Here is a 71,014-nt window from a genome sequence, read left to right as displayed (position 1 = left end):
ATCCTAAAACACTCATGGTTATCCTGACCATCTTGCAATAAGAGACTATAGTGAGACAACCAGAAAAAAATGGCAAGGGCTTCCCTAACGACTCAGTGAAGAAGCCACCTGCCAAAGCAGGAGACACAGGTTTGATCCCTAATCTGGGAAGATCCTACATGCTGTGGAGCAACTAATCCTGTGCAACACAACTATCGTGTCTGTGCTCTAGAGCCCATACACCGCAACTACTGAAGCCCAAGTGCCCTAGAAGAGGTGCTCGGCAAGAGAGAAACTACCACAGTGAAAAGCCCGCACACCACAGCTAGAGAGTAGCCTCCACTCTGAGCAACTAAAGAAAACTCTGAGCAGCAGTGAAGACCCATCACAGACAAAAATAAATAAATAAAATGTAAGAAAAAGAAATGGCAAATAGCTCAAATTGTGGCTTATGCAGGTTTATAACATCTCCGCAAACAACTCTTTTTCCACACTACTGGTTAAAATAGGCTGCGATATTTATCACAATTTGGCTAGTTCCCAAATATCTGGATTCCACATACTCTGATATGCGCTATATTTTTCTTCTCGTATTTATCGTTCCAGCGTGGCCCACTAAGGTATGTGGTCCCACAGGTTGAAAAGCTATTTAACAATTCTTTGGGTCAATAGCTTCTAGCTAGAAATTTCTTTATTTTTAAATTTTATTCTTTTAAAAACTTGTGTGTGTCCCTCCCAAAGGAATTGATCTATTCCTTGTCTCTTAAAACTGCTCTGCAGATAAAATATATGTTGTGACAAAGGGTTGGTGTGTTTTCACATATAGAAATTTTTAACCAACTTCAGAATCATTCTTCTTCTCAGGCTATTAACTATAAATCTCAGTCTTCAAGAACAATGTTGTAAATTGAATATTCAAATTAGCTTATCTAATACTCACATTTTAGAATTTAAAAAGGATCCATTTACCCACTTCCAGCTCTTCTCTGAGAATGTAAAATTTAATCCAATCCAAAACAGAATTCCTTCTTTGTTTATCAGGTTTTGTATGAGTCTCTGTAAATGAAACAGAAGAAATGACTGAATATTGAATCTGTTTATCTGTTGCTGGTTTGCATTCTTATGCTCATCCTCTGAAACCCAGTTCAAGTATCACCTCTTCTATGAGGCCTTTCCTGACTCCCTGTTGGAGTTAATTAATCCTTATTTGTGATATTTCTATTTGTTCATTTATATATTAATATATACAAATGTTTATATTTATATTGTTGTATTCATTACATTGTGTTTATTTTGTTTACATATCTATTTAGTCTCTCAGATTGTGAGCTTCTTGAAGTCAAGGTTGATATTTTCATCTGCGTAGAACCCTTAAGGCTAAAGCACAAAGATCTTAATGTGGCTAGAAGTCAGTGCTAAGTTGTATTAAAGTATTTTACTTAATTATTTACCTATTCTTCCTGATCTTGAATAAGCAGTAGACTGGATTCTCTTATGGAACAGTCAGCTAGACTGTCATTCTAAGGTTTGGAAGCTTCAACAAAATACAAGCATTTATCTCGGAGTTGTTGCCAATGCATTGGGCACGTTAACAGAACTGGTCTCTCTAAAGTAAGAAAGAAGGGGAACAATAAAGTAAGAAAGAGGAAGAAGAAATAAATGTTATGTTTCTAACCTGTCCCCACCCCACTAACACTAACCACGCATGCACTAGTTGTCATAAATTCAGGAAAGATTTTGATCATCGCTGTGAGGACAATTATGTATTTAGAATTTAATATAACTGCGACGCTTTTGAGACCATTGTTCATTCTGCTACTAAGATTTGAAAAATGGTGACCAGTTAAAACACTAACAGACAGAATAACTTGTTCAAGTCCACACACGCAGATGGTGATAGAGACAAAACTCTTTCTAGGATTCCTTAAATTCCTCACCAGTGCTCTTTCTACTCCATGGACAACAATATAAAAATCATCTAAAAAATACACTTGAAACAATATACTTGAAAGCAAATAATAATTCATAAGTTAATGGCAAATACCATGGAGAAAAATTATAAAAACATTCTAATGCTAAATTATATATTTGCCTATTCAGTTCAACTCAGTTACTCAGTCTTGTCCGACTCTGTAAATTCATGGATTGCAGCATGGGGCTTCCTTGTCCATCACCAACTCCCAGAGCTTGCTCAAACTCATGTCCATCGAGTTGGTGATGCCATCCAACCATCTCAACCTCTGTCATCCCCTTCTCCTTCTGCCTTCAATCTTTCCCAGCATCAGTGTCTTTTCCAATGAGTCAGCTCTTTGCATCAGGTGGCCAAAGGATTGGAGCTTCAGCTTCAGCATCAGTCCTTCCAATGAATATTCAGGACTGATTTCCTTTAGGATTGACTGGTTTGATCTCCTTACAGTCCAAGAGATTCTCAGGAGTCTTCTCCAACACCACAGTTCAAAAACATCAATTCTTCAGCACTCAGCTGTCTTTATGGTCCGAGTCTCACATCCATACAAGACTATTGGAAAAACCATAGCTTTGACTAGACAGACCTCTGTTGGCAAAGTAATGTCTCTGATTTTTAATATGCTGTCTATGTTGGTCACAGTTTTTCTTCCAAGCAGCACGTGTCTTTTAATTTTATGGCTATAGTCACAATCTGCAGTGATCTGGGAGCCCTAGAAAATAAAGTCTGTCACTGTTCCCATTTTTTCCCCATCTATTTGCCATGAAGTGATGGGACCAGATGCCATCATCTTCATTTTTTTTAAATTAATTTTATTTTATTTTTAAACTTTACATAATTGTATTAGTTTTGCCAAATATCAAAATGAATCCACCACAGGTATAATGTTGAGTTTTAAGCCCACTTTTTCACTCTCCTCTTTCACTTTCATCAAGAGGCTCTTTAGTTCTTCTTCACTTTTTGCCATAAGGGTGGTGTCATCTGCATATCTAAGATTATTGATATCTCTCTCGGTAATCTTGATTCCAGCTTGTGCTTCGTCTAGCCCAGGATTTCACACAGTGTACTCTGCACATAAGTTAAATAAGCAGAGTGACAATATACAGCCTTGATGTACTCCTTTCCCAAATTGGAATCAGCCCATTGTTTTTTGCATTTCTTCTTCTTGGGGATGGGTTATTAACAGGATCTATTGGATAGCATTTTCTAGAAGGATTTCCCAAGTTTCTTAAAATTTCTGTTCTGTACAATGTATATAATAAATGATCACTTTCTGCTGCAGCCACTCATCAATAGTGTATTAAAACACACTACTTAGAAAGTATAAGAACATGATCAATGTCTTAATGATTAATACAATAAATTTAAAGAATTCATTTCACATTTGTGTTTCATTAATTAACTTCAGACCAAAGTTAACTGCTTGATATATTCATTCAAATCACCTAATAGCCCATGTAAATGACTATTTGACTATAGCTTGGTTTTTAACTATTAATTAATTATTGACTATCCTGGCAGGAATATTCATTAAGACAGTATTATCTGGTTAAGATCATAGGCTCTGAATATAGACGACCAAAGTCTCAGTGTCACCTCTTAGGACTTGTATGACTCTGAATGAGTGGTTTAATCTTTCCATGTCTCTGTTTTGTCAAAGGTAAAAGCAGAGTGATAATACTATCTTAATGTATTGGTTGTTATTAGCCTTAATTAAGATAAGGCAATGATATCTATCAAATTTTAGCCATTATTCTTAAGAAATTCAAGGCACAAAATATACCTGTTGTTTCCATCCTCTTTTCTTGGGAATCCACAGTGCTTTTTCCTTTTGATGAGTTTTGTATTAAGGATATCACTGGTAAATAAAGAGAAACTATTTTAAAAGGTTAATGCTAAAAGCTGCAGTGAAATGGATATGCTGTATTTATCACTTCCGGAAATGATTTCAACAAGCTTGAAATGAACAGAAGATAAAAGGAATAGCAATGTAGTAACAGAGAGTCCATTTAGAAGACAATGTAAACAAATACATAACAAGTCAACCCACAGGAACATTGAGTTACTTGCTTCTACTATAAATAAGACTTTACCTATTTACTTAAACTTTCTTTGTTTGCTTATCAGCCTGCAATGCAGGGGGCTCCGGTTGGATTCCTTGGTCGTGAAGATCCGCTGGAGAAGGGATAGGCTACCTACTCCAGTATTCTTGGGCTTCCCTTGTGGCTCAGCTGGCAAAGAATCCAAGAGCCCCTGCAGAAGGGAAAGGCTACCCATTCCAATATTCTGACCTGGAGAATTCCATGGACTGTATGGTCCATGGGGTTGCAAAGAGTCAGACACGACTACGCGACTTTCACTTTCACATTTTTTACTTGCTTTCAGTAACCTGGTGTTACTTAAACTTTTAAATTGCTTACACTCCTGTTTGCATGCTCCATCTTCAGAATGAGTATAATTGTGCCTATCCTATGTGAGACATTGCCCAGGACAATCTGAAATTTAGTAGGCACTTAAGAAACTATAGGGACTTCCTAAGCCATCCAGTGTTAAGACTTTGCCTTCCAGTGCATGGGGAGTAGGTGTGATCCCTGGTTGGAAAGCTGAGATCCCACATGCGTCTTGGCCAAAAACAAAAAACAAAAACAAACAAAAACCCAGAACATGGGAAGAACAGAAGCAATATTGTAACAAGTTCAATAAAGACTTTAAAACTGTAAGCTTTACAAAATCTAAATACAAATCAAGTATTTCTGATGAATCAGTTCAGTTCAGTTCAGTCACTCAGTTGTGTCCGACTCTTTGCGACCCCATGAATCGCAGCACGCCAGGCCTCTCTGTCCATCACCAACTCCCGGAGTTCACTCAAACTCATGTCCATCGAGTGGGTGATGCCATCCAGCCATCTCGTCCTCTGTTGTCCCCTTCTCCTCCTGCCCCCAACCCCTCCCAGCATCAGGGTTTTTTCCAATGAGTCAACTCTTTGCATGAGGTGGCCAAAGTATTGGAGTTTCAGCTGTAGCATCCATCCTTCCAATGAACACCCAGGACTGATCTCCTTCAGAATGGACTGGTTGGATCTCCTTGCAGCCCAAGGGACTCTCAAGGGTCTTCTCCAACACCACAGTTCAAAAGCATCAATTCTTCTGTGCTCAGCTTTCTTTATAGTCCAAATCTCACATCCATACATGACTACTGGAAAAACCATAGCCTTGACTAGATGTACCTTTGTTGGCAAAGTAATATCTCTGCTTTTGAATATGCTGTCTAGGTTGGTCATATCTTTCCCTCCACGGAGTAAGCATCTTTTAATTTCATGGCCGCAATCACCATCTGCAGTGATTTTGGAGGCCAAAAATGTAGTCTGACACTGTTTCCACTGTTTCCCCAACTATTTGCCATGAAGTGATGGGACCAGATACCATGATCTTAGTTTTCTGCATTATGAGCTTTAAGGCAACATTTTCACTCTCCACTTTCACTTTCATCAAGAGGCTTTTTAATTCCTCTTCACTTTCTGCCGTAAGGGTGGTGTCATCTGCATATCTGAGGTTATTGATACTTCTCCCAGCAATCTTGATTTCAGTTTGTGTTTCTTCCAGTCCAGCCTTTCTCATGATGTACTCTGTATATAAGTTAAATAAACAGGGTGACAATATACAGCCTTGACGAACTCCTTTTCCTATTTGGAACCAGTCTGTTGTTCCATGTCCAGTTCTAACTGTTGCTTCCTGACCTGCATACAGATTTCTCAAGAGGCAGGTCAGGTGGTCTCGTATTCCCACCTCTTGAAGAATTTTCCACAGTTTATTGTGATCCACACAGTCAAAAGCTTTGGCATAGTCAATAAAGCAGAAATAGATGCTTTTCTGGAACTGTCTTACTTTTTCTATCATCCAGCGGATGTTGGCAATTTGATCTCTGGTTCCTCTGCCTTTTCTAAAACCAGCTTGAACATCAGGAAGGTTCACGGTTCACATATTGCTGAAGCCTGGCTTGGAGAATTTTGAGCATTACTTTACTAGCGTGTGAGATGAGTGCAATTGTGTGTAGTTTGAGCATTCTTTGGCATTGCCTTTCTTTGGGATTGGAATGAAAACTGACCTTCTCCAGTCCTGTGGCCACTGCTGAGTTTTCCAAATTTGCTGGCATACTGAGTGCAGCACTTTCACAGCATCATCTTTCAGGATTTGGAATAGCTCAACTGGAATTGCATCACCTCCACTAGCTTTGTTCGTAGTGATGCTTTCTAAGGCCCACTTGACTTCACATTCCAGGATGTCTGGCTCTAGGTCAGTGATCACACCATCGTGCTTATCTAGGTCATGAAGATCTTCTTTGTACAGTTCTTCTGTGTATTCTTGCCATCTCTTCTTAATATCTTCTGCTTCTGTTAGGTCCATACCATTTCTGTCCTTTATCGAGCTCATCTTTGCATGAAATGTTCCTTTGGTATCTCTGATTTTCTTGAAGAGATCCCTAGTCTTTCCCATTCTGTTGTTTTCCTCTATTTCTTTGTGTTGATTGCTGAAGAAAGCTTTCTTATCTCTTCTTGCTATTCTTTGGAACTCTGCATTCAGATGTTTATATCTTTCCTTTTCTCCTTTGCTTTTTGCTTCTCTTCTTTTCACAGCTATTTGTAAGCCCTCCCCAGACAGCCATTTTGCCTTTTTGCATTTCTTTAGCAGTTACCTAATTCTTAAAGTGTAACATTGACAATTTCTCATGAAGCACAGAGAGAAAATCCAAAGCACATTGTGATTATGCAGCCTTCAAAGTTTATTTTGAAAGGACCCTTACAGATTGTTTTGATAGAGACTGCAGTTGAATCCATATACCTGGGTGGTTGTATTTGGGTTCTAACCCTGTTAGTGGCTCACCTCCTGTGCTCATGTCCTCAGTTGTGTCAGACTCTTTACAGCTTCATGGAATGTAGTCTCCAGGCACCTCTTTCCATGGAAATTTTGCAGGCAAGAATATTTGGGTGGGTTGCCATTTCCTCCTTCGGGATGTCTTCCTGACCCAGGGATCAAACCCTTGTCTCTTGCATCTTCTGCATTGGCAGGTGGATTCTTTAGCAGCAGCACCACCTGGAAAGCCTCAGGTCACCTCTTAAATGCTGACACATCGTTCTATGCTGCTTATATTATTTCTTGAAAAATTGTCCTTTCAGATAACTGCTCCTGTAACTCAGTCATCCTCCTGAGGTTTGAAGTAATCGGTCACCATATATACAAGCAACACAGACTTTGAACTCACCCCAGTCCAGCAACCATCTCACTCCCATTGCATGAGAAACCTCAAGCAAGAATCATCTAGAACAGCTCATTCAGTAAACAAATACCCTCTGATATTTATTTGTTTTTTTGTTCAGGAAATACTTATTGAACATCTGCTGCTGCTGCTGCTAAGTCACTTCAGTCGTGTCCGACTCTGTGCGACCCCATAGACGGCAGCCCACCAGGCTCCCCCGTCCATGGGATTCTCCAGGCAATAACACTGGAGTGGATTGCTATTTCCTTCTCCAGATTGAACATCTACTATGTGCCAAAACCATGCATTGACTTACAATACTATAAAGGTACTTGATCTCATGGAGCTCAAACAGCAATAGTGGTAATAAAAAATAATAATAGGAAAATGAGATTTAAATAATTGTAAAATTTCATATATTATGAAAGAAATAAGCTGTGCAAAAGGAAAAAACAGATAAATCGCTTCTGATTGATATACAATTTTTTTTAACTTTGTTTTTTTTTTTTGTTGGAAGGGAACAAGTATAGTTACAAACACACATACACCACACACACAAACAAAACTCAGTAAGCCCACAAGAGGACAGAATGGAGTTTATCAAACACCTGCAGATGCAAACCAACTGCTATCAAGGGGGAACTAAAAACTATGCCCATCACACCTGGTTACTTTAGTTGCCTCATGAATTTATAGATGTTTAGAATTTAAAACTTTTTAATAATTATCTTGTACTTCTTGGATTTTCCTTTCCCACACTGCTTGGTATTAAAGTCAAAACTTATTCTTGTTTATCCATACCTGCATTTGAAAGAAACAGAATTTATTGGTGGTTACTTACACATCGTGGATTGGAAATAATGGTTTAAAAAAGCTAGGCTAATACATTTATGCTTTAATTTTTTCCAGGGTAATTTTTTGCATGATAATTAATTAAAAAAAATTGAAATAGAGTTACTTTACAATGTTGTGTTAGTTTCAAGTGTACAGCAAAGGAATATACAGTAGGTCCTTGCTGTTTATTTTACATGTTATAGTGTATATATGTTAACCATGATACCTGCTTTAACACACACAGTGTATATTGAGGAGCTCTGTCAATGGGTGGAAAAGGAAGGTAAAATGGTGGGAAATGAACTTCAAATTCAAGCACAAGGCATAGAAAATAAATGGAAGATATGTCACTGGTCCAGTCTCAAGGGCCATTCAATACAACATAAATAGATCATTGTTACGCCCTTGTAACTGAATCAGAGACTTCCCTTCATTGTTCTATCATGATATTTGTCCAATTTTAGCCAGGAGAGAAGTAGAGCCAGTCTTACAATCATAAATGAACTAATTATAATATGGAAAAAAAGAAGATAAATCCTGTTTTAGAAAAGTGAGGAGAAAAAGATTAAAAATGGTGAGAACCAGGGAGATTTGAGGAAAAGTTCAGAAAGAAATGAACATTCAATTCACGCTTTCTACAGTTCCTAGGCTTTTTCTAGGCAAAGAATCAAAGGATTATATGAAAGGAGTCTGTCACACATATGGGGCAAAATTGAAATCCTAAAACATCAGGTTGTGTTTGGAGAGTGGTCAGGAGCCTGCATCTGAAGCATGGGCTGCACAGAGGAAGTGTAGATGGCCGATCCTGAATGACATAATAGGTTGACATGACTTGGCTTTGCAGCAAGTTTATTGTCAGGAAACGTTGCTTCAATACTGCAAATAAAACATGTTCTCCTATCTGATATTTTTCAATCTGTCTAGCGACTTTGCAGCAGCAGCAGCAGAATATGGTTTAGACTTGCCTTCCTCCTGGAATTGCATCTTCATAGTTTGAGTTTCAGAGATGACCTCAGCCTTAATATATCCAAGAATGAATTCACGTGATTTTCTAATGATGCAATAGCAAATGGCAGTGCAAGAACCTAACCTCTTGGGCTTAGTTTCATTGTAAAGTGTTTGTACAGATGTGTGCTTTAGGGGTGCTTGATTTCAGATCTCAGAAGTATAGGAGAATGAACTTAGCTTTACCCTGATCTGCTTTAGAAGGAAGGTTGCTTTGAACATCATTCCAATGAGGTAGGAATGTGTATTGTCAATTGTGGGAACATTTTTTCTAAAGTATCTGTTCTTTACAGATCTTTTTCCCCAAAGTATCAAACACTTCAAAAATCTCACTTTTTATCATATATTACTTTGTAATGATACTCTTGTCTAGAATCTTTTCCTAAAAACTTATTGATATTCCCTAAGTAATTGGCACAAAATGAATTATACTTTGAATTTTTGATGTGTTCAAAATTTTATATTAATAATTATTATAAATCAACATGTGTGGAAAGCAGAAACTAAAATTTTATTTTGGTCATTATACTATTATTTGAATTTATATGATTCAGGTTGGGACTGACTTACCAGAGTAAGTAGATATCTATTTTTCAGGAATTTTATTATGAGTCTCCTTAAAAAATAAATACAATATTACCATTTATTTGATTTCCATAGAAAATTTGCCATGTGTTTTTTTAAAACAGAATACTCGAGAGATCTATCAGAATAAACATGTCTCTTCTGTAACATTAGCTTCCCCAACTGTGGAGTTGGAAAATAAAAACACATTTTCCACGATAGCAATGAAAAATTTGATTACATATTTCCTATAGCATGAACCATAGAAAGAAGTAAACATAGAAGAAAAATAAACAAGCATTGAAGAGAAAATCATAATTCAAAAAGACACATGCAGTACAACGTGTATAGCAGCACTATTTACGGTAGCGAGGACACGGAAACAACCCAAATGTTCATCAGCAGAAGTGTGAATAAAGAAGATGTGGTGCATATCTACAACGGACTATTACTCAGTCGTATACAGGAATAAAGTTGGGTTGCTTGTAGAGACGTGGAAGGACCTAGAGACTGTTATACAAAGTGAAGTAAGTCAGAAAGAGAAAAATAAATTTTGTATTAATGCATACATGTGGAATCTAGAAAAACGGTACAGGTGATCATATTTGCAAAACAGAAGTAGAGACATAGACACAGAGAACAAACGTATGGACACCAAAGGAGACAGGGGTTGGTGGGAGGAAATGAGGGATTAGATCCGCTATTGATACTATGTATAAAATAGATAACTAATGAGAATATACAATATGGCAGGGTCCCCAACATCCTGGATCTAATGCCTGATGATCTGATGTAAAATCAAGTGGAGCTGATATAATAATATAGAAGTAAATAAACAAATGTACAATAAATATCATGCACTTGAATCATCCTGAAACATACCCCCTTCCCTGGTTGGTGGAAAAAATGTCCTCTCGAAATTGGTCCCTGATGCCAAAAAGGTATAGCACAGTGCATAGCACATGGAACGGTAATTAATGCACTGTTGGAAGGAAGTCCTAAAGGGAAGGGGTATGTGTATATGTATGGTTGGTTCATTTTGGTGTACAGTAAAAACTAATACTGTACAAAAAAAATCTTCATGACCCAGATAACCACGATGGTGTGATCACTCACCTAGAGCTAGACATCCTGGAATGTGAAGTCAAGTGGGCCTTAGGAAGCATCGCTATGAACAAAGCTAGTGGAGGTGATGGATTTCCAGCTGAGCTATTTCAAATCCTAAAAATGATGCTGTGAAAGTGCTGCACTCAATATGCCTACAAATTTGGAAGGTCCGTTTTTATTTCAATCCCAAATAAAGGCATGCCAAAAATTACTCAAACTACCACACAATTGCACTCATCTCACGACGCTATCAAAATAATGCTCAAAATTCTCTAAGCCAGACTTCAATAGCACATGAACCAAGAACTTCCAGATATTCAAGCTGTATTTAGAAAAGGCAAAGAAACCAGAGATCAAATTGCCAACATCTGTTGCATAATCAAAAAGCAAGAGCATTACAGGAAAAACATCTACGTCTGCTTTATTGACTGTTGGGGATTTTCTCCCCGGGACTTGGAAGTGATGAACCTGAAAGAATGACACTCGGAAAGTCTCTTGCAAGGACTGACAAGTTTATTTCTGCAGTCAAGCCTTTTCATAGAAGCAGGAACAAAGAGCTTAAAGTATACGGCCAGCAGAGCGCGTACGGGGTTAACACATAATCAGTAAAAACATTTCAAGGACAGCGTGCTCTATGTGACTCATGTGCTTAACCCACAACCCGTTTTCTCAAGTAACATTCCTATTTATTATTAAATCTTGGTGCTGAGCATAAAAGGCAGGAGATGTTTTTCTGTCTGCAGTACACAAAGCTGGATACTTCTGGCCCTTCACCATTTTCCCAAGGACTTTCTCCTAATACAGCTATTTTGTACTACGCTTCCCAACATATCCTCCTTTTGTTTTTAATTTAAGCACGGCGGCTGCTAGTTGGACTCCATTGTGGGAGGCACGGAGTCTTGAGTAGAGACTTCTGTATCCTATAAGCAATGACAAAAAGAGCAGGGTGATTAATACATATATAAAAATATTGCTTCTTGAAAGCCAAGTTCTAGGATCTAGAGACAATAGGGTTTTGGTTAAAGTATCATAGAATTGAGTGCTATACAATTCCCTAGGTACTCTATCTTGAAAATTAGCAACTTGTTTCAACAAATTGATGTCTAAACTTGAGTTATCTGTGAGATCCTGCAAATGCGCCTTAACTTTATTCCAAGGATATTCAGTGCTATTATAGGGCATGTTAGTCAGACAAAAAGAAGTAAAATTCCAGTGACAACGTATATGTGTTTGGAAAGTCAGTTGCTGCATTTGATCTCCTAAGTAGATAACCACAGTTTGTAACTCATTAACTCGTGTTTGTAATTGCTGATCTATTTGAGCTTGTTGAGTCCACAGATCATGAGAGTCCTTGTGCCAAGCAGTGATAAAATCATGATTTTTTTATAGAATTATATAAAGCCATATCAGACAAAGTTCCTACAGTCACAATGGAGATAAGGCTTAAGATGCCTGCAATAATCCACCCAATGATGTGCTTAGATTGCCTAAGCCCAGTTTTCAACATACAGAATGAAATACAGAATCAGTCCAAGGCTCAGTTAAGTTTACGGGAAGCCATAACTCAGGTTTTTGTTTAACTAGCGCAATGCTAGCATTGTGATATGAAATGGTGTGCTTAAGGCAGGTATAAAATGCACATGCAGTACAATTGACAATCTTGGCTGATAAGTCAATATCAAAATGCCCTACAATAAACAAGTACGGAAGGTGAACACACGATTGAATATAGCCAGTACTATTATATAGGAAGGTATAATTAGAAGGATGAAACACACCCGCAGTCCCATAAACACTAGCGAAGTGCTCTAAAGCTGCTGGAATTTTCCAAATGTGCCATTGCTTTGGCCCCACAATGGGGACGACAATCCTGGGTCATGGGGGTGATAAGCCCCCGTTATACCAATTCAGCAGTATGTCCTTATCAGCCCAGAAACTTGTCTTAGATTTATGAAAGCCTCCAATGTTTGATCTATTAAACCAGGAGCAATTATGATGTTCCTCCTGCTCTTCAGAACAGTTTACAAACAAACCGTGAGGTCCACAGTCAACAAATATAAATGTATGATTAGTATGGTTTTGCTGAATTATAGCAACTTTCCCAAATTGGCCTTGACAATCAGACCAACGTAATGGTTGTATCTCCTGTTTTCTTCTCCAAGATACAGTATGACATGTAGGTTCCTCTGGTTGAAAAAGCGAGTTCGAATAGTTGGCTATCTGGCCTGGATAATGTCGCTTGGAGCCATTAAGTAAGAAAGATGCCATAGCAAACATTCCCAGACGCGAAGCAGTCCCATTGTTGGCAGAGTATGCCCACCACTGTGGGAAGATAGTCACGCAAAGAGGATGAGATCTGAAACAGATAGGCAAGGTTTTGAATCCCACGGAAATGTTGATTGGCTTTCCCTCATCTTCTTCAAGGATTGGTCGCTTTGTGGACCAGGGACTTGGAAAATGCGTGCTGTCATTAGTAAAGATCATAGGGGCTTTATCTACCCAATCCACTATGGAGAGAAGTGGTGGGTTGGGTCTGCATGCCCAATAAACATATTCTGCACTTACCCCAGAGGAACAGGAAAGAACAGCTAACATTGCCAGAAATAGCTTATCTGGAGTCATAGGCGTTCCAGTGCTCTTCAGTGTCTGCTCAGCCTGACGAGTCATGTTTCTCATTTGAGCCCATGTCCGGTAAGGATTCAGATGATGGCGTTTCCTCATTGGCTCTTCCAGGGTCATTGACGAGACTCTTTGCATCAACTTCATCACTTCCCGAGGGAGTCTGGTCTCGGGGTCCTTCTTGGTAACGGACATGGCGAAGGGGAACCCATATTTCCTCTCCATCTGCAATGACAAGACCATAACCCTTGCCTAGGAGTCATAAGATTCCTGGCAGCCACTGATTAAATTGCTTATACCATATTGGTGTATTGATTTCTAATTTGCTGTTTTTGTCTTCTGCAAAATGTCTATCTGCAGGAGTGTCAGAATTATTTTTTGTTAAGTTTAAAAAATTTAGGGAATAAAGAGTTAAAGATAATAATAATTGAGGGTTCATAGGATAAGAAGTGTATCTTCTCTTCCATATTCCCCCTTTCTGTTTTAGTAAATGAGTTTTTAGGGTGCGGTGGGCTCTTTCAATAATGGCTTGACCCTGAGGATTATAGGGTATTCCTGTAATGTGTGTGATGTTTCATTCTGATAAAAATGAATGAAACGAAGGCGAGGTGAATGCAGGTCCATTGTCTGTTTTCAAGACAGAAGGAATCCCCATAACAGGGAAGGTGAGTAAGAGTGCGGAAATGGCGTGTTTGTTGGATTCTGAAGAGACAGGCACTGCCCAGATAAAGCCTGAAAATGTATCAACTGAGACAAAAAGCAAAGAAAACTTTCTTAAGGAGCAGTGAGTGAAATCAAATTGCCAAAGGGAGTTAGGCTGTTGCCCCGGGGATTAATTCCTGAAATCGTAGTTTGTAAGTGCAGAGGGGCACAGACATCACAGGTTTTAATAATATGCCGTGCTTCAGGGAGAGGAATATGGTATTTAGAGGGCAATCTGTTAGCATTGGTATGAATATTAGCATGTTCGTCACTGGCAGATGTAAAAATGGGAGCTATGAGCCTGTCAACAGCATCATTTCCTGCGACCAGAGGGCCAGGTAAACCTGAATGAGCACGTATATGTGCAATAAAGAAGGGTTCCGTACGTGAGTGAATTAAAGCTTGAGTCTGTGAAAAGAGAGTATATAATTCTTCATCTAGGTTGTATAAAAAGGCGGTAATCAGGAAAAAGAGAAGCAAGGTATTTGGAATCAGTATATACATTGAAGGATAATGGTTGAAGCAACAAAAGAGCATATAAAGCAGACAGTTCAACTCTTTGTACTGAAGAATAGGTAGTGGGTAATTTCTCTTTGATATCAGGGCCGACAATCCCTGCTATGCCTTTCTTGTTGCCATCAATGAAATAAGTGGGTGCATTGGTGATAGGCTGGGATGCAATGATATTAGTTACAATGAATTTAGTACATTGTAGAAAGTCCCATAATTTTCCTTTCGGCAAATGAAATAAGATAACATTTTGAAAATCACTTAATGCCATTTGCATGGTCAGGTTATACTGTAAGGCAATTTGCAATTCCTTTTTTGTCAAGGGGACGTATATTGCATATGGATCAAATCCAGTTAAAGTTTGTACACGGCTTCTTCCTGACACAATTAAGTGCCCTATTTTCTCAAGATACGATACAATTTTTTTAGACTGTTTAGTCTGTAAATATACCCATTCTATTGTGCTATGCTGAGCTATAATTGCAGTGGGCGAATGTTCAGTGGGGTATATATATAAAGAAATTGGTTGATCATAATCTAGCCGAGTTGAAAAAGATTGTTGAATGCGTTTCTCCATTAAGGCCAGTTCTTCTTTGGCCTCTTTTGTTAGCTGCCTAGGGCTATTAGGGTCAGGGGATCCCTCTAAAATTTTAAATAGATTTTGTAAGGCATAGGTGGGGATGCCGACAGATGGCCACAGCCAATTAATATCTCCTAGTAATTTTTGAAAATCGTTCAGCGTGTGTCGAGATTGCACAGAAATTTGAGTTTTTTGAGGTTTGATTTTAGATTCTTCCATAACATGTCCTAAATAATTAAAGGGTGTTCTCCATTGAATTTTATCTGGCGCAACAAGCAGGCCATGATTTTGAAGAGTAGTAGTAACTTCATTACATAACTGTTGTAAACAGAGTTCAGATTCCATAGAGAGAAGTATATCATCCATATAATGAATTATAAACACAGTAGTATACTTATCTCTAATGGGTTGTAATAAAACAGATATGAGATATTGGCAAATGGTAGGGGAGTTCATCATTCCTTGAGGTAGCACCTTCCATTGAAATCTTTTAACAGGAGCGATGTGATTTATAGAAGGAACTGAAAAGGCAAAATGTTTTCTATCTTTAGGGTGCAAAGGTATAGTAAAAAAGCAGTCTTTTAAGTCAATAGTAACTATAGACCATCCTTTTGGTACCATAGAAGGGGAGGGCAATCCGGGTTGTAAGGGCCCCATAGGTAACATGGTATTATTAACATTTCTTAAATCTATCAACATTCACCATTTTCCTGATTTCTTTTTTATTACAAAAACAGGGGAATTCCACGGGGAAAATGAAGGTTCTATATGACCTTTTTGTAATTGTTCATTAACTAATTGCATAAGAGCTGTCAATTTTTCTTTAGTTAGGGGCCATTGAGGTGTCCATATTGGGATATCAGATTCCCAATCGAGGGGCAGCAGTGTTAACTCAATGGTCCCCATTAAAAAGGTTCATTTAAAGAAACTGTGGCTTTCGTTTGTTCAAGAAAATCCCGTCCCCATAAATTGGTAGGGATATTAGTAATATATGGCTTAAGATAAGCTACAATTTGATCAGGGCTATACACTTGTAAATAGGATGCACTGACAAAGTTTGTGTGGCATCAGTTTTACCCACTCCTAATAGTCTAGAAGGAGCCATAACCCTACCCCAATCGAGGGGCCATTCTGCAGCTCTAATGACTGAAATGTCAGCTCTGGTATCTAATATGCCTGTGAAATTCTTTCCCTGAATGCGTAAAGTAAGCATGGGTTTCTGATGTTCCTTTAATAAGGTGGATAGTGTAGCAGTAAGGTTGGTACTGCCAAAGCCTCCCTGCTGAACTTTATCAGATGCCTTCATTGGTTTGACATATGGCAAAAGTAATAATTGTGCAAAACGTTCCCCTTTTTGTAAGTATACATTTCCCATTTTCACAACATTTACCATAACCTGTATTTCCCGTTCATAATCTTCGTCCATAACACTGGTCAATACCATTAAACCTCTCATTGTGTAGCTACTATGTCCCAAAATTAGTCCCACTGTCCTGGGTGGAATCGGGCCATAATATCTAGGGGGAATTTTGGGGGGGTTGTATAATTCTATTAGTTCCATATCATAAGGACTAGGTATATCAATGCAAGCACTCTTAGATGTAGCTGCTTGTAGCGTCATAACGCTAGGTCCTCCTTTTGTAGTGGGGCTAGAGGACTGCCCCTTTATCAGTTTCCCTATTGTTCTTGTTGTGTACCGGGGTTCAAGGTGTTTCCATCCTTATCAAACTTAGAATGACATTCATTCAGCCAATGGAACCCCTTTTTACATCTTGGACATACTCCTGGGGGTCTCTTCTTATTAGAAGTAGTATTATTTTTTCCAGCCTGTGTTGGCATGCAACATTGTTTTTTCATATGGCCGGGCTTCCCACAATTAAAACATTTGGCATTAGCAGCTTTTTGCACATTAAAGGTTTCCAATGCTGCCAATTGTGCTCTATGGGACATAGATCCGATGTCCCTACATGCTTTCAAATATTCCATAAGAGAGCCAGTCTCTCGAATTGGTCTGAGCGTGGATTAACATTCCTCATTAGCATTTTCAAAAGCAAGTTGTTTTAAAATAATATTTTGTAAAGTCACATCCTTAATAGATTTCTCAACTGCATCCTTTAATTTTCCTATAAATTGAGAATATTCTTCCTCATGTCCTTGAATAATCTTAACAAATGAACCATCAGAGTTAGTGCTATCAACCTTTGCCCATGCCCTGCAGGCAGTTTCTTTAATGAAATGCAACATCTCAAGGGTAATATTAGCTAATTGCGCCATTACATTGACCATAGTCCCTGTTCCAGCCAGTATATCATAAGTTAAATTGGCAGTGTTACCACGAGATTGCTGGTCAATCATCAGCTGTTGGGCCTCATCACTAACCCACATTTGCCACTGCAGTAATTGTTGAGGATTTAAAACCATCTTTGCTACTTGAAAAAAATCATATGGCATCCAATGGTCAGCCTGAGAAATTCTATACAGTAAGGAGAAGTAGGTGCATACAGAGTACATGCTTTCTTAAAATTAGACAACATGCTAAAATCTATACTGTCCCAAGAATTTTGACCCTGGACAGGTTGATCAAATTGTATTGGGAAAGCGAAAGCACAAGCAGGCATCTCCCGAGGAGGAGTGAAGCGGTTAGTACGAGCAAGGTTAGCAACTGCAGTTACAGATGGAGCAGAAGGAAAAGCCTCAGATTTGGGCTGTCCGCTGAATGAAATGACTTCCGCCTTAAGCGGTTTCAGTTTTGGCACATCCTTAATAGATACATCCTCAAGTTGTTTTTCCAGGGTTTGTGTTTGATTGAGTATGACATTCTTGCATTTCAAAGCACCTTGCATGTCTTGTTCATTAAGCTCGTATTCATGCAAAGACTGAATAGTCTCTACCTCCAAATCAACATTATGTCCTTCAATTTGTTCTATGACAGCCCGTATGAGTGACCAGGTAACCCAGCATTGAGCAGGAATGTAAACTCCCTGCCGATATGCTCACAAAACATTATTTTTAACCCTTTTCCATACATCAAGATCAAGTGTCCCGTCCTCAAGGAACCATGGATTATGTTCCAGTAGTATATGATAGCAGTCATTCAACTGATCTCTTGAAACATTAACACCGTTTTGTTTCAAAAAATGATGCATTATAGAAATGAAAGGAATTTTACTGCTATGTTGTCCCATCCTGCTTACCTCTTTCTGCAGGGGCTCGTCGCTTTGTTCAGCCTTCCTTTCAAGTCCCTGTTCGGGCGCCACTTGTTGGGGATTTTTCTCCCCGGGGCTTGGAAGCGACGAACCTGACAGAATGACACTCGGACAGTCTCTTGCAAGGACTGACAAGTTTATTTCTGCAGTCAAGCCTTTTCATAGAAGCAGGAACAAAGAGCTTAAAGTATACGGCCAGCAGAGTGCATACGGGGTTAATGCATAATCAGTAAAAACATTTCAAGGACAGTGTGCTCTAAGTGACTCATGTGCTTATCCCACAACCCGTTTTCTCAAGTAACATCCCTATTTATTATTAAATCTCGGCGATGAGCATAACCAAAGGCAGGAGATGTTTTTCTGTCCGCAGTACACAAAGCTGGATACTTCTGGCCCTTCGCCATTTTCCCAAGGACTTTCTCCTAATACGGCTATTTTGTACTACGCTTCCCAACATTGACTATGCCAAAGCCTTTGACTGTGTGGATCACAACAAAAATTCTGAAAGACATGGGAATACCAGACCACCTGACCTGCCTCCTGTGAAATCTGTATGCAGGTCAAGAAGCAACAGTGGAGCCTATTATACAGAGTGAAGTAAGCCAGAAAGAAAAACACCAATACAGTATACTAACGCATATATATGGAATTTAGAAAGATGGTAACAATAACTCTGTATACGAGATAGCAAAAGAGACACTGAGGTATAGAACAGTCTTATGGACTCTGTGGGAGAGGGAGAGGGTGGGAAGATTTGGGAGAATGGCATTGAAACATGTAGAATATCATGTATGAAACAAGTCGCCAGTCCAGGTTCGATGCACGATACTGGATGCTTGGGCTGGTGCACTGGGACGACCCAGAGGGATGGTATGGGGAGGGAGGAGGGAGGAGGGTTTGGGATGGGGAACACATGTATACCTGTGGTGGATTCATTTCAATATTTGGCAAAACCAATACAATATTGTAAAGTTTAAAAATAAAATAAAATTTAAAAAAAAAGAAGCAACAATTAGAACCGGTCATGGAACAGTGGACTGATTCCAAATTGGGAAAGGAGTACGTCAAGGCTGTATATTGTCACCCAGTTTATTTAACTTATGAACAGATTACATCATGCAAAATGCTGAGCTGGATGAAGCAAAAGCTGGAATCAAGATTGCAAGAAGAAATATCAATAACCTCAGATATGCAAATGACATCAGCCTTATGGCAAAAAGTGAAGATGAACTAAAGAACCTCTTGACGAAAGTGAAAGAGGAGAGTGAAAAAGTTGACTTAACTCAACATTCAGAAAACAAAGATCATGGCATCCAGTCCCATCACTTCATGGAAAATAGATGGGGAAACAATGGAAGCAGTAAGAGACTTTATTTTCTTGGGCTCCCAAATCACTGCAGATGATGACTGCAGCCATGAAATTAAAAGATTCATGCTCCTTGGAAGAAAAGCTATGAAGAACCTTGAAAGCATATGAAAAAGCAGAGATGTTACTTTGCCAACAAAAGTCTGTCTAGTCAAAGCTATGGTTTTTCCAGTAGTCATGTATGGATGTGACAGCTGGACTATAAAGAAAGCTGAGCACCAAAGAATTGATGCTTTTGATCTGTGGTGTTGGAGAAGATTCTTGAGAGTCCCTTGGATTGCAAGATGAAACCAGTCAATCCCAAAGGTAATCAGTCCTGAATATTCACTGGAAGGACTGATGCTGAAGCTGAAGTCACAATACTTTGGCCATCTGATATCAAGAACTGACTCACTGAAAAAAACCATGATGCTGGGAAAGGTTGGAAGCAGGAGGAGAAGGGGACGACAGAGGATGAGATGGTTGGATGGCATCACTGACTCGATGGACATGAGTTTGAGTAAACTCCAGGAGTGGTGATGGACAGGGAAGCCTGGTGTGCTGCAGTCCATGGCTTTGCAAAGAGTCAGACATGGCTGAGGAACTGAATTGAACTGAGAAACTAACACAAGATTATAAAGCAATTACACTCCAATAAAATTTAATTTTAAAAAAAGCAAGGATAAAACTAAAATGAAAAGAACTTTGCAATGATGGGAAAGAGTTAAGTTCCCTTCCCCAAATTCCTTTAGTAATGGATCTCTGATATAAGAGTCCAGAGAACTGATTTTAGTCAATGCTCTACCACAAAATATAAAAGCAAAAAATAGAGGCTGTGGAAGAAGCAGAAGACTTTAGAAATATTGACTAAAACTTTTTGGAGGTGAGATAAGGCACAGAGGGGGATGGATGAAAGCTGCCGGATTAGAAATCATTCCCCTTAGCTGGTTTGGGCTTTTATCTATAGTGCATCACCATCTCTTAAGATGAGACTTTTCATTAGAGTATTATTTTCCAATGTTGTGTTAGCTTCTGCTGTACAATGAAATGAATCAGCTATTAGTATATCCCATCACTCCATGGAAAATAGATGGGGAAACAGTGGAAACTGTGTCAGACTTTATTTTTTGGGCTCCAAAAATCACTGCAGATGGTGACTGCAGCCATGAAATTAAAAGACGCTTACTCCTTGGAAGGAAAGTTATGACCAACCTAGATAGCATATTCAAAAGCAGAGACATTACTTTGCCAACAAAGGTTTGTCTAGTAAAGGCTATGATTTTTCCAGTGGTCATGTATGGATGTGAGAGTTGGACTGTGAAGAATGCTGAGCGCCGAAGAATTGATGCTTTTGAACTGTGGTGTTGGAGAAGACTCTTGAGAGTCCCTTGGACTGCAAGGAGATCCAACCAGTCTGTTCTGAAGGAGATCAGCCCTGGGATTTCTTTGGAAGGAATGATGCTGAAGCTGAAACTCCAGTACTTTGGCCACCTGATGCGAAGAGTTGACTCATTGGAAAATACTCTGATGCTGGGAGGGATTGGTGGCAGGAGGAGAAGGGGACAACAAAGGATGAGATGGCTGGATGGCATCACTGACTCAACGGATGTGAGTCTGAGTGAACTCCGGGTGTTGGTGATGGACAGGGAGGCCTGGCGTGTTGCGATTCATGGGGTGGCGAAGAGTTGGACACGACTGAGCGATTGAACTGAACTGATATATATATATATATATATATATATATATATATATATGTATATATATATATCCCCTCCCTCCTGGGCCTCCTGCCTGCCCCTCTCCCCCATCAGACTCTTCCAGGTCATCACAGAGCACCGAGCTCAGTTCTCTGTACTATACAGCAGCTTCCCACTAGCTACCCATTTTACATATGGTTGTGTATTTATGTCAAAGCTAACACACCCGTCAGAATGACCATCATGAACAAAATCTACAAACAGGAAAAGCTGGAGAGCGTGTGGAGGAAAGGGAACCCTCCTGCACCACTGGTGGGAATGTAAATTGATACAGCCACTATGGAGAATGGTATGGCAGTTCCATAAAAAACTGAAAAATAGAACTACCGTATGATCCACCTATCTGACTCCTGAGCACATGCCCTGAGACATCTTTTCTTTAGGTATATGTTTTCTCAGTTATTTAATGAGGAGGTTAGACATGAACTTTTGTAAAATTCACAAAAATTAGAATTCTCAGTGTGTGTTCACTTTGTACCACAAAATGTGCATGGAGCCACTATGACAATATATACAGTTAAAATGACAGAGATCTGAAATGGAAATTAAAGACATGGAAGGGGATGTCTAGTCAATTGGAAGAATATATTCCTTTGTTTCTGACAGGTTTTAGTTCTTTTTGGCAGATCCATCTATTTTTTGCAGCACAGTAATCAGAAATACATTGTGTCTTTGATATGTAAACACAGCAGTCTTCTCTAGCATCACCAAAAATAGGTAATCTGTGGAGAAAAAGAAAAGACTCTCTTTAGTGTTCATGATTTTCTCACATAATTCTCCTCATCCAGCCAGTATTTTCTGTAACTTTCAGGAAACAACGAGACGCTCAGTAATTAAGCATTGGGTAAGTAAACAGTCTAATGGCAGAAAGTGAAGAGGAAGTAAAAAGCCTCTGAAAGAGGGTGAAAGAGGACAGTGAAAAGTTGGCTTGAAACTCAACATTCAAAAGCTAAGATTTTAGCATCCAGTTCCATTAATTCATGGCAAATAGCAGGGGAAAAAATGCACGCAGTGACAGACTTTGTTTGCTTGGGCTCCAAAATCTTTGTAGACAATGACTGAAGACGTGAAATTAAAAGACACTTGCTCCTGGGAATGGCTACCCACTCCAGTATTCTTATCTGGAGAATTCCATTTCCATGGACAGACGAACCTGGAGGGATACATCCATAGCATGGGAAAGAGTCATGGACTGAGGGACTAACACTTTCTCTTTCATTTTTTTTCACTTGCTCCTTGGAAGGAAACCTATGACAAACCTAGACAGCATATTCAAAAGCAAGACATCACTTTGCCAGCAAATGTCAGTATAGTCAAATCTATGGCTTTTCCATTACTCATGTACTGATGTGAAATTTATACCATAAAGAGAGTAAGTGCCGAAGAATTGATGCTTTCAAATCGTGGTGCTGGAAAAGATTCTTGAGAGTCCCTTGGACTGCATGCAAATCAAACCAGTCAATCCTAAAAGAAATCAACCCTGAATATTCCTTGGAAGGACTGATGCTGAAGCTTTGGAAGGACTGATGCTCCAATACTTTGACCACCTGATGGGAAAAGCCAACTCATTGGAAAAGACCCTGATGCTGGGAAAGACAGGCTAAAGGAGAAGGGGGAGGCAGAGGATGAAGTGGTTAGATAGCATCACTGACTCAAATGGACATGAATTTGAGCAAACTGGGAGACACTGGAGGACAGAGGACCCTGGGGAGCTGCAGTCCATGGGGGTCAGAAAGGGTTGGACACGACTTAGCAACTGAACAGTGATTAACTACACAGTCAGTCATAAATATACACTTTTAAAAGAAAGCTAATCAAGCATCTGGAACTTGTAAGTTCATCTTCACTGGAAGCAAAGCATTCTAAACATAAATGTCATCATGATATATACAAAATGAAGCTTTGAAAATTGGAAACTGAATCTCCTATTAACATATCACATGAAAAACTTATTGCTTTCATGGAGTTTTGATTTTCTTAAATATTTAGGATATAACGACCTAGTATTTGGGGAGGCATTGAGATGATACCTATAGAAGTGTGATCAGGCTTAAACAGAGTATGTGCTCAGGAAATGTAGTAAGTAAGTACAGATACACAGGCTCTGCAGAATTTGAATGTGGCCAGAAAAGGAGGTTCAGTTCATGTTGTATGTAGTGGAAGGTTCCTTTCTTTCCGATTCCAAACAGTACACGAGTGTCTGCTGTGATCAATGTTCTATTAGTTCCAAAGATGCAGGAGTGTTGTGGCTCATTGCAGATGTGGTGTGAGTAGCAGTCAAAGAATGGGATGGCAACACAGAACTGGCGTGCTAGGATGGGATATACGCAAGACGTTCACCTGCTTGTCCTAAATTGAAAGTGAAGTGGTACAGTGGGCAGGGCTCCATCACAGATTTTCTTTGTTACTTTGTTCCGTTTCTTCATAAAGCCCCTTGGTACTGAGAAGTCCACCTTATTCCCTCCTAGGGCCTGACAGTCTAGTCACATCAGCACTTCTTTCAAGTGAGTAATAGCAAAAGTCCCCTGTGTTTTATCTCTTTCACCCTTCTGGTCCACTTCTTCAAATTTCAAGATAACTTTTTGAATGCTCATTTGACCAAGCCCTTTTTCAAAAGACCCTCAGTGACTTCTCAGGCCTTCTTTGACCAGATCTCTGCCTAGTTCTTTAGTGTTATATTCTTTAATCCCCAAAGCAGTGAAAAAAATTATTACTGTTTATGTTTTTCATTACTTGAAAACCAGGGTAGAGAACTAAAGAAAAGTGAGTCTAACTGCTACTCTTTCTACTATCATATGATACCTTTCAGGGTTACCTGATCACTGTCTTAACCAAAGCATCCTTTCAGTCTTCAGAATAGAATAGAATGCCAATTGAATTTAGTTCATCAACTTTGCCTATATTTCTGCTCATAGACACTTCAGAGATTTCCAATTTTATCATAAAGCTTAATAGAATAAACATAATGGCCCAATAAGAAACATACCCACGCAGAAACCGAAATTAACGTTTTTCTATGTTCAGAAAAATAGAAATAAGTTAATATCAGAATTGCATTTATGTGTAAATAAAGTATAGAATATAATTCCTGGAAAACAAATAAAAATCAGAATAGATTTTATGTAACAAAATATATTTGCCTTTTCATACATTTATTCTTGTCCAGGACCCTTTATTTTAAAGTGATATTCTTTTTAAAGTACTGTATTTAAAAATATTATATTTTAGAACATGGGTGAAGCAACATAAAAATTTGCTAATTAAAGCAACATGTCTCTCAATTTTTTGTAATTTTCTACATAACAAATTATTACTCTATTTTATATAAATTTTTACCCACTCCTATGTCTTCAATTTTAATGTCTTATTTTTTTGAATGATAAAAAAATCAATTTTAACTATCCTTTATACAAATGTAAATATATCATTCACAGACTCAAAAATCATAACAAGATATCATCTGTTCTGAAAAGCTCATCAAAATTTTTTTACAGAGCCTGTGCTCTGCAACAAGAGAAGCCACTACAATGAGAAGCCCACACGCTACAGCTAGAGAGTAGCCCCTACTCTGAGCAACTAGAGCAAAGTCTGAGCAGTGATAAAGACCCAGCACAGACAAAAATAAATAAATAAATAAAAACATTTTAAAAATAGCAAAAAGCTCTTTCGCAGCTTATGCAGTTTCATTGCATCTCCTCAAACAACTCTCTTTCTACACCACTGATTAAAATAGGCTACAATATTTGTCACAAGTTGGCCAATTCTCTCAAATGCCTGGATTCCACAATCTGATATTTACTATACTTTTTTCTTCTTGTATTCATTATTTCAGTGCTGGATGTGGCCTACTTATTTGGTCCCATAGTTTGAAAAGTTCTACTTAAATTCTTTGTTTTAATAATATTGCAACAAAAATTCTTTGTCCAATAGCATCCAGCTAAAAATTTCTTTATTTTTAAATTTTGTTATTAAAAAAATTTTTTTTGGTGTCCCTCCCAAAGGAGTTGGTCTATCCCCTGTTTCTTAAAACTCCATTGTAATTAAAAATATACATTGTGACAAAGAGTGATGTCTTTTCATATATAAAGATTTTCTTTAAAAAATTAAAAAAAATTTTTTTTCATTTATTTATTTTAATTAAGGCTAATTACTTTAAAATATTGTATTGGTTTTGTCATACATCAATATGAATCCTTCAACTAACTTCAAAAATCATTCTTCTTCTCAGACTATACTGCTTCTTTTGAAAATTTCTAAACTAAATTAAAACTATAAATCTCAGTCTTCAATAGCAGTGTTACTATCTTGCCTTGCAAACCTGATACAAATTGAATATTCAAATTAGCTTATCTAATACTCACATATTAGAATTTAAAAAGGAACCATTTATCCACTTCCAGCTCTTCCCTGATAATGTAAAATTTAATCCAATCCAAAACAGAATTCCTTCTTTGTTTATCAGGTTTTGCATGAGTCTCTGTAAATGAAACAGAAGAAATGACTGAGTATTGAATCCCTTTATCTATTGCTGGTTTGCATTCTTCTATTCATCCTCTGAAACCCAGTTCAAGTATTACTTTCTCTATGACGCCTTTCCTATACCCATTGGAGTTAATTATTCCTTACTTGTGATATTTCTATTCTGTTCATTTATATACCCAAATATTTATATTTATATTTTTGTATTCATTAAATAATATTTATTTTGCTTATATGTCCATTTAGTCTCTCAGATTGTGAGCTCCTTGAAGTCAAGGTTAATACTTCTATCTGCATAGAACCTTCAAGACTAGAGCACAAAAATCTTGATATGGTTAGAAGCCAGTGCTGAATTGTATTAAAATATTTTACTTATTAATTATTTACCAATTCTTCCTGATCTTGAATAAGCAGTAGACTGGATTCTCTTGTGGAACAGTCAGCTAGACTATCATTCCAAGGTTTGGAAGTATCACTAAAATATAAGCATTTATCTCGGATTCGTTTCCAGTGCATTGGACACGTTAACAGAACTGGTCTCTCTAAAGTAAGAAGAAGAGGGAAAATAAAAATAAAATAAGAAAGAGGAAGAAAAGAAATGAATGTTATATTTCTAACCTGTCCCCACCCTACTAACACTAATAACACATACACAATTCAGTTCAGTTCAGTCGCTCAGTAGTGTCTGACTCTTTGTGACCCCATGGACTGCAGCAGGCCAGGCCTCCCTGTCCATCAACAACTCCTGGAGTTTACTCAAACTCATGCCCATTGAGTTGGTGATGGCATTCAACCATCTTATCCTTTGTTGTCGCCTTCTTCTCCCGCCTTCAAACTTTCCCAGCACCAAGGTCTTTTTAAATGAGTCAGCTCTTCACATCAGGTGGACAAAGTATTGAAGTTTCAGCTTCAACATCAGTCCTTTCAATGAATATTCAGGATTGACTTCCTTTAGGATGGACTGGTTGGATCTCATACAAGTCATTATAAATTCAGGAAAGTCTTTGATCATCACTGTGAGAACAATTCATGAATTTAATATAACTGAGGGTTTTGAGACCACTGTTCATTCTGCTATTCAGTTCAGTTCAGTCGCTCAGACATGTCTGACTCTTTGCAACCCCATGAATTGCAGCACGCCAGGCCTCCCTGTCCATCACCAACTCCTGAAGTTCACTCAGACTCACGTCCATTGAGTCAGTGATGCCATCCAGCCATCTCATCCTCTGTCGTCCCCTTCTCCTCCTGCCTCCAGTCCCTCCCAGCATCAAAGTCTTTTCCAATGAGTCAACTCTTCACATGAGGTGGCCAAAGTACTGGAGTTTCAGCTTTAGCATCATTCCTTCCAAAGAAATCCCAGGGCTGATCTCCTTCAGAATGGACTGGTTGGATCTTCTTGCAGTCCGAGGGACTCTCAAGAGTCTTCTCCAACACCACAGTTCAAAAGCATCAATTCTTAGTGACCAGCTAAAACACTGAGAGACAGAATAACTTGTTCAAGTCCACACAAGCAGGTGGTGATAGAGCCAAACTCTTTTTGAGATTCCTTAAATTCCTTATCATTGCTCTTCCTACTCCATGGACAACTATATCAAACGCTCTTAAAAAAAAGTCTACTTGAAACAACATGTAAAATGAAAAGCAAATAATAATTCATACTCACAATTAATGGCAAATATCATGGAGAGAAATTATTAGAAAATTTCTAACTGCTAAATTATATATTTGCCTAATAATAATAAGATCTATTTGATAGCATTTTTTAGAGGGATATTCTCATTTTCTTAAAATTTCTCTTCTGTACAAATATATATAAAAAATGACCACATTCTGCTACAGTCTGTCAACAATGGAGTATTAACACACACTGCTTAGTAAGTATAAAGACAAGATCAATATCTTAATGATTAATACAATAAATATTAAAGAATTCATTACATGTTTGTGTTCTATTCATTAGCTTTAGTCAAAGGTTAGTTGCTTGACATATTAAAATCACCAAATAGCTCACTTAATGTATATTTTACTTTATAGCTTGGATTTTGACTAATAATTATTGACTCTCCTAGCCTGAGTACTCATAAGGCAGTATTATCTGGTAGTTAAGATGATAGGCTATGATGATAGACCACTGAAGTACAATTCTCAATGTCACCCCTTAGCACATGTATGACCCCAAATGAGTTGCTTAACCTTTCCATGCCTCAGCTTTGCCAAACATAAAATCAGAGTGATAAGACTAATCTTAACATATGGGTTGTAATGAGCCTTAAGGAAAGTAATACAATGATAACTTCAAATTTTAGCCATTAGTCTTAGAAAATTCAAGCCACAAAATATACCTGTTGCTTCCTTCCTGTTCTCTTGAGCATCCATGCTGGTTTTTTCTACTGATGTGTTTTGTCTTATGAATATCACTGGTAAATAAAGAAACACCATTAAGAAGATAAAATGCTGAAAGGTGCAATGAAATGCATATGCTATATTTATCACTTCAGGGAATTGTCGTCTCAGTACTATCTCAACAAGCTTGAAATGAACAGAAGATAAAAGCAATAGCAATTTAGTAACAGTGGGTCTGCTTAGAAGACAACATAAACAACATGTAAGTAAACACAGAGAAACACTGAGTTACTTGCATCTAATGTATAAGTAATCTGGAGAAGGGAATGGCAACCCACTCCAGTATTCTTGCCTGGAGAGAACAGAGGAGCCTGGAGGGCTATGGTCCCTAAGATTTCTAAGAGTCAGACATGACTGAAGTGACTTAGCATGCACACACCCACTATATAAGTAAACTCTCAGATGTTATTTAAATTCTTAAGTTGCTTACACTCCTGTCTACATGTTCCATTTTCAGAATGAGTATAATTGTGTCTGTCCTATGGGAGACATTGCCTAGGACAATCTGGAATTTAGTAGGCACCTAAGAAACTGTAGGGATGTCCCAGGAAGTCCAGTGGTTAAGACTTCACCTTCCAATGCAGAGGATGCTGGTTTGATCCCTGGTGGGGGAGCTGAGATCCCATATGCCTTGGGGCCAAAAAACAAAACAAAACAAAACAACAACAACAACAACAACAAACCCAGAACATAAAAACAGCAGAAGCAGTATTGTAACAAATTCAATAGACTTTAAAAATGGTCCACATTAAAAAAAAAAAAAGAAACTCTAAGCAATTGTAAACTTATTTTCTTTGTTATTATCAAGCTTTTATCATAATTACAATTTTTTAAAAAGTTCTTGGAGCACATGTAAATCCCCTATGAAGATTCTCAGAACAATTAGAAAGAGAAATATGAAAGCCTAGGGTTTGCAAAGTGGATATGGTCTGGGCACTATTAGAGCACTGTTTCGTAACTGTTTTTATTTCATCAGTCTTCCGCTAAGTTTGGGGTGGCCAAAGCTGTTTAACATATTTTACTATTTATGGCAGAAGGAGAATAAGTAGAACAAGAAATAAATGATCTTGCATCACTTACCTGAAACACTCAACCCAGTCACAGTCAAGGCAAGAAGTATAATCACAGCACAACTAAATTTCAGGGGAAAGTTATGCCAACGTGGACCCTGACAAAGATCTGAGACATTAAGAAAACATGCTTGGTTAACTCAGTTGAGTTCATCTGGTACAAAAAGCAAAGGCTGTTTGGATCACATAAGAAAGAGCAAGATTCAGGTTGGGGGTTAGGGGCAGGAAAGAACATTTATCAGTTATCTTAAAGTAGGGTCCTAAGGACTTCCCTGGTGGTCCAGTGGTTAAGGATCTTCCTGCTAATGCAGGGGACACAGGTTCAATCCCTATTCCAGGAAGACCCCACCTGACGTGGCAGGGTAACTAAGCCTGTGGGCCACAAGTATTGAAACTCAAGCACCCTAGAGACTATGCTCCACAACAAGAGAAACCACTGCAATGAGAAGCAACTAAAGAGTTGCTCACTACAACTAGAGAAAGCCCACGCAGCAACAAAGATCCACCATAGCCAAAAATAAATAAAATTAATTAATTGATTTTTAAAAAATGTTCCAGAATGACCTATAAGTCCATTTATTTCTATTTTAGTTTTTTACACTCCCCCAGGCAACTGAGTTGTGTGACCCAGTTTTCAGCCAACTACTACCGATCTCTCCTGTTAGGACAGTAACATTTGTCTAAGAGTTAACCCTTTCTAAAACATCCTTGTGGAGATGGAATTTAAGATAGCTAAATGTGATAAAAGATTAAGGTAGGAAACAGAATGGATTAAATTTTAGATAGTGACACCTGGATAATCATGTGGAGGAGAAAGAGAAAAGATAACACCTAGAGGAGCTCCAAGGTCCTGGGTGTAATCTGAAAATGAGAGAAAGCACACTGGAGAATTTTGACCTAGAACTTCTAATGCGATCCTGTGTGACACAGTAGCTAAACTTAGTGAGCCTGAGACAGTCCTAGGTGAACTTTCCTAACAGCTGTATGGTATTTTACCTTTATGTCTCTTTTCTTCCTTATTCTTTCCTGCCTTGAAATTTTGAAAAATGGAGAAAGTTTCATATAGTCTTATCAGTTATTACTGAAGAACAGCAGTGGTTAAGAGCAAAGGCTCTCAAATGTAACAGATTTGTATTTGAGTATGTTACTTTAAGCCTGTAACCTTCATAAAATACAACTTCCTCACTTGTGAAACATAAAATAATAGTTACTTTGTGAGGTTTTGGACAGGGTTATATGAAAAACTTCTTCTAGACATGGAGTCTGGTACATAATAACTGTTCATTTAAAATTTATGGAATTGAGAGGAGGGTCTTATGACTCTTCTGAGTTGTTTTTCTGCAACACTACATGACTTCAGAACTAACGAAGTTGCAACAAATTGAGGACGCCAGGTAAATTTTTAGTTCACTTCAGTTCAGTCGCTCAGTCGTGTCCGACTCTTTGCGAATCCATGAACCTCAGAATGCCAGGTCTCCCTGTCCATCACCAACCCCTGGAGTTTACCCAAACTCATGTCCATTGAGTTGGTGATGCCATCCAACCATCTCATCCTGTTCTCCCCTTCTCCTCCTTTAGTCATCTGGAAATACCCACGCAGGGCTATTTTTTGTTTGCATATAAACAATATGCCAAGGACTTCCCTGATGGTGCTATGGATAAGAATCTCCCTGCTAATGTAGGGGACTCAGATTCAATCCCTGGTCTGGGAAGATTCTGCCACAATTACTGAGCCCATGCTCTAGAGCCCACAAACCCCAACTGCCGAGACTGCATTCTGCGACTAATGAAGCCCATGAGCCTAGAGCCCACGCTCCGTAACAACGAGAAGCCCTTGGACTGCCACAAAGACCCAGTGCAGCCAAAAATAAATAAATAAATACATAAAGTTAAAAAAAAAAATAGTATACCAAATCATCTCACTCCATTGCTGCAAACCTTTTCTTGGCCTTCTCTCAAGCAGATTTAAGACTGTACATCTGTAAAACAGTCTACAAATTCCTGTTCAATCCATTTCCCATTACATCTCTGACTTTATCTCCTGCTGCTTTCAACACAGATATGGTCCATCATTTCACACCCAATGTATGTGCTCCTCCTACAAAAGGACAGGAATGTTCTCATCCCAGGGAACTTGCACTTGCCCTGGTCCATTTTCTAAAAAGCTCTTCTCCAAGGAAACATATCTTTGTCCTTTAATTCTTTCAGGTCTTGGCTCAGATGTCATTTGTGAAGCAGGCCTTCTTCTACTTGATATCATACCCTCTCTGAAGTTAACTCTCAATTCCAGCACAAATAAAAAACAGTTTCTCAGGACTTTCCTAGTGGTCCAGTGGTTAAGAATCCACCTGCCAAAGCAGGGGACAGGGATTCTATCCCTGATCTGGGAAGATTCCACATGCCGTGAAACAACTAAGCAGTGCACATCCAGTACCGAGTCTGAGCTCTGCAACAAGAAAAGCCACCACAATGAGAAGCCTGTGCGCTATAGCTAGTGACTAGCCCTTGAGTAGTCCACAACTCAACAAAGTTCACAGGCAGCAGCGAAGTCCCAGTGCAGCCATAAATAAATAAATAAAGAATAAAAAAAGCAGAGGGGTGAATATGAGAGAGTAAAAAATATAGATAAAATTTTCTCTATTGCATTTAATATTATCTAACCCATATATATGTATATACTTAGTTATTTGTTTATTTGTATGTCTTCCTAGCAGTATAACATAAACACAAACAGAGAAAATATTTTTCCACTATTTTTTCCACTTGTCCTAACCTCAGCACCAGGGCATGCCTGGCACAGGTGCTTATTTTTGGATGAATATGTAAACTCTAGAGGCATTTTGTGAACACTTATCTACTTTTTTAAGAAAGCAAGTGCTGGGCCATAAACTAAATAGGTCACAACTCACATCTCCGGTTTACCTGAATGCCTTTGATGTAATCACTACTCTACAGTTCCCACAGCCTGAACAGTTCAGCCAAAGAGCTCAGGGGTAGCTTCACAATAAATGTAATAACAGGTCAATCTGTGGAGAAAGAATGTCAGCTGCCATTTCAATAAACAAGAGATATTGTGACCATAAACCCATTAGCCAGGGCAGCCGCCGCAATGTTGAAGCCCGAGTGGAATTCAGAGTGAAGAAAAACAGGATACTAGCAGTAGATAGTTAAAATGCATGTCACGGGAATGATTTGAGTAAGCCCAGACTCTTGCGTCTTCTCACACATAAGTAAACACTAAAATCATTAACTCGATATGTCTGTTTTTGTGATTAGCAGTCATCTTTTCGTAGTCAACTATATATTTTTTTATTTGCAGCAAAAACTCCTATATGTCCTGGTTTCTCCCTTACCATTTGGGGACAGTTCCTCGGAGTTATCTAAGAGGCTGCCTTCCCAGCTATGGCCCTTGGTAAAACCACCAAATACAAAATTCTCAACTTGTAGGTTATACATTTTTTTGCAGTCAAGTGTTTTGTAACCACATATTTTGTTCTGACTTTATTCTGCTTTGTTTTTTAGATTTACTTTTATAATGATATTTTGAGGAATAATGATTACGAGCAGAATAGACACATTTTCTGACCCCATTGATTTGGGATCTTAGATCATAGCTTTTGAGGAAAATCTTGCTTTTTCTATATTCATCCTCCCACATCTCCTTTCAACACCATCCTCTTTTCTCGCCACTTTTGCTAGATTTGAATAGGGAACGGAATGCTTTTCTGTTTCCCATCAAAAAATAACTATAGTTTGACCAAACTGTCACTATAGTTATCAAAATTCTCCAATTTTCCATAACCGCCATTTGAAGGGTATTGTGAAACTATTTGATAACCCTAAGACTTTCCAGTCTCGAATTTAGAATGTTGATAACTGAATAGTTTGAAATTATCCCAAGTCATCCTGAAAGGATGTAGCACACCTGCTAAGCACACAAAGGAATGAATATCAGGTGGGATAAAAATTGCAATATTAGTAAATTTGGTTTGACATCAGAAGGCAGTACTATATTATGATAATTTTATACATTTTTCTACTTAGTTTCTAGTTTCTTTTCAGCCATGGAATCCATCACCTGTTACCTCACATTAGAATCCTCATCTCCTTCACTCAGAATACTAGCTCCTCTGACACACAGAAAATTACCAAATTCAACAAATATCAAATAGGTTTATCAGTGACATTCTCCTGTGTCTTGTGGCCTATCTCCTTCTAAACTGATACATTTTTCAATTTAAAAATCATCAGATTGTGAGTATATTCACATCTTTGATCTTGAATATAACTTTCTTTTGGAACATTTTTTCTTCCCTTTGAAAAGTGGAAGATGTTCATCATTAACATCTTTAACACTTTGTGTTAATTAATTAGCAAAGTGTTAATCATTAACACTTTGTATTCTGAAAGGAATGTCATGGGTGCAAATGCATTGGAACTTAATCACAGTATTTTACAGAGAGATTTGAAATAAAGTAGGTTACTATTACAACAAGGTAGCAGAATATTTCTAAAAACATTTCTTTGTTAAAAAATAAAAACAAAAAAGGGACTTTCTGGCTGGTCCAGTGGTTAAGACTCTGTGCTTCCACTGCAGGGAGCACAGGTTTCATCCTTGGTTGGGGAACAAAGATCCTGCTCCCCACATGGGATGGCAAAAAATAAAACAAAAATAGAAAAACTCCTTTTATTTCCAAATAAAATAAAAAATACTCCTTTGTTCATACTTGTAAAATATTTATTCAGGTTCTTTTAGCCAAGGTTCAGTAACAGGAATGATATTCAAAAAGAAATCTAAAGGTATGTACTTTTTTCCACACCTGTGATTACCTACAGACAGGCCATGCTATATCAACTTAAAACATGATAACTGCTCATCTTCAAAGTCATGATTTAAAGCCACAAATTTACAGGAACATCTAACTATTGGAAGATATACAAATGCCAAAAGGAAAATTAAAGCCACTTACTCTGAAGAAGAGATGGGGGTGATGACCTTTCAATGCCAGAATCCCTGGGTAAGTTTAAATCAGCATATACCAGCTGACTCTCCATTGCAAACAGAAGAATTCTTCCTTTTACTCGTATAAAAGGAAAAACTCCAACTTCTATGAGGCAAGATCAGCTGAAGGAAGTGATCAGTTTAAAAAGTTTTGCTCTTTCTTATACCAGCACCTACCCACAATGGCAGTTGTGGGTTTTGTCTATAAATTAGTGAGGAAGTCCACTTACTGGGTGTCCAGTGTACTTAGACATATAACATTAGGTTGGCCAAAAAGTTCGTTCAAGTTTTCTATAACATGGAAAATTCCAAAGGAACTTTTTGGCCAACTCAATATCTACTTTGTTTAGTTAATTGGCCTATTGTTTGACAATATTCTGGAAAGATTGTTTGTTGTCTTTGTAAGTATCTTTTTTCAACACCTTTTTCTGGGCCAGGACCAGAGTGAAGGAAATGAAGTACTCTAATTTGGCTCAAAATAAAAACAAACAAACAAACAAAAAACCCCCCAAGAATCAAGATAAACCATATTTAACGCAATGTTGTAAAAAGTAAACACTAACACACACAAAAAACTGTAGGACAATTTTCTAAAGCTCTCAAATCTTCCTGAAATATTTGTGCTCCTGACAAGAGCTGCAAAATGTGGGAAAAGGAGTTGTAAATGTGAAAAAGGTCACTGAGTAATACAACAGAGAAAGCAAAGAGCCAAAGATCCAGACTATTCTTAGCTTAAAAGCATGCTTTCAGTGCACTAAAGTTTAACTTCAAGTTAGGAAGCGTGACTATGACCACGAGAAGTCCACAATGGCCATGTTAAAAACAATTGAGTGAGGAAAGAGTATTCTCTTCAACCAGAAGCTTGCAAAATTATGTGAGCTTCAAAAGTATAAACCAGCCAGAAATATAAACCAAAGGAGACTCTTCATTTGTGCATATGCAGTGTGAAACATACTGATGGATGTTTTAATTTGTTACAACCATCTTGACAACCATCTTATAGGACAGAAGACCCTTACTATGCAATTACTATTGTATACTTATAAAATGGACTCCTCAGGTGGCTCAGTGGTAAAGAAGCCGCCAGCCAAAGCAGGAGATGCAGCAGACAGGGGTTTGGTCCCTGGGTCAAGAAGAGCCCCTGTAGAAGGGAATGGCTACTCACTCCATTATTCTTGTCTGGACCACTTCATGGACCGGAGGAACCTGGCAGGCTACAGTCCATTGGATCACAAAATGTCAGACACAACTGAGTGACTAACATACCTCAACATAATAAAGATCATTTATGAAAAGCCCACGGCACAATCAGTAGTGAAAAAAAAAAATAAAAGCTTTTCTTCTGAGGTCAAGAACAAGCAAGAATGTCTGTTCTCACCACTCCTATTCAACATAGGTATGGAAGTTCTAGCCAAACCAATTAGACATGGAAAAGAAGTTAAGTCCTCCAAGTTGAAAAAAAAAGAAGCAAAATTACATCTGTTCAGAGAAGACATAACCTTATGTGTAGAAAACCATCAAGACTCCAGACTCACACACTCACAAACCATTAGACTAATAAATGAATTTGTCTAAGTTTCAGAATAAAAAGTCAATACACAGAAATCAGTTGCTATACACTGATTAATGATTTGGAAAGAAAATGAAATTCATTGGCAACAGTATCAAAAAGAATAAAATACTTCAGAAAAAAACCTAATTAAAACTTGTACTAAAAACTGTAGAATTTAAAGAAATTAAAGAAGACATAACTAAATGAAGAGACATCCCATGTTTGTGACTTGGAAGATTAATATTGTTAGCATATGTATACTAGAACTACCATACGACCCAGCAATTCCATTCCTGGGTATATGTCACAAAAAAACAAAAACCCTAATTTTAAAAGATACACACCCCTCAATGTTTGTAGCAGCAATACTTATACAATTGCCAAGATATGGAATAAACCTATGTCTAGGGCTTCACAGGTGGTGCCAATTATAAAGAATCTGCCTGCCAATTCAGAAGACATAACAGATGTGGGTTGAATCCTTGGTTTGGGAAGATTCCCTGGAGAAGGGCATGGCAACCTGCTCCGTTATTGTTCCCTGGAGAATCCCCATGGATAGCAGAGACGGGCGTACTACAGTCCATGGGGTCACAAAGAGTAGGACACAACTGAGCACCCACGCATGCACACACATAAAGAAAAGGAGTATTGATTGCTAGAGTGAAACTTGCGTAGTTGCTCCAAAAACCCAAGTATATTTTGCTTTGCAGGCTTTTGTTGTTGTTGTCTGGTTGGCTGGTTGGTTTTTGTTTTGGGGTTGGTTTTTGTTGTTTAATGTTTTTAAAAATCTGAGTTCATTCACTAACGGTTCCTACCAGGGGGCGCTGCTGGCCTTTCTTTTTTATATCAAACCTTCTGTATATTGAAATCAGAAAGCTCAAGTTATTGGTAAATGCTTCAATTCACATTATTTCATTTGATACATTAATATTTGCCTTATCCAGGCACTGGATTTTTTTGAATTTATGGATGAGTAAGGAGCAAGACTGACCATCTGTTTCCTACCTCAAAACCCAGGCTCCTTTTGCAGCCTACCGCATCACATTTTGCTCCTGTAATACCTACAAAACCAAGTTATACAGAGGAAAAAAGCTAAAATAAATTTTGCTCAAGGCTGGCCATTGTACCGCAAACAGCAGCTCTGCTCCTGGGTAGGTAGTTTGTCTAAATTCGAGTGGATGAAAACAGTATTCACTGTGTTGCTTATTGTGCCCAGGTACCTCTGAACAAGATTGATGTATATATACATATGGGGACCTGGACAGCCTTGATATTTCCCTTTGTGTACACTTTGCACTTAGTCTTTCAGTCATGTCTGACTCTTTTGTGATGCTATGGACTGCAGCCTGCCAGGCTCTTCTGTCCATGAGGATTCTCCAGGCAAGAATACTGGAGTGGGTTGCCATGCCCTCCTTCAGGGATCTTCCCAACCCAGGGATCTAACCCAGATCTCCTGCATTAAAAGAGGATTCTTTACTGTCTGAGCCACCAAAAAAAGCCCATGGATAATGGAGTGGATAGCCTATCCCTTCTCTAGGGGATCTTCCTAACCCAGAAATCAAACTGGGGTCTCATGCATTGCAGGAAAAGTCTTCACCAGCTGAGCTACCAGGGAAGCCCCTTGTTTAAGCTCTAGACAGGTGTTTGCCTAAGTCAAGAGATACCTTCTCCAGGAGATCTTCCCCACCCAGGGACTGAACCCACAATTTCTGCAGTGGCAGGTGGATTCTTAACCAAAGTGCCACATGGGAAGCCCAACTCTATAGATGGATACCACCATCAGATTAATTATATTATTTGCAGCTGAAGATGGAGAAGCTCTATGGTGGTGGTAGTTTAGTTGCTAAGTGAGATTTAGTTGCAGCATGCAGGGTCTTTTTTATGGCATGGCTATTCTCTAGTTGCAGCCTGAGGGTTTAGTTGCCCCACAGCATGTGGGATGTTAGTTCCCTGAGCAGTAACTGAACCTGCTTTCCCTGTATTGGGAGGTGAATCCTTAACCACTAAATAACTAGGAAAGTCCCGATTATATTTACCCTTCAGCAAGGGTAGTTGGATGGATAACAATTCTGTTTCAAAGATTTCTGTGGTCATAGCAAAGCAAAGAATAGAGATTTCAGCCTCTTTTTTTCTCTTGATGGTTTAGTGCTTTAATTTGTTCAGCATTGTCCCCAGTGGTTTCTAAAGTGCCTTTTTCAGACTTACACTTTAAGTTTAAAGGATTCTGACAGCAAATAATCTTTGACCTATAAACTCATCACACAGAACACACTAGAGCTCCGTATACGTCGCATGTTTAACTTCCAGTTCTAGTTTAAGGATGAGAGCGGTTCCTAGGTCACTGAGCTAAAAACAATGATAATGCTGACTAAGAATCAACTGCTCTTTTAAGTTAAGAGACTCCATTTTAGGTTTATGGAAAAAAAAAAAAAAAAAAGCAGTTTTAGATTGGGGTGAAAAGCAGAAATGCAGAGAGTTCCCACAGGCATTTCTTCCTCATACACAGCTTCCCCTGTTTTAAACACATTGCATTAGTTTGTTTTATTGGTTACAACTGATGAACAAATTTTGCTATAATATTATGAACTGAAGTCCATAGACTACATTAGGGTTTACTCTTTATGTTCTATATGCTATGGCAAGCTTGGGCTTTCCTGTTGGCTCAGACAGTAAAGAATCGGCCTGTGAGGCAGGAGGCTGGGGTTCAATCCTGGGTCAGGAAGAGCCTCTGGAGAAGGGAATGGCTATCCACTCCAATATTCTTGCCAGGAGAATTCCTTGGACAGAGAAGCCTGGTGGGCTACTGTCCATGGGGTTGCAAAAAATCAGACAAGACTGAGCAACTAACACTTTCACTTTCATAATGATATGAATTTGATAGGGATAGAGTAAGGGGACAAAGTAGGTAATTAAATGGTTAATCCCACTGGGGATTGTAAGTAAAAAAGTATGAGACTGGGAAACCCCTGTATGTTAATGATTGCTTAAAAAAGCAGGTTTGCTTAACTACAAAACCAAGCAGGGTTGTTTAGCAACAAAACCTTGCAAAATAGAAGCATTGAGACATCTCTCAAAACAATAGAACGATGGCATGAGACCCACATCCCACCTAGTGAGCTCAGTAAGTTAATGACCCCCTAGGACAACCTCTCTGCACATATAAAAAAACAATAAAATGGAAAAGTGACATTCAAAGTGAAAGACCCTCATGGTCCTGAGACTTGAAACAATTTTTCCATAGTGCCATGACTGTCCTGGCTTAACCACATAGGGAGAAGAAAACTCCCCAGCCTGACGTGAAGGCAGAGCTGACTATGGAAGCTTGACATCTACTCAAGAATGAGGAAAAAAAGAGGTATTTTCCCCCTCCCTACTTTTCCTTTGATTATTAATATAAAACTATAGCCCACTAAGTTCTCAGGCACAGCACCCCCTCATCCACCCACTTGTTAGCCTCACAAATCTCCTATTCTAATAAATCACTTCTTATCTATCACGTTGCCTCTCACTGGATTCTTTCTGTGCTGAGACATAAAGAACTAGAGTTCTTGAGAATCCCCCAAAACACCACCTAATAGTTTTAAATCCATCATTACAGAATCACAGAGTATAGTTTCACTGTCTTAAAAATCCCCTGGCCTCCCCCATTCATCCCTCCCAATCTCTCCACCTTGGCCCTTCTGACATGTCTTTTCAACATTTCCATAGTTTTGCCTTTACCTAAATGTCAAATTGTTGCAATTTTACAGTATGCAGCTTTATTAGATTGCCTTCTTTCACTTAATAACCCGTATAAAAGGTTCTTTTTATTTTTTTTTCACTTGAGAACTTTTCTTTAAGTCCCTGAACATTATGTCATTGTTTGGAGAGTCTACAGTGTATTTAGCCATTTATATATTAACAGGCATCTTGGTTGCTTCCAAGTTTTGGCAATCATAAATACAGCTGCTATAGACACACCTGTGTAAGTCTGCATAAACATCAGTTTTCAACTCATTTCTGTAACTGCCAAAAAGTGAGACTGTTGGATCATCTGGCAAGTATATTAATTTCATAAGAAACTGACAAACTGTCTTCTAAAGAGTCAGCTTTTTATTGTCACCACTTGGTGAAACTTCTAAATCATTTCAAGGATCAAAATAATTCACCAGGAAAGAAATTTTTGTTCATCAAAGACCAATTTATGCCATTACTGTCTTGTTTTAAGAATCTGTTTGTAAACTCTGTTCCAACTGGACCAATCTCAGTGTAGCAGATCCTCAGGGTTGAAATCTTATCACCTCACAAAAGTCCAAAAAAGGGTGATGTAGACAGGTGATGATATATTTGCTGCTGCTGTTGTTTAGTCACTAAGTCCTGTCCAACTCTTTTGTGACCCCATGGACTGTAGCCCACCAGGCTCCTCTGCCCATGGGATTTTCCCAGCAAGAATACTGGGACTGGGCTACCATTTTCCTCACCAAAGGATCTTCCTGGACCGGGGATTGAACCTGCCTCTCCTGCATTGTCAGGCAGGTTCTTCATCACAGAGCCACCAGGGAAGCCTGATTATGTATTTAAGATCTTTCAAAAATAAAAATGGAGTAACTATAGTTCACACATACAAAATGGAACCAGATGGCCTTAGGTGGAGGTAGTTTCAGATGCATTCTTGCATCTGAGAACTTGCAGATGCATCACTGAGAACTTAAACTTTCTGAATTATATCAAACTCAAGACCATCACCAGACATTTTCAAAACAGTATCTGCAAGCACTGCCAGGTGCAAATATAGTTTCAAAGTGCCTCCCTCCTACACCTGCAAATGTGTAACCATTTTGAAACCCAAAACAACTCCTGTTTAAACAAGCATTCTTATTTCTTCCCAACTCTAGTCCTAATTTCTGACAATTTATATAACCTTATAGTTTGACCTTTATTACCTTTCCTCATTTTGTAGCCTCAGAACGTAATAGCCTGGGGTTTTGATCTGTGTATGATCTCCTGAGAACAGTGGTGCGAACAAGCCACAAATCAACACCTTTTAGAGTAGGTTTGTGTGTGGGTGGCTACACACAGCAGGGTTTCTGTCCTCAGGGGTCTTGGTTACCACAGGTTGAACCTCAGAGAGACAGAGCCTTGTCCCCATCTCTGCTAGGCCAGGGAGACTCGCAGGCTGTGGAGATTTATGCAGACGTTCTCCTGCTCTGCTAGGAAGGGACCCAGCGTGGCAGACAGCCTGAGCAGAGGGCTGTCCTCTTAGATCCACTGTTAGTCCACCAGGTCCCCATCAGGCGTTTGGCAGGTTGGAAAGGAGCCAAAGACCCTTCAACCGCAGGCATCCTGTTTTCAAGTGTTCTGAGTTTCTTTTCTGCCTCCACATCATGAGAAATGAAACACAGGAAGTGGGGCGTAACATCTAGGGTGGAGCGCAGAAGGTGGAGGGTGGGGGAGGGAGGGTTATCTTGTACAATCTGGGGTACCATCCGCTCTATGGGCGTAATTTTCCAGGCCCCGCATCCGGTGTCTCCTTTAGACCTTGGCAGACGGTTGGGACCTGGATGTGGGAGATAGCCGCAGATCTATCTGCGAGGAGGAGAGGGATGTGGTCACCCCACAGGTAAGCTGGAGGCACCGGGAGAGGGCGGCGGTCGCAGCCCTGAGAGGCCGCACCCCCGTTTGGCCACTTCTGATCCAGAGCAAAGCCATAGTGAAAGAGAAACCGCTACCGAGAGGAGAAGAGAAAGAAGAAATTGCCTTCTTGGTCTCTAGCAGGTTGCAAACTCTCCAGGGCTGTCCCAATACGGGGTGAACATCTGGCCTAGTTGCGTGATTTGAAAAATATTTGACTTGATTTCTCCCCAGATGGCTGTGCGCCTAAGCCGCCCTCTTCATAGGAGTTTGCAGAACTTTAGTGGGTGACTGGGAGATTCCTTAGGGTAAGCTCTGCGGTCTAGGGATTAAGGGCTTTGAAAGGCTGAGAGAGGGCAGCAGGTGTTCTTAGTGACCTGTTTCAGGGTCTTTCCCCTTTTTATGTCTCCGTCTGCCTCTCTCCCAGGATTGTATCTTAATTGAAAAGTTGAGATCCCTTTGGAACCGGCCTGAATTCTGCTCCTTTCCAGAAACACAAAGGTCCCAGTGTTCTTGGGGAGACTTTTCTTTCCGTTTTGTCTGAAGAGCCTTAAACTCCCGCTGACAGAATAAGGGTGTGTTAAAAAAAAAAAAAAAAAAAAAAAAAGGGCTCCCTTCCTGGTGTCATGCAGGTTAAGTGTGTCACCATTTTCATAATGTATTGCTTTTATTAACTGAAATTTCAGAAACAAAGACCTGATTGAGAAGAGGCGTTTTTTGGCTGGATTGTGAGAGCCCCAGCTTGAAGATACAGATGTAGCTCTGAGTTGTGACTGACACACTTAAAAAAAAGGAGGAAGTTTATTTAATTTTTTAAATGTGAGAAGCCATGGGTTCATTACAGAGCTTGTTTCTCAAGCATTAAAACTTCAGTTGATGAGAAGTGAAGTGTGTTAAGCAAGGATTGGTTGCACAAACACAGGAAAGGGAGGGAGGGAGATCTTGAGGGTGACAACAAGATTTCTCGGGGTATCTTGAGGCCACAGGAATGGCCAGGTGTTGCTCTGTCCTTTTGTGTGGTACAATACCAAGATACAAAGAAGTTCTAGTTCTTGAATTCTGAAATCAGACCCTCTCCTTCCAACTCTATTTTTGTATGCTGAACACTTCATTATAATTATAATGATCACTCTATTATAATTTCAATTTGTTGTTGCTCTTAGCTCTGTCAAGTTTTCAGTGGTACTATAAACCGTAATCTTTTAAAATGTCCCTGTCTTGACTAGACACCAGAGAAGACACTAATCTTGCCTCAGCCATTCTGGAAAATCCATCCAGACCTCTCCCACACAAGACCCAGGTCCCTGCTTCATCCTCTTCATCAGAATTCGCAGAGCTTTTGTTTCTCAGCACCTACCATAGTAGTAAACAATCTGCAGATATTTGGTGACTGGATAAGAAGTGATTAGTAATGCAAAAAATATGGAAAAAATGAGGCTGCCACTCTGACTAGATACATTACACAGCTGCTACAATAGATAACCTCCTGAATTTCATTGATAGCACAGTGTATATTTACTTATCACTCATGTAGCTGTGAAATATAGGAGGTTCTAGTTAGAATGCAGTTTTCTTCCACGTGGAAATTCAGGGACATAAGTTTCTTTTATCTTGAGGCTGTGCTACCTCTAAGGTCTCCTTGTTGTTATTGTTTTTTTCGTGAACAGACAAAGGCAAAGGTTTTTGTGAAGATATGTCTGAGCTTAGGTGGCCTCAACATGCAGGGACTTGAAACAGGACTTTGGTTTCTGGCCAGAGATTGAAGTCAGGCCAAGTGCTGAGTCCTGGCCATTAGGATTCATTTCCAGAAAGTGAATTTCCACAGAGAAACCAAAACTAGTGAAACAAGTGAAACATTTATTAGGAGGGAAAAGAGTACGTGTGCATAGGCACACACCGGCAAGCCCAGAGCGTCGGGTCCTTGTGGTAGTTGAATCACTTTTATGCGATTTTCTTCTGGGTTTCCTTTGGCCAAACGTCTTGCTTTGGCTGATTCTGAGTCCATATTTGGTGTATATCAGTGTCCTCCCACGTGTGTGCCCACATTTCCTAGCCAAGATGGCTTCTAGTGAAGAGGCCTGTGGACAGGTTGACATTACTCCTTTTTTGATCCACAAAGAGCCTTGCTGCAGGTGTATTCTTGGAAAGGTCCTCTGGACCTTGAGAATGAGAAAAGTACTATCTCATTTCTGGGCAGGGCTTAGCTCCTCCTCCTCTTTATCTTGGAATACCTGTCCACAGGGGACAAAGTCCAGCTGTACAGCCCCGAGTCCATTTAGCTCCTGCCTCATGTACATTTCCAACAGTACAAGAGATGACTCTAAACATGGCCACCTGATGTGAAGAGTCAAGTCATTGGAAAAGACCTTGATGCTGGGAAAGACTGAAGGCAGGAGGAGAAGGGGATGACAGAGGATGAGATGGTTGGATGACATCACTGACTCAGTAGACATGAGTTTGAGCAAGCTCCAGGAGATGGTGAAGGACAGGGAAATTTGGCGTGTTGCAGTCCATGGGGTCACAAAGAGTTGGACATGACTGAGTGACTGAACAACAAAAACATGTACATTTTTGGAAGGTCTGCACCCAGTGACGTAGTGACATGATGCTGTTCAGTTGCTAAGTCACGTCCAACTCTTTGTAACCTCAAGGACTGTAGCATACCAGGATCCTCTGTTCTCCATTATCTTCCAGAGTTTGCTCAGATTCATGTTCATTGAGTCAGTGATACTATCTGACCATCTTATCCTCTGGCACCCCTTTCCCCTTTTGCCTTCTGAAAAGACCCATCATCAGGGTCTTTTCCAATGAGTAAGTTCTTCACATCAGGTGGCCACAGTATTGTAGCTTCAGCAACAGTCCTTCCAACGAATGTTCAGGACTGATTTCCTTTAGGATTGACTGGTTTGATCTCCTTGCCATCCAAGGGACTCTCAAGAGTCTTATCCAACACCACAGTTCAAATGCATCAATTCTTTGGCGCTCAGCTTTCTTTATAGTCCAACTCTCACATCCATACATGACTACTGGAAAAAACATAGCTTTGACTAGATGGATCTTTGTTGGCAAAGTAATGTCTCTGCTTTTTAATATGCTGTCTAGTTTGGTCATAGCTTTTCTTCCAAGGAGCAAGCATCTTTGAATATCATGGCTGCAGTCACCATCTGCAATGATTTTGGAGCCCAAGAAAATAAAATCTGTCACTGTTTCCATTGTTTCCCCATCTATTTGCCATGAAATAATGGGACTGGATGCCATAATCTTAGAGTTTTGAATGTTGAATTTTAAGCCAGCGTTTTCACTCATTTTCATCAAGAGGCTCTTTTGCAATAAGAGGTGGAGTCTAAACTGAGAGGTTGCTAGTTTCTTTTCAGCCAAATGTTAAAGTAAGTTCCTTTCAATTCACATTTCCTGCTTTGCAACTACTGAGAAAAGGTACCACCAAATCCTTTTTTTCAAACAGAAACATGACATCAACAGAGGTGTTTTTGAAAATCTTAGAGACAGACCCTACCTATAGAGAGAACACAGAGGCGTGGAGATCTGGTAAGGTTAAATTGATGAACTTTGACAAAACAAAACGGGAGTTGGGGAGGAGAGTTCTTATACTACTGATCACTGACAGCATAGTAGAAATTGTGCTTTAGAGGTATCAGTACTTCACAGTTAACCTCCATAGAAGGAGAGATGTTTTGAGGGACTAGAAGTGGGTGAGAGGGCAGGTGTGTAATTGTTATGTTAGTTATTCTGCTACTGGATATGTTACTTAAATATTACTGCACAGTGAATTATGTTATAGGAGGTTAAGAGAAAAATGGTCTGTGGGTTTTGTTTTTAATTAGTCTTCGTATTTTCTCCAGGTTGCTGGCTACTTGCATTCTGGCAACTCACATTATGATGTTAAATAACAGATGATTATATCCCAGAGGGATGGCAAACAGACACTAACAATTTTGTAATACATAAACTAATAAAAGTTACCCATACCTCCTATATAGCACAGGGAACTCTGCTCAATATTATTTAACAACCTAAGTGGGAAAAGAATTTGAAAAAGAATAAACACATGTATATGTTAAAAAAAATTAACCATGACACCTATGCTGTAGTCTGTTTGAAACTAATAATAATATATTTGGAATCTGTTATTTGTTAGACACAGAGCTACAAAGACAAATTGTATTTAGACTCTGCCTGCAGGGCTTCATCATCTCAGGGACAGACAAATGAGTTACTACAATTTGATGCGATTTGTACTACAAGGTATTTAATAAAACCTAGGGAATTGGTGATGGCTTTACTTGTGAAGTGACTTTTGATCTGGGCTTTGAATGAGTAGTCACATTTTCTGGAAGAAATATGAGTACAAGTCAAAATTTTGTGTTCCAAAAAAATCTAAATAAATATAAAAGTATATTTTCTTACCCTTGGGGATAAAACTGTCCTGAAAAATTTTCTTTTGGAATTAAGGGTAAATGTGATTTTCAGTGATATCGTTAAGTGTTTCAGATGAAATCTATTGAGGCTCATTTATATGTTCAAATGACTTTCCCTTTGTCTTTCCCTCTGGCTTTCTCCAGCTTTTCCAAGTGGTTCAGTGGGTAAAGAATCTGCCTGCAATTCAGGAGATGCAAGTTTGATCACTGGGTGGGGAAGATCCTCTGGAGGAGGGCATGGCAACCCACCCCAGTATTCTTGCCTGGAGAATCCCATGGACAGTGCAGCCTGGCGGTCTATAGACCATGGGGTCACAAAGAGTCAGACCTGACTGAAGTGACTGAGCATTCATACACTGTTTCTCTCTTGCTTTATGTCTCTCTCTGTCTCATGGGATCTGGTGTACTTCTGTGTTCTCTCTCTCTCTCTTTTTTTTTTTTTTTCATTCTCTGGACTTTTGATTATAGCACATCTTCAGCTAAGCTTTATATCATCCTACTTAGAATACATTACCAAAGTAGTTTATATAATGTGTCTTACCAGAAATTTTCAGAAGTGATCATAAAAATGAAATGAGCACCTTTTAAACATAACCATTTTAGTTAAATTAAGGGATTTCCTGGTGGCTCAGATAGTATAGAGTCTGCCTGCATGCGGGAAACCTAAGTTTGATCCCTGGGTCAGGAAGATTCCCTGGAGAAGGAAATGGCAACCCACTCCAGTATTCTTGTCTGGAAAATCCCCTGGAAGAGGACACCAGTCTTTTCTGTTTATTGGAGTCTAAAGGCAAGAATACTAGAGTGGGTTGCCATGTCCTCCTCCAGGGGATCTTCTGGACCCAGGGATCAAACCCGTGTCTCTAATGTCTCCTGCATTGGCAGGTGGGTTCTTTACTACTAGTGCAAATTGGGAGCTGAGAATTAATTTATTGTTCTCTAAAGAGACTTTGATAAAATCATGAATAATTATTGATTTTTAAAAAGTCACCTGCAAAAACTGAGACTATTGGTGTATAGATCCTTTGTAATTTATTTATTTCTATTTTTAAAAATTTTAATCTTTGATAATTTAAAAGCAGATGTAGAGTTTGAAAGTAGGAATTGGACCTAAATCTATCCACCAGCAAATTCTTTAGCATTTTTAGTTTATATTAAATTTGATGATAAAGAGAAAGAACATAGCTTATGCATGTTTGTTCTTCAGTCCAGTATAAAGAACACTTTTTATAGCTTTTACTGAACTTCTATTTTCTGCTAAAAATTTGCATTTCCTTCTTTCTTCTCCCATTCTCCCCTCTCCCTGAACTTTACTTTTTATCTGGGACAATCGGATATTGAGGTTCCTGAAACACAGGGCTCGTGCTTAATGCTTAATGAAAGCAAAAGTTCTTGCCAAATGTTGATGTTTTACTACCTAAGCCACGTAGGCGAAACTACTTGAGCAGCACAAAGGTGAAATCTATTTTCTTTTAAATTTAAACTGTCCTTGTAAGTTAAATAAGTTTTCTAGGACATGAAAGTAAAAGTTAAAACCAGTAGACCAGTAATTATGCTCCAATTAATATAAATAAATAAATTTAAAAAGCAAGCATCATTCAGTTCAGTTCAGTCACTCAGTCATGTCCGACTCTTTGTGACCCCATGAATCGTAGCATGTCAGGCCTCCTTGTCCATCACCTACTCCTGGAGTTCACTCAAACTCATGTGCATCGAGTCGGTGATGGCATCCAGCCATCTCATCCTGTCATCCCCTTCTCCTCCTGCCCCCAGTCCCTCCCAGCATCAGGGTGTTTTCCAATGAGTCAGCTCTTCGTATGAGGTGGCCAATGTATTGGAGTTTCAGCTGTAGCATCAGTCCTTCCAATGAACACCAAGGACTGGTCTCCTTTAGGATGGACTGGTTGGATCTCATATATTAATGCGTCTATATGGAATCTAGAAAAATGGTACTGATGAACGTATTTGCAGGGCAGGAATGGAGACACAAGGGAAGGCGAGTAGGACAAACAGAGAGTAGCATGGACATATATACACTACCATCTGCAAAATGGATAGCTAGTGGGAAGCAAATTGAATATTCAAATTAGCTTATCTAAAACTCACATATTAGAGTTTAAAAAGGATCCATTTACCCACTTCCAGCTCTTCTCTGATAATGTAAAATTTAATCCAATCCCAAACAGAATTCCTTCTTTGTTTATCAGGTTTTGTATGAGTCTCTGTAAATGAAACAGAAGAAATGACTGAATATTGAATCTGTTTATCTGTTGCTGGTTTGCATTCTTATGTTCATCCTCTGAAACCCAGTTCAAGTATCACCTCTTCTAAGAGGCTTTTCCTGACTCCCTGTTGGAGTTAATTAATCCTTATTTGTGATATTTCTATTTGTTCATTTATATATTACTATATACAAATGTTTATATTTATATTGTTGTATTCATTAAATTATATTTATCTTGTTTACATGTCTATTTAGTCTCTCAGATTGTGAGCTTCTTGAAGTCAAGGTTGATATTTTCATAGAACCCTTAAGGCTAAAGCACAAAGATCTTGGTGTGGCTAGAAGTCAGTGCTAAGTTGTATTAAAGTATTTTACTTAATTATTTACCAGTTCTTCCCCATCTTGAATAAGCAGTAGACTGGATTCTCTTGTGGAACAGTCAGCTGGACTGTCATTCCAAGATTTGGAAGATTCATGAAAATACAAGCATTTATCTTGGATTTGTTGCCAGTGCATTGGGCACGTTAACAGAACTGGTCTCTCTAAAGTAAGAAAGAAGGGGAACAATAAAGTAAGAAAGAGGAAGAAGAAATAAATGTTATGTTTCTAACCTGTCCCCACCCCACTAACACTAACCACGCATGCACTAGTTGTCAAAAATTCAGGAAAGACTTTGATCATCGCTGTGAGGACAATTATGTATTTAGAATTTAATATAACTATGACACTTTTGAGACCATTGTTCATTCTGCTACTAAGATTTGAAAAATGGTGACCAGTTAAAACACTAACAGACAGAATAACTTGTTCAAGTCCACACACGCAGATGGTGATAGAGACAAAACTCTTTCTAGGATTCCTTAAATTCCTCACCAGTGTTCTTTCTACTCCATGGACAACAGTATCAAAATCATCTAAAAAATACACTTGAAACAATAATACTTGAAAGCAAATAATAATTCATAAGTTAATGGCAAATACCATGGAGAAAAATTATAAAAACACTCTAATGCTAAATTATATATTTGCCTATTCAGTTCAGTTCAACTCAGTTACTCAGTCTTGTCCGATTCTGTGAACCCATGGATTGCAGCATGGGGCTTCCTTGTCCATCACCAACTCCCAGAGCTTGCTCAAACTCATGTCCATCGAGTCAGTGATGCCATCCAACCATCTCAACCTCTGTCATCCCCTTCTACCTCCTTCCTTCAGTCTTTCCCAGCATCAGGGTCTTACTTTGGTCAGGGCTCTGTGATGATCTAGAGGGGTGGGATGGGAGGGTGGGAGGAGGCTCAAGAGGGAGGGGATATATGTATACTTATAGCTGATTCATGCTGTTATATAGCAGAAACCAGCACAACACTGTAAAACAACTATCCTTCAATTAAAAATAAAAAAATAATAGTCATCCTTTTGGTATACACTTTTAGTTTTGACAAATACATATAGTTGTGTAGTCACATCACGATCATTATAAAGAACAGTTCCGCCCGCACCCACACCTTTGTAAACATTGCTTTCCTCTCTGTCCACCCTTTGATAAAAACTGATCTGTTATCTTTTCTTATACTCTTGCTTTAGAAGAATGTTGATGGAGTCTGACTTTTTTCACTAAGCATCGTGCATTTGAAATTCATCCATATTGTACTGTGTTATCAATAGTGTAGTTTTAAGAAGGAGAGATATTATTTACAAGGACTCCTGCAATAGCAAAAATGCTCTAAAAAAGGTCCTCATTTTATAAATAGGTCAAGAAGTGGGTTGGACACTTGTGGGGGAAGAGAGCATGAACTGTAAAGAGTAGGTGATAGCCTGAAGTTAGCACTTCCCACTTTGTGCCAGGGACACGAACTCATGGTCACACATGAGCTATGATGCATCTCACTTCTCTTTTTAGAGCTTGTTTACATTTTCAGGCAAGCCAGAGTTTGGGGATTTGGATGGGAGAGTGAGCCTCACTAAAATTTAACAAGCCAAAGAAAAATAAGAAATGAGCAATTGTGAATATAAAGTCAAGTTTTTCTTTTCTCCTAGTACCAAGTGGTATTTATTTATCTTTCTATCAGCTGAAGGATATTTGAATTGTTGTCAGTTTTGGTGATGATGAATAAAAAGGTAAAGCGAAAGCCACTCAGTTGTGTCTGACTCTTTGTGAGCCCATGGACTATACAGTCCATTGAATTCTGCAGGCCAGAATACTGGAGTGGGTAGTCTTTCCATTCTCCAGGGGATCTTTCCAAGCCAGGGGTCGAACCCAGGTCTCCCGCATTTACATGTGGATTCTTTACCAGCTGAACCACAAGGGAAGCCCGATAATGAATAAAGTTAATATAAATATTCAAGTCTAGGTTTTTGTGTAAATGGAAGTTTTCATTCCTCTTGCATAGACACCAAGGGATTCTTAGATTGCTAGGGCATATGGTAAGGGTATGTTCACCACACCTAACTGCCAAGCTGTTTTCCAAAGTGGCTATACAGTTATATTTCCAACAGTTCATGAGAATTCCATTTGCATCTTTTCTTCCCTATCACTTAGTTTTGTTATTTTGTTTTACTTGCCACTCTGATGCACATATTGTGGCAGCTCACTGTATTTTACTGTTTCCCTAATGACTAGTTATGTTGGTTTCTTGATTGGTGGCAGCCAACAGGGAAGTCACAGGAGCTGCCTAGGGCTGCTAGATTCAGCAGTCACTAGGGTGAAAGGAGGCCTTAGTTCCCAGAAGCCTGCTGGGAACCTGGTGTCACAGGAGTCACTTGGGTCACTGGAGCTGGCAGGCACCTGGGAGAGGGGGGCCTTGGTTTGTGAGTCTGCAGGGAGTCACACAGGGCTGCAGGAGTCAGAAGGATGGGGAAGGCAGATCTGGGATGTGTAGTGAAGTCAGGTGCTGTTTTACTCCCCTTTTCCCATGGGGAATGGGTCTCTCTCTCTCTGCTGGACTGCCCAGTCCTGAGGGAAGGGTTTTGGGGGCCTGGTCCCCAAGAGTTCACCAGGAGCCAAGTGTCACAGGAGCCCCACCTGGAGCTGCTGGAGTTGGCAGGTGCAGGGGGGAGACAGGAGCCTAGGCTCCTAGATGCCCACAGGAAGCCCTGGGTGGAAGCTGTCTAAGGCTGCATTATCTGCCTGGAATTGCTAGAGTACACAGGAGCTGGGATGAGGCAGGGGGTGGGTGTACCTGGTGATCCTTGCTCTGGGGAAGGTATTTTTAATGTGCAGATACTTTTCAAATTGGTATTTCTACTGGGAGGAGAGTGGATGTGACTTCGAGAAACATTTTCACTTCTTTCTCATCTCTTTGCCTTAAAAAGGCAAAAAAAAAAGTTAAAAACTTTTGCCTTATTTACTTTTCTTACCTTATTGGCACTCATAGAAACTCCAGTAAAATGTTAAATTAGATTGGTGAGAGCAGACATCCCTGCCTTGTTCCTGACCTTTGGAGGAAGGCCTTCACTTTTTCACCATTAAGTATCATGTTAGCTGCCCTATTTCTATGAAAAGTGAAAGTTCAGTTCATAATTTGTTGGGCTTTTTTATTTTGGATGACATACGTTTTTCCATATTTTATGTCATACTTATTGACATGGTCATATCCATTTCTCTTCTCTTATTCTGTTAATATGATGAATTATAGTGATTAATTTTCTAATGCTCTTCTCAGAACTTCTAACCAAATTTGTTATTTATGGAGGTAAATCTGGATTGTTTGTATGTTTTGTTTTCATTCTGATTTCTACTCTTTTCGTTTCTTACTCTCTTATTAGCTCTTCTTCCAATAACTGGAAGACTCTCCAGGGGAAAAAGCTTCAGTTTCTCTTCTCTCTAGTCGCTTTGGGGCCATGTCCATGGCTGTCTGTCCTGGACATGGACCTTTTGTGAGAGAGTTTGGCAATAGGGGAGGTGAGGTACAGCAGACTTTATGTGTTGATTCTGTGATAAATTTGTTTTTCTTTCTAATACCTCCATGAGATTGAGATTATGACATTTGTATTTACAGGCAAAGATCTCCAAAAGAAATGCCTAGCAATTACCTCTTCTGTTACACCTGCCAAGCTTTGCTGGTGCATCCTGATTATTCTTATACTTGTAGCTCTAAATGTGGTGACACTTTCCATTCTTCTGGCAGGTGAGTTACCTGTTCTCCAAACCGTACCATGTTCTTTGCACATTCACATTGTCAATAAATATTTATTGAGCTCCATTATGTGCCAGGGTGTGTGAAATGCTTGAGGTGTATCAGTGAACAAAACACTCCAATTCTATAAACAGCAGGAAGATGCAGATATTATAATATAGGGTAACAGATTGAGTTGAATGTTAAGTGTCCAGGGCAAGCCTCCTTGAGAAAACGACTTTTCAGCAAACTTGAAGGAGATGAAGAAGCCATTGGGTATGTGGGGAAAGCATTCCAGATGGCAGGAACAAGTAGAATGAAAGGAAGAATCTCCTGGCAGGTTTGAGGAACAGCATGGAGGCTTTCCTCCATGCTGAAGGAGGAAGGGAATGAGGTGGAAGTAACAGGCTTAAGCAAGGTGGGAATGAGGAAGAGTAACGGGCTGGGGGTCAGGGAGGTTACAGCCTAATGAGCCAGGTAAAAACTCTGGCTTTTAATCTGAGTGCAGTAGCGGGTATCAAGAAGAGGGAAATTGTAGGAGAGGAATGCCATGATCTGAATTTCATTGTAGAATAATATTTTGACTGCTACATTGAGAATTATGTAATGTGTATATTTATTAACATAATAGTTTTCATAGAACATTCTATTCTAAGGCAAATCCTCAATATAATAAAATCACTTGGGAAAAGCCTCTTTCACTAGTTTGTACTCAGCAAGTGATCACGGATCTCAATATTCCATTTTCCCAGAAACCAAAAAGGAAAAATGACCTCAAAAGACTTCTTTTGGCAAGCAGTGAAGTGCAATCAAATTTCCAAATATTGAGTAACAGTTGACATTTTATAAATGACTAAGGCTGATAGCATTCTAAGAGGCATTAGAAATACACTTGAGAATATGTTCCTGGAAGTAAAATGAGAGAAAATTATGTAGTGGGTGGTGCCAAGATACATATAAAGGAAAACTATTCATTCAGAAAAACACACAAATTTGGGCTTGGAAAACATTTCTAAGAGTCTACCTATAGAAAGTAGCCCCTGTTCAGATTTTGAGAAAAGCAAAAGATTATTAGCCAAGGCCATGAAAGCACAAGAGTCTAGCTGTTCTTTGGCCATGCTTTTCTTCAAACCCCTCATTTTGGAATTTTGTTATACTGTACCTACATATACATGTACACACGTGTATATATGTATATATACATATGTAAAAAAAGACTGACCTCAGGGTGGTAAGTGTAAAAATAGATAAAAGGGATGAGAAAATTTATTTGTTATGCTTCACTGTGTCTGTCCAACTTTTAGTGAGAAGCAGAGAGACAGACTTACAAGTTGTGTATGTCACCTGCCCAAAAGGATGGATTGGATTTGGGAATAAGTGTTTTTATTTTTCTGAAGACTCAGAGAATTGGACATTGAGTCAGATATCCTGTACTTCAGTGGGAGCTGTTCTTGCTCAGTTTGAAACTGAGGAGGAGCTGGTAAGGAATATTTTTGGATCATGTTCTTTGTTAAATACTTAGCCCCTGAGAAGGATATAGGCCGCACAGGGTGACAGCTGAAAGAAGAGGAAGGATCCCATTCCAGGCAGACTTGGGGCCTTGGAGTGCATATTAGTGCCTGATATTTCTTGGGCATGTTCTCTGCCTGGAAACCTGTGAGACAAATTAGACACATTCTCTCATGTAATCCTCATAGTTAACCTTCACATTAGATATATTGTTCCCATTGTAAAAAAAAGAAGTATGGTAATCCTGTAATTTATCATCCAAACTGGGACATCTTGGGGAGTGAAAGTGACAATATTATGTTGGAACCACAGGCATAACCTGGGACTTTCCCAGTCAAATTGAGATGTGTGATCACTTTAATGTAATTTAGGATCAGACACATTTGGGTGACTTAAGCTGAGAACTGGGGACTAGTCTTCTCCCTTCAATGTCTAAGCTTCTCAATCTTACCAGGCTGTCATCCAACGAGAGAAGGCTGGGGGGAAGAGGACTCAAGGGTAAAATGAAGGAGACATGTGTTTTTGCTTTCTGTGTTTTATAATAGAACTTTCTGACAAGATACAAAGACATTTTTGACTATTGGATTGGCCTTAGCAGAGAATCATCACATCATGCTTGGAAGTGGACAGACAACTCTAAACTTAATGTCCCGTAAGTTTTTAGGCTGCCTTCTATTCTATGTAGTTATGGGTGTGAGTTGTATTTATGGGAATGTAAATTTCATATCATGGAAAGTTTCCTGCACTATGATGTAAGAAATAGAAGTCCTTTGTATGCTCTTCTGTTTATTAGCAGTGCCTTTGGGAAAAGTTTACATATCATGTTTTCAATTGAAGTCTTTAGCATGATGATGACATTAGACATAGTTCTTCTGCTTTCACGCACTGACTTAAACTGTGCTGAAATCCATATTTAGAATGTAGAGAGAGCAGCTGAGGTACTCTGGGGTCCTATAGTCTTGGAAAGCCACTGAAGAATTGGTATCCACAGACCCTCAGTCCACTCTGCCAGCTGCTGTGTTATTCCTAAAAGGTATGTTGTCAGGGACCCAGAGGGAATCCCTCCTGTGATAATTTATCCCTGGAAGAAACTTAGTATCTGAACACTTCAGTGGAGAGGTCTTAACTGTAACCATTACACTGGAGCAGACAGAATAAAAAGGGGCAATAGCTTCCCTCAATCAAAGCCAAGCCCATTTAAGAATTTACTAGTAAGTACATAATTTTATTTTCATATGTTTATGAAGCAGGTCAAGAGAACACTGAAAATCATCTTCATTGAATGCCAATGAAAATAATTAATAAATGATCAAAACTAAAAGAATAGAGAAGAGTTTTATTTGAGCCAAGCTGAGGACTAGCCTGGAAGCCCACCTCCCAGATCACTCTGAGAAACTGCTTCAGAGAAACAGGGTTTCTAGCCCAGTTTTATATTTTGTCAGAAGAGAGAACATTAAACAAGTCAGGGTCACATTCCTTCAAGATTTCAAGGATATTTCTTTTTTTAAAAAATATAAATTTATTTATTTTAATTGGAGGTTAATTACTTTACACTATTGTATTGGTTTTGCCATACATCAACATGAATCCAAATGAAAAAAATAGACCAGCACATACAGAGCGGGTCAGTATGGCCTTGGCACCTGGGAAGGGAGTCTTATCATTGAGGGAGGACCAGCACTAGTGTCCCCAGAAGAGAGACATTTAATTTTTATTTTTAACATGGACATTTTTTATTTCTGGTCAGTGTACCCTTTTCTTTCGTCATTAAAGCAAAAGTAGAATATATGTTTGATAGGCCACAAACAGGCTGTTATAGATGGCCTAAAATTCAAGTTTACTCATGTGTAAGCCAGAATGACTTCCCTATATTTCAATATATGCAAATGTCTTTTATCTCCACCCATGGCAGCAGTTCACTTGGCTGCAACAGCAAGCGCTAAATAACTAGTCAACAACATAACTGGATTTGGGATGGGTGATGATAATCTGATATTCAGGTAGGGAGTATGAGAGTATATAAGGAACTAAATACAAAAATGATGTATATATATTATACTAAGAAGCCATATGAAGACAGATTTTCACTTTTCTCTGGTTCACATTAAAAATACCTGGAGTGGGGGTGTGGAAGAATATGAGGAGGAAAGAATGCAGATGTCCAACCTGTGCTTTTTAATATTTTTGTGTTTGGTTTTAGATTTGTCATCCAAGGAACTGGAGAATGTGCCTACCTGACTGACTCTGGAGTTAGTAGTGGCAAGAGATACGTAATTAGAAAAAGGATTTGCAGCAAGACAAATAGTAATGTCTCCATATCCTTAAATACTTCAGGACCCTTTTAGGGAATTTCACACACCATTTCCAAGAGATGCATTATAAATTACTATATATAGTTGCTGCTGTACTGCCTGATCTGCTGAAAATTTATCATCAAAATTGATCTATAATATTTGCTAACAGCGAAGAAATAAGCTATTCTTGAATGATACAGGGATTTGGAAGAGCATAATTCTAAGTATTAAATATTGTATGTGCTAAGTTGCTTCAGTTGTATCTGACTCTTTGTGACCCTATGGACAGTAGCCCACCAGGCTCTTCTGTCCTTGGGATTCTCCAGGCAAGAATTCTAGAGTAGGTTTCCATGTCCTCCTCCAGGAGTTGAATAATATGAGTTGATACTTTTATTTGAACCCGATAACTGTGAATGGATAGAGAAGCCTGACATTCTGCCGTCCATGGGGTCACAAAGATTTGGACATGACTTAGCGACCAAACAAAAAATATGAATGAATTCCTCTTTTGTTACATAGACAGCACTTTTCTTTGCAAACATGGGACCATAAAAATGACTATGATAGCTGAAACCATACAAAATGTTAATGAGAACTTTATAACTGGTTAACATATTCAAAATTCTCTTACTATCAGTTACAGATATATAGGGAAATTTTCAAAAGCACTAAGACTAAGGACTCCCTGGTGGTCCAGTGGCTAAGACTCCATGCTCCCAATGCAAGGGGTCTGGGTTTGACCCCTGGTCAGGGAACTAGATCTCACATGCCACAACTAGAAGGTCTCATGTGCTAATGATTCCCACATGCTGTACAACAAAGTGAATCAGCTGTACAGCACATGGAATCTTTAGTTGCACCATATGGGATTATACTCCAATGGGGAAAAAAAACAACAACTCTTTAACGCAAAAAGCAGAAAAAAGAAAAAAAAAAATCACAGAAAGTGGCAAAAAAGAAAAGATTCCACATGCTGCAAGGAAAATTGAACATCCCATGTGCCATGACTAACATGTGGTGCAGCCAAATGAAGTTTTAAAAAATTACCAGGGCTAACATTTCTTTTAGATTTCGTATTTTAAAACAGAATTTGAAACACTGAAAAAAAGCTTTTTACACTTATTCTCAGTGTTCATGTTTTTAATTACAGTGTGTAAATAAATGTATATAAATATCAATTTTTTATTTAACTTTACTAGATTTAAAACACCCTGCTTTTATCCCACTTAAATCACAAATAGTTAAATACTTATACTAATGAAGGCTGTGATACCCACATCTCAGAACTGTTACATATTATTGAGTTTTAAGAAACAAAATGTTTTAAATTTTTACAGCATTAGCTACACTGTACTGATGAGTCCCCCAAAGGATGAAATAGCAATTTATAATGCATTCTCTCTTTCTGTGTTATTGGTTGGCCAAAAAGTTTCTTCCAGTTTTTCCATAAGATCTTATGGAATGGAAAAACATGAATGAACTTTTTGGCCAATCCAATACTTCCATTTCTCCCATCTCACTTGTATATTTCTCAGTTTCTTCTTTTGTAAAAAATTTTGATTTACAACTATACTCCAGTAAAAATTGTGCTGCTGCTGCTGCTGCTAAGTCGCTTCAGTCGTGTCTGACTCTGTGCGACCCAATAGATGGCAACCCACCCGGCTCCCCCATCCCTGGGATTCTCCAGGCAAGAACACCAGAGTGGGTTGCCATTTCCTTCTCCAATGCATGAAAGTGAAAAGTGAAAGTGAAGTCACTCAGTTGTGTCCGACCCTTAGCGACCCCAAGGACTGCAGCCTACCAGTCTCCTCCGTCCAAGGGATTTTCCAGGCAAGAGTACTGGAGTGGGGTGCCATTGCCTTTTCCTAAAATTGTGTTAATTTCAAGTATACAGCAGAATGAATTAGCTATGCATGTACATGTGTGCACTGTTTATAGACTATTTCCCCTATAGGAATTCACACAGTATAGGGTAATGTTCCCTGTGCAATATAGTATGTCCTTGCCAGTTATCTCTTTTGTAGAGAGTTGTGTTTATACGTCAATCTCAATCTCCCAATTTATCCCTCTCCACTCTTTTACCACCAGGTAACCAGAAGTTTGATTTCTCTATTTCTGTTTTGTAGATCAGTTCATTTGTACCGTTTTTTAGATTCCATGTATAGGTGATATCTTAGGATGTTTGTCTTATCAGTTTCTTCTTGTTGTGCAGTCCCCTAGTCATGACTGAATTTTTAACAACCCCATGGACTGCAGAACTGGAGAAGAAAATGGCAATGCATGCCATTATTCTTGCCTGGAGAATCCCATGGACAGAGTTCCCTGATGGGGTTGCAAAGAGTCGGCCACAACTGTAATCACTTGGCTTGGCATGGCAGACACTGCAGAACCCGAGGCTTTGTGATTCTATGCAACTTTGACAATATTTAGTTTTGTATTTATTTTTATATATTGTATACTTATATTTTTATACATACTTGAGATTGTATCTTCGTTTTATTTTTTTATTGTCTTACAATCATTTTGCCTCAGGTTTTCTAAGATGCCTAGACTACATCTAGCTCAGTTCTATATTCTCAGAGGCTAGTATAATGCCTCAAATACTGAATATGATATAAACATACCTGTGAATATAAAATGCTGTCCACACTATAAGATTCTTTCCTATTTTCTTGGTTTCTTCTACTTTTTTTAATAAAGAAAGCTACATTTCCACAGAAATCTGGAAGATAAAGTAAATCAATTAATAGATTTTGTGTTGATAAACTTGATGTGATTAGCTTACAAATGATGTTTGAGTCAAATTGTGACCCTAACCGACTTAGTATTCTTTCACAAACTAGTTTTCAAGCCATGTATCTAAAGCATACATTCCATCTTTTAGCTATGAACTTTATAAATTAAATAGCCACTGAAAGCAGAGTTTCTTCACATGAAAAATAAATACAATTACTAGTTTCACTGGATAGGCTCCTCTCTAGTTGCAGTATGGGGCTACTCTCTAGTTGTGGTATGTGGGCTTCTCACTGCAGTGGCTTCTCTTGTTGCAGAAAGTGGGCTCTAGGGCACCAGGGCTCAATAATTATGGTGCACAGGATTTGTTGCCCCAAGGCAGATGGAATCCTCCCAGACCAGGGATCAAACCTGTGTCCCCTGTCTTGGCAGGCAGATTCTTAACCACTGGGCCACAAGGGAGGGCCAATAAATAGCTTTCTTCCATCATTGCTCTATGGAAATAAAATTGAAAATAACAGCAATTATTCTGGAACGTCTAAGAGATGACAAGTCCATTGACACTTTCCTGCTGGTGCTAGCAGAAAGTCAAGGAATGGAATGAATCAGTTTCTGACACGTCAGTGGAAATCACTACTGACTGAATTAATCATTCAAACATCATGTAGGAACAAGCTTGTAAAATTACACAGAAACACATCTACATGATTTGAGACTTACCCATTCTTCCTCTTTAAATTTATTTTGCTTCATTCTTTATCTTATAACCAGAGGGATTATTCCAATCCAAAGTGTGATCTGGTCACTCCTTTGCATAAAATATTTTAATGACTTCTCCTTTATTCTCAGTATACCACCCAAACTCCTAAGGGTAATCATGGTCATATAATATAATTATGTCACTGCCTCCCCCAAATATAAAAAAGAAAAGCCTCCTAGAATTAATGAGTGAGCCCAGCAAGATTACAGGATACAAGTCCAAGACACAAAAAATTAATCAGATTTTATATACTAATAGTTAACCTGGGAACAAATGAAAAACACAGTAGTATCTATAATCATTCCTAAGAAATGAAATACTTATGTACAAAATTTAAACATTTTCAGGATATGAATGCTGAAATTTTTAAATGTCAGTGAAAAAATGAAACAAAACTAGATACATGGAGCTGAAGACTGTACTTGTGGATTTGAAGGCTTTGTTGTTGCTGTTGTTCAGTCACTAAGTTGTGTCCAACTCTGTGATCCCATGGGCTGCAGCATGCCAGGCTTGCCTGTCCTTCACTGTCTTTCTGAGTTTGCTCAAACTCATGTCCACTGAGTTGGTGTTGCCATCCAGGCCATCTCATCCTCAGTCACTCCCTTCTCCTCCTGCCCTCAATGTTGCAGAATATCAGAGTCTTTTTCATTGAGTTGGCTCATTGCATCAGGTGGCCAAAGTTTGGAGCATCAGCTTCAGCATCAGTCTTTCGAATGAATACTCAGGGTTGATCTCCTTTAGGATTGACTGGTTTGATCTCTTTGATGTCCAAGGGACTCTCAAGAGTCTTCTCTAGCACCACAATTCAAAAGCATCAATTCTTTGGTGCTCATCCTTCATTATGATCCAACTCACATAATCCATACATGACTACTGGAAAAAACATAACTTTGACTATGTAGACCTTTGTCAGCAAAGTGGTGTCTCTGCTTTTTAATATGCTGTCTAGGTTTCTCAGCTTTTCTTCCAAGAAGCAAGTGTCTTTTAATTTCATGGCTGCAGTCACTGTCTGCAGTGATTTTGGAGCCCAAGAAATAAAATTTGCCACTGTTTCCATTTTCTCCCCATCTATTTGCCATGAAGTGATGAGATCAGTTGCCAGGATCTCAGTTTTGTGAATTTTGAGTTTTATGCCAGCTTTTTCACTTTCCTCTTTCACCTTCATCAAATAGCTCTTTAGTTCCTCTTTGCTTTCTGCCATTAAGGTGGTATTATCTACATATCTGAGATTGTTGATATGTCTGGCAATCTTGACTCCAGCTTGTGGTTCATCCACTCCGGCATTTTGCCTGATGTACTCAAGTTAAATAAGCTAAGGTGACAATATACAGCCTTGGTGTACTCCTTTCCCAATTTTGAACCAGTCCATTGAAGACTTAACTGGTAGTAAAATATCAGTTTTTCTCAAAGTGATCTATAGGTTTTATGCAACTTTTTTTCAAAATCCAGCAGGATTTTCATAGACATAGACTATAGACAAACTTATTTCTGAATTCAGATGGAAAGATATAGGGCCTAGGATAACAAAACAACCTTGAAAAAGAAGAGAAAACTGGGAGGAATCATTTTATATGATGTTAAGTCTTACTATATTTTTAAGGACATTATACAATGTTGGCAAAGTGCTGATCACATAGATTAATACAACAGAATGGAGAACCAATAAATAGACCGTTGCAAATATGACCAATTAAATTTTCACAAGCGTATCAAAGCAATTCAGTAACTAAATGATTTGGAGGACTTGGGCATCCACTAGCCAAAAATTTAAAAAATGAACTTTGACCTAAACCTTACATCTGAAACCAGTATTAGCCCCCAAAAGGACTCTAGGCTTAAATCTAAAATATAAAATTAGAAAACTTTTAGAAAAAAATATAGGATAAAATCTTTTGGATACACAGCTAGGCAATACATTCTTGGGCTTCCTTGGTGGCTTAGATGGTAAAGATTCTGCCTGCAATGCAGGAGACGTGGGCTAGATCCCTGGGTCAGGAAGATCCCCTGGAGAAGGGAATGACTACCCACTCCAGTATTCTTGCCTGGAGAATTCCATGGACAGAGGAGCCTGGCTGGCTACAGTCCATGGGGGTCATAACAGTCAGACATGATGGAGTGACTAACACTCTCACTTCACTAAATTCTTAAACCTGACACCAAAAACATGATTCATAAAAGAAAACATTAATAAACTAGATCTCATCAAAACTATTTTTTTTTTTTTGCCTAATACCCTGAGGAGAGAATGAAAAGACAAGTTAGAAACTGGGAGAAAAATTTGCACATAGACAAAGAACTAGTGACTAGAATGTATAAAGAACTCTCAAAACTCAGTAATAAAGAATCCAAATAGAAAGTAGATAACTATTTAAAAAAGAATTTTTTACAGAAGTGTTAGGTTTACAATGAAATTGAGAGGAAGGAATAGTTATTCCATATACTCCCTAAAAAAACAGACATCAGATCAGATCAGTCGCTCAGTCGTGTCTGACTCTTTGAGAACCCATGAATCGCAGCATGCAGGTCCTCCCTGTCCATCACCAACTCCCGGAGTTCACTCAGACTCACGTCCATTGAGTCAGTGATGCCATCCAGCCATCTCATCCTCTGTCGTCCCCGTCTCCTCTTGCCCCCAATCCCTCCCAGCATCAGAGTCTTTTCCAATGAGTCAACCTTTCGCATGAGGTGGCCAAAGTACTGGAGTTTCAGCTTTAGCATCATTCCTTCCAAAGAAATCCCAGGGCTGATCTTCTTCAGAATGGACTGGTTGGATCTCCTTGCAGTCCAAGGGACTCTCAAGAGTCTTCTCCAACACCACAGTTGAAAAGCATCAATTCTTCGGCGCTCAGCCTTCTTCACAGTCCAACTCTCACATCCATATATGACCACAGGAAAAACCATAGCCTTGACTAGGTGAACCTTTGTTGGCAAAGCAATGTCTCTGCTTTTGAATATGCTATCTAGGTTGGTCATAACTTTCCTTCCAAGGAGTAAGCATCTTTTAATTTCATGGCTGCAGTCACCATCTGCAGTGATTTTGAAGCCCAGAAAAATAAAGTCTGACACTGTTTCCACTGTTTCCCCATCTATTTCCCATGAAGTGATGGGACTGGATGCCATGATCTTCGTTTTCTGAATGTTGAGCTTTAAGCCAACTTTTGCACTCTCCACTTTCACTTTCATCAAGGGGCTTTTGAGTTCCTCCTCACTTTCTGCCATAAGGGTGGTATCATCTGCATATCTAAGGTTATTGATATTTCTCTTGGCAATCTTGATGCCAGCTTGTGTTTCTTCCAGCCCAGTGTTTCTAATGATGTACTCTGCATATAAGTTAAATAAACAGGGTGACAATATACAGCCTTGACAACTCCTTTTCCTATTTGGAACCAGTCTGTTGTTCCATGTCCAGTTCTAACTGTTGCTTCCTGACCTGCATACAGATTTCTCAAGAGGTATCAGGTGGTCTGGTATTCCCATCTCTTTCAGAATTTTCCACAGTTTATTGTGATCCACACAGTCAAAGGCTTTGGCATAGTCAATAAAGCAGAAACTCTTTTGCTTTTTGCATGATCCAGTGGATGTTGGCAATTTGATCTCTGGGTCCTCTGCCTTTTCTAAAACCAGCTTGAACATCAGGAAGGTTCACGGTTCACATATTGCTGAAGCCTGGCTTGGAGAATTTTGAGCATTACTTTATTAGCGTGCAAGATGAGTGCAATTGTGCGGTAGTTTGAGCATTCTTTGGCATTGCCTTTCTTTGGGATTGGAATGAAAACTGACCTTTTCCAGTCCTGTGGCCACTGCTGAGGTTTCCAAATTTGCTGGCATATTGAGTGAAGCACTTTCACAGCATCATCTTTCAGGATTTGGAATAGTTCAACTGGAATTCCATCACCTCCACTAGCTTTGTTCATAGCTATGCTTTCTAAGGCCCACTTAACTTCACATTCCAGGATATCTGGCTCTAGGTCAGTGATCACACCATCGTGATTATCTAGGTTGTGAAGATCTTTTTTGTACAGTTCTTCTGTGTAGTCTTGCCCCCTCTTCTTAATATCTTCTGCTTCTGATAGGTCCATACCATTTCTGTCCTTTATCGAGCCCATCTTTGCATGAAATGCTCCTTTGGTATCTCTGATTTTCTTGAAGAGATCTCTAGTCTTTCCCATTCTGTTGTTTTTCTCTATTTCTTTGCATTGATCACTGAAGAAGGCTTTCTTATTTCTTCTTGCTATTCTTTGGAACTCTGCATTCAGATGTTTATATCTTTCCTTTTTCCCTTTGCTTTTCGCTTCTCTTCTTTTCACAGCTATTTGTAAGGCCTCCCCAGACAGCCATTATGCTTTTTTGAATTTCTTTTCCATGGGGATGGTCTTGATCCCTGTCTCCTGTACTGTTGGGGGCCAGAGTGAGGTACTCCGCCCGTGACAAAGGTCATGAGGAAGGAGGCTCGACATACGCAAAGGCGGGATCGAGCCTCAGGAGTCCCCCTGGAACTCCTCGAGCATCTACCCCCATAACCAGAGCCTGCCTACTTTACTACTTTGTGCTCTCACCTACACCTCTGACTTTACGGGGGGCTGTCCCCCACCACCTCTTTCGGAGAAGGAGTTAACCTAGAGCTCCAGTCAATAAAAACTCTTGGGTGTGACAAGAGTGTTTTAACCTACAAACTCCTCTGAAGGTTCTCTAGCCTGCCTGACAGGCTCCTCCGGCCACATGTGATTGCTCACAGCCTCCCAACCGTGAGAGGCACAAGATGCTTTAAATCCTCTAAAAACAGGTTCTTTAGAAAAGTTAGAAAACTATAAGTATAATGGGCTGATTAGAAATTGTGTTGGTGAAGGGTTTTTCATTTGTTGAGCCAATGTTTGTTGCTACGTCTCCACATCCCCTGCCCTTACACACATTAATGAATATATAGAAGAAATAAGTATTAACCTTTGATATTAATCACGTTAGACCTTAGGCTAAGTAAATTCTTTCCTTAACTAAAACCCACTACACCCTCACCCTGTAGGAATGTAACTTTATTTGGATGGCGTCTCTTTTGAGAATAATCAGCCCTGGAGAAATAAGTGTCCTGATTGACTGACCGCTGTCACAAGGAGAGGGTCGTAAATTGTCAGCAGGCCCCCCTGGCCAGAAGATGATGTAATACCCCTAAGACCTCTGTATACATTTGTGTGAAGCACCTGACTTTAATAAAAGTCAGGACTGCTGTCCCCACGTGACTTTTGTATAACATCTCAGTGTATAAAAACAGACTCTGGAAAATAAAGAATTGGGATCAGTTTCTCGAAATACTGGTCTCCCCATGTCGCTCTCTCTCTCACTCTGGTTGAGTCTCCATCTGGAGCGCGGAACCCACCATGCTTACTAATTATGCCTGGGCTTCTAAGATCCGACCGGGGAGGCCTCAGTGTCTCCTCTCCTTCGGGAGAACGGAAGGACGCCTGCGGCCTACGTAAGTGGTGCAAGCTTCTTGTCTTGAAGTTTTATTGGTCCCCCGCGTAAACCAAGCTACTCAGCCTCTTTTCTCCACTGAATTTTCCTACTGAGCTATCCTTATTCTATTACTCTTTATATCTTTAATTAATATCTAATTGAAGCTATCGTATCCTGATCCTCGCCTATGCCGTCTCTCCTTCGAATACCCTGGATCAGCCGGGGCTGGTCCCCGGCACTGTACAATGTCATGAACCTCATTCCATAGTTCATCAGGCACTCTATCTATCAGATCTAGGCCCTTAAATCTGTTTCTCACTTCCACTGTATAATCGTAAGGGATTTGATTTAGGTCATACCTGAAAGGCCTAGTGGTTTTCCCTACTTTCTTCAATTTCAGTCTGAATTTGGCAATAAGGAGTTCATGATCTGAGCCACAGTCAGCTCCTGGTCTTGTTTTTGCTTACTGTACAGAGCTTCTCCATCTTTGGCTGCAAAGAATATAATCAATCTGATTTCGGTGTTGACCGTCTGGTGATGTCCATGTATAGAGTCTTCTCTTGTGTTGTTGGAAGAGGGTGTTTGTTATGACCAGTGCATTTTCTTGGCAAAACTCTATTAGTCTTTGCCCTGCTTCATTCCGTATTCCTGCGTCCAAGGTCAGGGGCGGCGATCAGAGGAGTTACCCCGTGTCTGAGGTCAGGGGTGGCGGCCAGGAGGAGATACCCCATGCCCCAAGCCTGAGGCCAGGGGCGGTGGGCGGGAGGAGCTACCCCATGCCCCTAAGCCCGAGGCCAGGGGCAGCGGCCTGGAGGAGCTACCCCACGCCCCCATGCCCGAGACCAAGGGTGGCGGCTGGGAGGAGCAACTCCACATCTAAGGAGCCATGGCTGCGTGTGCGCAAGAGGGCCTAGAGGAGCTATCCCACATTGAAAGTCAGGAAGGGCGGCAGTGCGGAGATACCCCTCATCCAAGGTAAGGAGCAATGGCTGAGCTTTGCTGGAGCAGCCGTGAAGAGATACCCCACACCAAGGTAAGAGAAACCCAAGTAAGACAGTAGGTGTTGCAAGAGGGCATCAGAAGGCAAACACACTGAAACCATACTCACAGAAAACTAGTCAATCTAATCACACTAGGACCACAGCCTTGTCTAACTCAATGAAACTAAGCCATGCCTGTGGGGCAACCCAAAATGGGCGGGTCATGGTGGAGAGATCTGACAGAATGTGGTCCACTGGAGAAGGGAATGGCAAACCACTTCAGTATTCTTGCCTTGAGAACCCCATGAACAGTATGAAAAGGCAAAATGATAGGATACTGAAAGAGAAACTCCCCAGGTCAGTAGGTGCCCAATATGCTACTGGAGATCAGTGGAGAAATAACTCGAGAAAGAATGAAGGGATGGAGCCAAAGCAAAAAGAATACCCAGCTGTGGATGTGACTGGTGATAGAAGCAAGGTCGGATGCTGTAAACAGCATTATTGCATAGGAACCTGGAATGTCAGGTCCATGAATCAAGGCAAATTGGAAGTGGTCAAACAAGAGATGGCAAGAGTGAATGTCAACATTCTAGGAATCAGCGAACTGAAATGGATTGGAATGGGTGAATTTAACTCAGATGACCATTATATCTACTACTGCGGGCAGGAATCCCTCAGAAGAAATGGAGTGGCCATCATGGTCAACAAAAGAGTCCAAAATGCAGTACTTGGATGCAATCTCAAAAATGACAGAATGATCTCTGTTCGTTTCCAAGCAAACCATTCAATATCACAGTAATCCAAGTCTATGCCCCAACCAGTAACGCTGAAGAAGCTGAAGTTGAACGGTTCTATGAAGACCTACAAGACCTTTTAGAACACCAAACAAACAAACAAACAACAACAACAAAAAACCATACATAGCCTCCATCATTAAGAATAATACCCACCAGAATGGCACATTTTTCATGAACGATGAACCTACACTGACACATTACAATCACACGAACTCCACAGTTTAGGGTTCATTCTTGGTGTTGTGCATTCTACGGTTTGGGCAAAATATAACAATGTACCAATATAGGCACAATAACATTTCCACTGTGGTAAAAATCCTTTTGGCTTTTGTCAGTTTGATCTCCTTCCATTCCACAACCCCATAATCATCAGTTTTTTTATTGGCTTCTGGAGTCAAACAGCATTTTCAGATTGATTTCTTTCATTTAGTAATATACATTTCAGTATTCTTCAGTATACTTCCAGAACCCCATGAACAGTATGAAAAGGCAAAAAGATAGAACACTGAAAAATGAACTCCCTAAGTCCGTAGGTGCCCAATATGCTACTGGAGATCAGTGGAGAAATAACACCAAAAAGAATGAAGGGATGGAGCCAAAGCAAAAACAACACCCAGTTGTGGATGTGACTGGTGAAAGAAGCAAGGTCCGATGATGTAAAGAGCAATATTGCATAGGAACCTGGAATGTTAGGTCCACGAATCAAGGCAAATTGTAAGTGGTCAAACAAGAGATGACAAGAGTGAATGTCAACATTCTAGGAATCAGTGAACTAAAATGGACTGGAATGGGTGAACTTAACTCAGATGACCATTATATCTACTACTGTGGGCAGGAATTCCTTAGAAGAAACAGAGTAGCCAACATAGTCAACAAAAGAGTTCAAAATGGTGCTCGCTTTGGCAGCACATATACTAAAATTGGAACGATACAGAGAAGATTAGCATGGCCCCTGCGCAAGGATGACACGCAAATTCGTGAAGCGTTCCATATTTTTCTCAAAATGGATTAAAGATCTAAACATAAGACCAGAAACTATAAAACTCCTAGAGGAGAACATAGGCAAAACACTCTCTGACATACATCACAGCAGGATCCTCTATGACCCACCTCCTAGGATATCGGAAATAAAAGCAAAAATAAACAAATGGGACCTAATTAACCTTAAAAGCTTCTGCACATCAAAGGAAACTATAAGCAAGGTGAAAAGACAGCCTTCAGAATGGGAGAAAATAATAGCAAATGAAGCAACTGACAAACAACTAATATCAAAAATATACAAGCAACTCCTACAGCTCAACTCCAGAAAAATAAATGACCCAATCAAAAAATGGGCCGAAGAACTAAATAGACATTTCTCCAAAGAAGACATACAGATGGCTAACAAACACATGAAAAGATGCTCAACATCACTCATTATCAGAGAAATGCAAATCAAGACCACTATGAGGTACCATTTCACACCAGTCAGAATGGCTGCGATCCAAAAGTCTACAAATAATAAATGTTGGAGAGGGTGTGGAGAAAAGGGAACCCTCTTACACTGTTGGTGGGAATGCAAACTAGTACAGCCACTATGGAGAACAGTGTGGAGATTCCTTAAAAAACTGGAAATAGAACTGCCTTATGATCCAGCAATCCCACTGCTGGGCATACACACTGAGGAAACCAGAAGGGAAAGAGACACGTGTACCCCAATGTTCATCGCAGCACTGTTTATAATAGCCAGGACATGGAAGCAACCTAGATGTCCATCAGCAGATGAATGGATAAGAAAGCAGTGGTACATATACACAATGGAGTATTACTCAGCCATTAAAAAGAATTCATTTGAATCAGTTCTAATGAGGTGGATGAAACTGGAGCCTATTATACAGAGTGAAGTAAGCCAGAAGGAAAAACACCAATACAGTATACTAACGCATATATATGGAATTTAGAAAGATGATAACAATGACCCTGTGTATGAGACAGCGAAAGAGACACTGATGTATGGAACAGTCTTATGGACTCTATGGGAGAGGGAGAGGGTGGGAAGATTTGGGAGAATGGCATTGAAACATGTAAAATATCATGTATGAAACGAGATGCCAGTCCAGGTTCGATGCACGATACTGGATGCTTGGGGCTAGTGCACTGGGACGACCCAGAGGGATGGTATGGGGAGGGAGGAGGGAGGAGGGTTCAGGATGGGGAGCACATATATACCTGTGATGGATTCATTTTGATATTTGGCAAGACTAATACAATTATGTAAAGTTTAAAAACTAAAAAAAAAAAAAAAAGAGTTCAAAATGCAGTACTTGGATGCAATTTCAAAAATGACAGAATGATCTCTGTTCGTTTCCAAGGCAAGCCATTCAATATCACAGTAATCCAAGTCTATGCCCCTACCAGTAAGGCTGAAGAAGCTGAAGTTGAATGGTTCTATGAAGACTTACAAGACCTTTTAGAACTAACACCCCAAAAAATATGTCGTTTTCATATAGGGGACTGGAATACAAAAGCAAGAAGTCAAGAAACACCTGGAGTAACATGAAAATTTGGCCTTGGAGTATAGAATGAAGCAAAGCAAAGGCTGATAGAGTTTTGTCAAAAGAACACACTGGTCATAGCAAACACCCTCTTCCAACAACACAAGAGAAGACTCTACACATGGACATCATCAGATGGCCAACACCGAAATCAGATTGATTATATTCTTTGCAGCCAAAGATGGAGAAGCTCTATACAGTCAGCGAAAACAAGACTGGGAGCTGACTGTGGCTCAGATCATAAGCTCCTTATTGCCAAATTCAGACTGAAATTGGAGAAAGTGGGGAAATTCATTAGACCATTCAGGTATGACCTAAATCAAATCCCTTATGATTATACAGTGGAAGTGAGAAATAGATTTAAGGGACTAGATCTGATAGACAGAGTGCCTGATGAACTATGGACAGAGGTTTGTGACATTGTACAGGAGACAGAGATCAAGACCATTCCCAAGAAAAAGAAATGCAAAAAGGCAAAATGGCTGGCTGAGGAGGCCTTACAAATAGCTGTGGAAAGAAGAGAAGCAGAAAAAAGGAGAAAAGGAAAGATATAAGCATCTGGATGCAGAGTTCCAAAGAATACCAAGGAGAGATAAGAAAATCTTCCTCAGTGATCAATGCCAAAGAAATAGAGAAAAACCATAGAATGGGAAAGACTAGAAATCTCTACAAGAAAATTAGAGATACCAAGGGAACACTTCATGCAAAGATGGGCTCAATAAAGGACAGAAGTGGTATGGACCTAACAGAAGCAGAAGATATTAAGAAGAGGTGGCAACAATACAAAGAAGAACTGTACAAAAAAGATCTTCACAACCCAGATAATCATGATGGTGGGACCACTCACCTAGAGCCATGTATCCTGGAATGTGAAGTCAAGTTGGCCTTAGGAAGCATCACTATGAACAAAGCTAGTGGATGTGATGGAATTCCAGTTAAGTGTAAGTAAGTGTTAGTCGCTCAGTTGCGCCCGACTCTTGGTGACCCCATTGACTGCAGCTGACCAGGATCCTCTGTCCATGAGATTTTCCAGGCGAGGATACTGGAGTGGGTTGCCATTTCCTTCTCCAGGGGATCTTCCCAACCCAGGAATTGAACCCGGGTCTCCTGAACTGTAGGCAAATTCTTTACCGACTGAACTACAAGGGAATTCCAGTTGAGCTCTTTCAAATCCTAAAAGATGATGCTGTGAAAGTGCTTCACTCAATATGCCAGCAAATTTGGAAAACTCAGCAGTGGCCACAGGATTGGAAAAGGTCAGTTTTCATTCCAATCCCAAAGAAAGGCAATGCCAAAGAATGCTCAAACTACCGCACTCATCTCACACACTAGTAGAGTAATGCCCAAAATTCGTCAAGCCAGGCTTCAGCAATATGTGAACTGTGAACTTACCGATGTTCAAGCTGGTTTAGAAAAGGCAGAGGAAGCAGAGATCAAACTGCCAACATCCTCTGGATCATCGAAAAAGCAAGAGAGTTCCAGAAAAACATCTATTTCTGCTTTATTGACTATGCCAAAGCCTTTGACTGTGTGGATCACAATAAACTGCGGAAAATTCTGAAAGAGATGGGAATACAAAAGCACCTGACCTGCCTCTTGAGAAACCTGTATGCAGGTCAGGAAGCAACAGTTAGAACTGGACATGGA

General features: G+C 39.3%; 4 protein-coding genes and 1 non-coding gene across 9 annotated transcripts; 2 read left to right on the top strand and 3 right to left on the bottom strand.

Moving 5' to 3' along the window:
• Positions 1-11,203: 11,203 nt before the first annotated feature.
• LOC147372768 (interferon-activable protein 208-like) lies at positions 11,204-18,483 on the bottom strand. The gene is made up of 3 exons (XM_086402024.1): positions 18,314-18,483; positions 13,274-13,552; positions 11,204-11,628 (listed from the first exon to the last, which is right to left on the bottom strand). Exons 2-3 carry the CDS (start codon positions 13,550-13,552, stop codon positions 11,575-11,577), a joined length of 333 nt encoding a protein of 110 aa, XP_086258150.1. The 5' UTR covers positions 18,314-18,483; the 3' UTR covers positions 11,204-11,574.
• A 3,510-nt stretch (positions 18,484-21,993) lies between these two features.
• Positions 21,994-34,547, bottom strand: LOC147372767 (killer cell lectin-like receptor subfamily B member 1). 3 transcript variants are annotated; one of them, XM_086402020.1, is made up of 6 exons: positions 34,350-34,547; positions 29,390-29,488; positions 28,249-28,323; positions 26,294-26,448; positions 25,789-25,904; positions 21,994-22,149 (listed from the first exon to the last, which is right to left on the bottom strand). In XM_086402020.1, the coding sequence occupies exons 1-6, from the start codon at positions 34,432-34,434 to the stop codon at positions 21,999-22,001; spliced, it is 681 nt and encodes a 226-aa protein (XP_086258146.1). In that variant the 5' UTR covers positions 34,435-34,547; the 3' UTR covers positions 21,994-21,998. The 3 variants fall into 3 exon arrangements, with proteins under 3 accessions (XP_086258146.1, XP_086258147.1, XP_086258149.1); XM_086402021.1 differs by lacking the exon at positions 29,390-29,488; XM_086402023.1 differs by lacking the exons at positions 29,390-29,488; positions 34,350-34,547 and adding an exon at positions 28,833-28,962.
• Positions 34,548-41,475: 6,928 nt separating this feature from the next.
• On the top strand, positions 41,476-64,912 carry LOC147372765 (C-type lectin domain family 2 member D11-like). Of its 3 annotated transcripts, none has more exons than XM_086402018.1 (6): positions 41,476-45,089; positions 52,196-52,324; positions 53,617-53,792; positions 54,367-54,473; positions 56,022-56,132; positions 64,607-64,912. In XM_086402018.1, exons 1-6 carry the CDS (start codon positions 45,011-45,013, stop codon positions 64,626-64,628), a joined length of 624 nt encoding a protein of 207 aa, XP_086258144.1. In that variant the 5' UTR covers positions 41,476-45,010; the 3' UTR covers positions 64,629-64,912. The 3 variants fall into 3 exon arrangements, with proteins under 3 accessions (XP_086258144.1, XP_086258145.1, XP_086258143.1); XM_086402019.1 differs by having other exon boundaries at positions 56,022-56,137; positions 64,615-64,912; XM_086402017.1 differs by having other exon boundaries at positions 56,022-64,912.
• On the bottom strand, positions 45,115-48,881 carry LOC147372766 (killer cell lectin-like receptor subfamily B member 1). Its single transcript, XM_086403676.1, has 3 exons — positions 48,812-48,881; positions 48,588-48,742; positions 45,115-48,198 (listed from the first exon to the last, which is right to left on the bottom strand). Exons 1-3 carry the CDS (start codon positions 48,879-48,881, stop codon positions 48,079-48,081), a joined length of 345 nt encoding a protein of 114 aa, XP_086259802.1. The 3' UTR covers positions 45,115-48,078.
• A 2,811-nt stretch (positions 64,913-67,723) lies between the features above and the next one.
• LOC147372764 (U6 spliceosomal RNA) lies at positions 67,724-67,830 on the top strand. Its single transcript, XR_015165017.1, has one exon. It is a non-coding gene; the product is annotated as a U6 spliceosomal RNA (small nuclear RNA).
• Positions 67,831-71,014: the final 3,184 nt, after the last annotated feature.

The sequence above is a fragment of the Bos grunniens genome, chromosome 5 (genome assembly GCF_055505025.1).
Source record: "Bos grunniens cultivar Pamir isolate PY7600 chromosome 5, Bosgru_T2T1.0, whole genome shotgun sequence".
NCBI classification, from domain to species: Eukaryota; Metazoa; Chordata; class Mammalia; order Artiodactyla; family Bovidae; genus Bos; species Bos grunniens.
This window is presented reverse-complemented; position numbering and strand designations above follow the sequence as displayed.

What these genes read in the sequence shown, in the direction of transcription:
- LOC147372766 (XM_086403676.1), bottom strand. Translation starts at nt 48,881, where the DNA reads ATGATCAAAGTCTTTCCTGAATTTTTGACAACTAGTGCATGCGTGGTT. An exon ending in TGTTAGTGGGGTGGGGACAG is followed by an intron (nt 48,743 to 48,811) that starts GTTAGAAACATA and finishes TTCTTACTTTAG; the next exon opens with AGAGACCAGTTCTGTTAACG. An exon ending in TTCAAGATGGGGAAGAACTG is followed by an intron (nt 48,199 to 48,587) that starts GTAAATAATTAA and finishes TTTCATTTACAG; the next exon opens with AGACTCATACAAAACCTGAT.
- LOC147372768 (XM_086402024.1), bottom strand. Translation starts at nt 13,552, where the DNA reads ATGGAGAGGAAATATGGGTTCCCCTTCGCCATGTCCGTTACCAAGAAG. An exon ending in TTCTTTCCTGTTCCTCTGGG is followed by an intron (nt 11,629 to 13,273) that starts GTAAGTGCAGAA and finishes CATTGCTTATAG; the next exon opens with GATACAGAAGTCTCTACTCA.
- LOC147372765 (XM_086402017.1), top strand. Translation starts at nt 45,011, where the DNA reads ATGACATCAACAGAGGTGTTTTTGAAAATCTTAGAGACAGACCCTACC. An exon ending in CACAGAGGCGTGGAGATCTG is followed by an intron (nt 45,090 to 52,195) that starts GTAAGGTTAAAT and finishes TTGTATTTACAG; the next exon opens with GCAAAGATCTCCAAAAGAAA. An exon ending in ACTTTCCATTCTTCTGGCAG is followed by an intron (nt 52,325 to 53,616) that starts GTGAGTTACCTG and finishes TCCAACTTTTAG; the next exon opens with TGAGAAGCAGAGAGACAGAC.
- LOC147372767 (XM_086402020.1), bottom strand. Translation starts at nt 34,434, where the DNA reads ATGGAGAGTCAGCTGGTATATGCTGATTTAAACTTACCCAGGGATTCT. An exon ending in ACCCCCATCTCTTCTTCAGA is followed by an intron (nt 29,489 to 34,349) that starts GTAAGTGGCTTT and finishes TTAATGTCTCAG; the next exon opens with ATCTTTGTCAGGGTCCACGT. An exon ending in GACTGGGTTGAGTGTTTCAG is followed by an intron (nt 28,324 to 29,389) that starts GTAAGTGATGCA and finishes TTTATTTACCAG; the next exon opens with TGATATTCATAAGACAAAAC.